The sequence below is a fragment of the Chiloscyllium punctatum genome, chromosome 51 (genome assembly GCF_047496795.1).
Source record: "Chiloscyllium punctatum isolate Juve2018m chromosome 51, sChiPun1.3, whole genome shotgun sequence".
NCBI lineage: Eukaryota > Metazoa > Chordata > Chondrichthyes > Orectolobiformes > Hemiscylliidae > Chiloscyllium > Chiloscyllium punctatum.
Window position 1 is genome coordinate 28,185,812 of NC_092789.1, and position 72,089 is coordinate 28,257,900.

A 72,089-nucleotide genomic window follows, 5' to 3' on the forward strand; every position below is an offset into this window, starting at 1 on the left:
GTTGACACGTAAGTCCCTTTCAAACAGAACGCAGAAAATAGAACAATACAGCTCAGTACAGGTCTTTCGGACCTCGATGTTGCACCGATCTGTGGAAACAATCCGAAGTCTCTTTGTCACACACTAGTCCATTTTCAAACATATGTTTATCCAATGGCCATTTGAAAGCCATTACATTTGGCGAGGGTTCTACTGTCGTAGGCGGTGCGTTCCACTTCCATAATGCGCTCTAAGTAAATACAATAGCTCTAACATCTCTCCCATATCTACCGACCATCAATTAAAAGCTATGTTCCCTCGTGTTCGCCACCATAATTCGAGGAAAATGGCTCTCATTGTCCTAACTATTTAACCCTCTGATTATCTTTTATGTTTCACGTGTCAAACATCTTATTCTCAATAAAACGCCATCAGGTGCCTCAGCAATTTCCTCGAAAGACCTTTCGACCATACCAGACAACATCCTCGTAAATCTCCTCTGAACCGTTTCCATCGCTTCCACGTCCTTCCTGCGGTGACCAGACATGAACAACATACTCTAAGTGAGGCTGCACCAGTGTTTTATCAGAGTTGCAGCATGACCTCCAGGCTGCGAAACTCAAACCCTCGTTCAAATACGGCTAACACACCATATGACTAATTAACAACCGTCTAAATCTGTGTTGCAACTTTCAGAGATCTATGTACATCGAAACCGAAATCGTTCTACGCATCTGCACTGACAATAATCTTACCATTAGCTCAGTACTCTATCTTCTTGTCACTCCTACTAAAGTGAATCACCTCATACATTTCCGCTTAATATTTCTCCTCTGACACTATTCCTGTGCCCTCACTTTCTGGAGTCTCTCAAAACAGCGAAAGGGCTTTGCCTATTTACACTAACCATACTCCGTTTGATTTTATCAAAGTCTATAAGGAATCCTCTCAGCCCCCAATACTTGGAGAAAAAACAAAAACGGTACCAGCCCTTTTATCCTCTACCTGTAGCTGAAGACCTCCAATCTGGTAACATCCTTGTAAATTGTATCTGATCCCTTTTAGGTTTCACAAAATCTTTCCGGTAGCAGGGAGAATTGGAGGGAGAATGTTGCAAGCAACATTTCAATACTGGCCGATCCAATGTCCTTTACATCCAAAACATGAGCTTCCAATTCCTGTGCACAATGGTGTGAACAACAAATGATAACGTACGAAATGCCTTGTGCAATATCCTATCGACCTGAGACTACACTTGCAAGAAATTTAAAACATGCGCTCCAAGTCCTCTTTGGTCAGCAACGCTCCTCAGGACCTTAATGTTACGTTTATATGTCCTGCCCTGTTTTACCTTTCCAAAATGCAGCACTTCACAACTATATAATTGAAACTGCACCTTTACGAGAAGGACTGATTGAAACTAAACTGGATTGGCACGAAAATCCTGGGAGTGAAGTTTGATAGCTGCACTCGTGAGTGTTTAAGTTCGAGTGCTAGTGAGGGATAGGTCGCAACCAGACCAGCAGGTCAGAAAGTATGAAGACTGCATTAATGTTTCGAGAGCGTATCACAGCTGTTTTGAGGGAGATATCCTTTGAATGAATTTGCTGAGAGTCAATGTCATCAAACTCCCACTATTGTGGGAACAGTGACCATAATTTCCGCAGATTTTAAATTCTTGTGAAGAAGGACAACATTCGATATCGGCTGGAGTTGTTAAATTAGGGGCAAGGTTAACTGTAATCGAATTAGGCAAGAATCAGATATTGTGGGTTGAGAATAGACTGTTTGAGTGTAAATCAACATCTGACTTCCTGGACTCCTTTACACATCAACGGCTTCGAGTGCTGGACTGACATGTTCCTGTGGAAACGATGGACAAGAATGGCATGACTCTGGAACCTTTGATGACAGGTTTTCAAACTCATCAGATAAGGGAGCACTTACCCAATGTGTGGGCAATCAAGAACAACAGACCAGGTTTTGAAGAATATATTGAACCTAGGAAGGAAGAAAAACCGGGAGGTTCGTGGGCAAAATGAGTCCATGAAATATCCTTGGCCAACAAAGATAAAGGGATTCCTAAGGCAATTCACCAGTGTGCAATGTGCATAGCATCTACTGTAATGCAATATCTACTCATTAATAGAATAGATATTTGGACAGTCAAAAGTGAGTACGCTGTGTGGTGTGTGCAGTAATACAAAGTTAAAAAGCACACAACATCAGGTGATAATCCAACATATTCATTTGGGTGCACTCGTTTTCGGAGCGCTGCTCCTTCATCAAGTCTCTGTGGAGTATAAGATTATAAGGCACAGTATTTACAACAAACATTTACAGTGTGATTAAGCTGAAATTATATATTGAAAAATTACCAGAATTATTTTTGAGTTTCTCAGTTTTTAGAAAGAACAGGTTGGTTTCATTTCTTTCATATATAAATCGCAGAACCTCTTTATAATGTACTCCACTACACTTCACTGCACCCTACTGCACTGCACACACACTGACACAAACAGATATACGCACACAGATACACACACAGAGACGCACACAATGACAGACGCACACTCATACAGACGCACACACAGACAGACACACACTCAGACAGGCGCTCAAATGAAAACACACACGGGCAGACCGACATCCCTTCATACAGACACCCCTACAAACAAATCTGCAGACATACTCTCACACAGATCCTGTCTGATATGCATGGTCTCTCTCATACACTCACATTTACACTCTTCTGTAACATGCACACATGCACTTCATCACAGTCTTATACCCCTTCGCACTCACAGCCGCACAAGTAGACACACGCTCTTTCACAGACACTCATCAACTCCCCACCCAACAGACACACCCACATCCACACATGCACACACATAATTATGTGGCATAAATTTGTATTTGCAAAATTACATTTGTTTTGCTCAAAAACTGCATGAACCCATTTGAGATTCTGTAAATTTGTTTTGAGATTAGAATCAGTCTGAACATTCTGGAAGAGACAGTCTCACAAAGGGCACCTCACAGCTTAAATGTCCAGCTGGTCCGAGATGGTTCCAACTGTTAAAGTTCAGTTGCGAATGTAACTTTAAAACAGTTCTGCAATTTACATATGAAAGAACTAAAACCAACACGTTCACTCCAAAAGATGAGAATCGTAAGAAATAATCTTAAGACCTTATGTTCCACAACCACCTGATGAAGGAGCAGCGCTCTGAAATCTATTTCTTCGAAATAAACCTGTTGGACTATTAATTGGTGTTGCATGATTTTTAACTTTGCACACCCCAGTCCAATGCCGGCATCTCCAAAATATGGCAGTAATGCAATGTCCACTGTTTGGCATGGCTTCTTACCATTATACAGACTGCAATAAAACAATGCTAATAGTAACACAAAGTTAAAAATCACGCAATACCAGGTTAAAGTCCAACAGGTTTAATTTGAATCGCACGAGCTTTCGGAGCGCCGCTCCTTCACCAGATGGTCCTAGAGGACACATTTGTAAGGCACACAATGTATCACAAAAGTTCACAGTGTGATGTAAATGAAATTATACATTGAAAAATACATTGATTGTCTATGGAGTCTTTCATCTGTTCTAATACCATGATAGTCTCAATTCTTTCATGTGTAAATCACAACTTTTTTTAAAAAGTTGCATTCTCAGGTGAACTGTAAGAATTGGTGTCTGCTAGACAATACATTGAAGGTGTTATCCACCTGTGTTTTCTGTCTGCCAAGACGTTTAAATTGAGTCTAATAAGAAAAGTGAGATAACAGAGTTTTACATGAAGCCATGCAGTTTTTGAACAAAGTACAATGTAACTCTGCAAGTACAAATTCACCTCACAAACTTGTGTGTGTATGTGTGCATATGTGTTTTGTGTGTGTCTGCCTCTCTGGGTTGGTGTGTTGTGAATATGAGAGAGAGTGCATATGTGTGTGTATGTAAGTGTTGCGTGTCTGCAGTCTGAGTGAATGCATATGAGTGTGGGAGTTTGGGACTGAGCTATCAGCTAATCAGTGGAACTTAGCTATCAGTGGCCGATTAGAGGCTGAGAGCTAGGTTCCATACCGATAAAGAGGGCCTCAACCGCGGGTCCTTGGGTTCATGTCACACAACAGGTGACCACCAGTGCACTATACACACACACAGGCACTCCAACACACACACGCACATATACACACAACACACACACAAATAACAGGCACTCTTACATACACACATACACACGGGCACACATATACACAGACACGCACAGACACACACAATTACATATCCACTCCCACACTCACACATGCATCCTTTCAGTGGCTTAGACCACCCTACACTCATGCACAACATGTACACTCTCTCTTACAAACACTCAGAACCCCCACCCCAGACACATACGTCCACACTCATACATGTATCCCCTCACAGACTTACGACACTCCACACTCACATACACACATATACAATCTCTCTCACATTCACAAACCCCAACCCAGACTGACAGACACACATAGACAGACACACACCCACATGCATACATATACATACACGTTTGTGGAGTGTTGTCCCGTGATATTTGAACACTCAGCATTGTGTAACCTGTATGGTCTACAGTAAAGCAATGCTAACAGCTTGGGATGACTGTAATTTCATCACGCTGCACTTGCAGAGTCTGTATTGTGTGCGGTAATACAATTTCTCCAATGTGGGAATCCAGATATTTGGATAATCATCATTTAGCAATATTCACATTGCCTACAGAGTCATAATGTCTGCAGTGTGTGGATTTAATATTTGGGCATTCAACTGCGTGCAGCCTGTGTATTTAACACATAATAAGAATGTGGAACGTTTCCAGTCTTTTCAGTGGAACATTGCAGTCTTTGTGGAGCCCTCAGGTTCTGAATAGAGCACTGTGGCCGTTCGGATCCGGTCTATGAGGCAAATATTTAACAACTGGCCCGACTGCTAAAAGAATCAGAGATTGTTCCACTTGCATCCCTGACAAAGAAGTGGTCCCGTCAATTATGTTGGCCTCCTGGTGTTTAACCTCGTTTTGTAACCATGGGAAGAAATTACTTGACCACTGATTCTCAAACAAAGGTTTCGTCATAAAGAGTCAACAATAACAGGAAAAGTACTGAGAGCTCTTGCGGTTTGAAGGAAGAATGAGTTCTGATCTTCTGACCTTTGACCAAGAGGTGTGAGTTCATATACCATACCTCCACATGGAACCTAGGACACATAAAGCCAAATTTGAAATCATGCCAATGTTTGTTTTAATTTTCAGATGAGAAAACAGTTGCTGTTTGTTGATGCCATGAATGGCATGCGTGAAAGCAGCAACAGACTGAGTCTGGACTTAAACCCAAGAAATGATGCAATTAGGATTTTCAATGTGGCAGGGAGATTATGCATACAACACCACTTCTCTTTTTCTGAAGGTTCGGCTAAAACTTTCCATGCTGAATGCATATATGCTTCCAACGCTGCATGGCATGACTGCTTCTAAGCCCTTCGCATTGCAGGTTGCAGTCAATCAAGCTTGGAATCAAGTGACTTTTTTTTCCAACTCGGTCTTCACACAGTTCCAATTGGAATATTTCTACAGGGGCCTGAAGCTTCCCAACTTCAAATATCACACGGAATCGAACTTGAAGTTTCCCCCACCAGCATTCCACTGCACCCTCCCACACTGTGAACTGACAACAAAACATAACCCTTCACTAGACCAGCCGTTACGCTGTTGGTAACATTGGAACTGCCTGTGTGCAAAATGGTTGACTTCTACCCCCACCGCCCCGACCAACAAAACACTGACAGCAGACAATAGGAAATGCATGTGAGTCCACCACTCTGAGACGTCATGGGATTCTGGATGGTACAGCCAGATATTCATTACAATTCAGCACCTTTCCCAATATATAAATTTCCCAGCAGCTTACTCTACTTCCCAACTCCCACCCCACCCTCACTCTCCTTTTATGTTTACTTTTGGTTTTACTATTTCATAGCCTCTACTTGATTATTCTGTCAGAGTCTCCCTTTGTTTTCTCTCTCTATCTCATTTTCCTCTTCCTCAATATTTCTCACTCTCTCCCTTTCCGCTTGCCAATTATTTTCCCTGTTAACCTATGTTTCTGTCTCACTATCTGCAAAAATTATTTCAGCTTTTCACATTTCTACTATTGCTCTGCATCGATTTTTAAGTTAATGGTGCAGAGCGATGCCAGAAATTACTTTGATTTATTTTGATTTTATTTGTCACATGCCCCAAAGGACACCGAAACGTTTTGTGTTGCCTGCAGTATGTCAGATCCTAACACAAAAAGACACAAGGGTGATTAAACAGATTGAGAAATATGACGTTTCAGCTGTAATAGTGTCCAGAAAGCAACGTCAACTGAAGATTTCAAGTTTGTAATTTCCATTCAGAACTCTGACAACAGCGGGAATAAGATGCTCTTGAACCTTTCAGTATGTGTCTTTAAGCATTTGTACCTTCAGTTATTCTTTTCGCCAATTGAGGGAATCGAGAATGACAGGGCATCAATTTAAGCTTTGAGGGGACAGGATAACTAGGAACCTGAGGCACCTCTTTTACAAAGCGTGTGCTGCGCATATGGAATAAGTTGACAGTGGAAGTACACATTTGTACAAATGCAGGATAGGAACGATCTTGAAGGATATGCAACAAGTTCAAGGAAATGCGGCGTGTGTGGATGAACATTTTGGTCGGCATGGACCAGATTGGGCCAAAGGGCCTGTCTTTGTGCGGTGGGAATCCCTGACTTTATATGACTGTGAAAGGTTGGAAGAAATTATAACTGGAGGTTGTGGGGGGTGCTTTAAAGATATTGGCTGCTTTTCCGCGGCAAGAAAATTAAGTGTAGGTGGAGTCAATGGATTGAAAGTTGGCTTGAGTGTTGATCTAGACAGTGATCACAGCTTTCAGTAATTTCGTCCAGTCTTCGGGTGAGCAGTTGCCGTGTCAAGGTCCGATGCAAACAGGCAAAATAATTTGTCATGTGCATCTATGAAAGGTGGTCGCAGTTCAATGAAAGTTAGAATTTCTTGCCAAATGAATAGCTTCACCACGTCCCAAATCGTACACGAGTTTTCCTTTTCTTTTCGAATACCTTTATCTGGCATTGTCTCTCTTTTCATACCATTGCAGGTCCCACCTTCTCGAGCCTTCCCATTGCCTGAGATATGCTGAGTTTCAGGTCAAACCACTATCATTCTCTTCCAGTAGTTACAGGATTCTTGTGAGTTGCTGTTGCTTTTTTCAGTGTTTACTTCAGAAGAGGAGCTAGTCGCCATCCGACGTGACTCACTTTAGCAAGCTGCTGGGATTCGATGCAATTATTGTTTCGGCAAACTCAGATAATTGCGCAAAGAAACAGCAGAGAAATAATAGCCAAACCGTCGTTCTAGAATGCCTTGGTTTTGTGTTTGGAAGGTGTTGTCTAAGGAGTTTTCTTGAATATCTGAAGTAAACAAAAATTACTTCTGCTGAACGTCTGTTAGGGTGGAGTGAATACTTGTTGATGTGATGGCGATCAGTTGGCCTGTTTATCTTGGATGGCCTTGACCTTATTGAGTGTTATTGTAAATGTACTTTTCCAGGGACTTGCAAATCATTCCATCAGACTCCTGAAATTGACTTGTTGATGGTGGACAGGATACAGGGCGTCAGGAGGTGGGCGACTCACTGTAGGATTCCTCGGCTCTGACCTGCCATAACATTCAATGTTGTGATTTTCTGGTCAACGTTACCACCCTGCACTCCCTACCCCGCAACTTATATTGGCAGTATGGGACTCAGTGATTGTGGTGCCATTGAATATGATGGCACAATCATTTGTTTCTTTCTTGTTGCATAGTCAGCGTTTGATAGTTGGTTGGCTTAAAAATGATTTTGCAATGCCCAGCTAAGTCTGGATATTTTCAAGAAATTTTAGAGATTTGGACACATCAGTTCTCTAGTTCTTCTGATGCTGCCAGACCTGTTGTGCTTTTCCACCACAACACTGACTGTCAGCAACTGGTTGTGGGGTTTGATTATAAAACTCTTCAGAGGATTACATTTACCCAAACCCTGACCATCCGATGTCTGGAGGAAGAAATCCTCACCTTTCAACCTGAGACCCTGGAACCGCACTGGTTGAATGCGGATTTCACACGTTTCCTCATTTCCCTTTCCCCCACCCACTTTATGCAAGTCCCACGCCTTCAACGCAGCACCCGCTTCTCGATCTGACCACATTCTTTCCGAGTTATCCACTCCACCCTCCTATGCTACGGGTCACCTTTTCCCCACCTTCATCTGCCTGTTGCATTCTCAGCTACCTTTCCCCCAGCCACACTCCCGTCCTATTTGTCTCTCAGCCACCTTGGCCAACAAGCCTCATTAGGCATGAAGGTCTTACTCCCAAAACGTCGGTCTCCCTGCTCCTCGGATGCAGTTTGCCATTCCACCACCACACTCTCGACGCTGATCTCCAGCACCTGCATTCTGACCTTTCTCCCATAACTAGTTAGGATTGGAGAACTGCAGCATGAAAGGCCATTGAAGCAGAGGGAGTATGGAAAATGCCTAATAGTTGGCAGAAGGATTGCAGGGTGACAAGGACTAATAAAGGCAGAAATTCTCGCGAGGATCCTCCTTCAACCCAAGTAATCAATGGTGTGAATGCTGACTTGGTTTTAAGCAGATGTAATGGGTGGCATAGTTGTTCGCACTGTTGCATCACAGTACTAGGGACCCGGGTTCATTTCCTGCCTCGGACAACTGTCTGTGTGGAGTTTGCACGTTCTCCCCGTGTCTGCGTGGGTTTCCTCCGGGTCCTCCAGTTTCCTCCCACAGTCCAAAGATGTGCAGGTCAGGTGAATTGGCTATGCTAAATTGCGTGTAGTGTTAGGTAAGGTTAAATGTAGGGGTATGGGTGGTTTGCGCTTCGGCGGGTCGGTGTGGACTTGTTGTTCCGAAGGGTCTGTTTCCACACTGTAAGTAATCTAAATCTAAGTAGTCTGATCCGTTGGGTGTGGGATGACGGGTAGCAGCTTCTACCGTGCATTGTTTCACGCGCCTGTGTGGCTCCCACAATTTATCTTACATGTATTTATTCCATCTTCAGCAAAATGGTCCCTCATCTGTGAGAAGGTAAAAAGATAAAAACTGCTCCTCGGATGCTGCCTGAACTGCTGTGCTTTTCAAGCACCATTCTAATCTCATCCCTGATATGTGCTTGGTGCTTAATATCGTCTTCAATTAAACAATGTCGATGGGAAACAGAGGTTGAAGTAAATATACAGGCCGTGAGGTTATCAATAACGTTTAAGTTCACTTTTGCTTTTCATTCATTGGTGCGACCTGTGTCCCTGTTAGAGGGTGTGCATTCTCTGCCCAGCCCTATCTGTCTTTGACAAGGTGGTGGTGAGCTAAATTCCTGTACCACTGCAATCTCATCTTCAGTATTTATTTGTCCACAGCGTTCCATAGACGCCCAGGTTTGAAGCTGTTCACTTCGTTTGAAAAAACTTTTAGCGACGTCGAGAGCACCACCGAATTGCCTCTTTGGGCTGCACAGCAACTGCTAAAATGAACGTGCACCAATTCTTAGAATGCAGCTTGAGATCATAAATTTCCCTCATCTGTTCGGTTTACAGACCGATCACGAATGGGAAAGATACAGAGAGAGAGAGAGAAATCGAGAGAGCGAGAGAGAGAGAGAGAGAGGGAGAGTGAGATGGACAATGATAGTGCAGGTTTGTAATGTTAATATTACTCCAACAGGAATTCGTTGCCTGCACAAAGACCGATAAATTGTGATGTAAAATCATCTCAGCCTCTGCTCATCCACCAAATTTCCCTGAGCTCTCTCGATGAACCTTTCCAACTGTTGCCATATTTTAGGCAGTGTAGATTTCATTTTCCATACGGCCTCTTCTGTACTGCATGTTTTCTTTCATTCTGCATTTCCATCTCGGTCTCTCATCTTTTCTTAAATTTACTTCTGTCCCGAACTTTCTCGTTATTCTCTTTGTCTTTTTCTGTCTTCACTCCTTTCTGTCTTTCTTCTTCTCCTTCCTATCTGTCTCTATTGTTACCACTCAATCTGTAGCTCTTCCTTACTTGATTTCACCTCCTGTCTCTTGTCTCTCACTCTCTGCTTTCTTCTGTCTCTTTCTCCCACTTTCTCTCCAAGTGTTCCACTGTTCTTTTCTCTTGATATCATTCCAGTTGTTTGCGTTATTCCCACTCTGTTCTCGTTCTTTCCTCACCATCTGTGTCCTGCTTCATCCTATCCCTATGCGTCTCTGTTTCACCCTGCATTATTATTTTTCCACATTCTGAAAAAGTGTTGATTTTTTTTGTTGGTTGGTTGAATAAATTCTTCCAAATGGCTGTCTTCTCGCTGGTCACCACGCAGTTTTTCCATAGGTTGCATGAAATGATCTGTCACTGAATATGATGCAGCAGCGCAGTGTTGATCAGTAGGGAAAATGCAAAGATCTGAATGGTTGAATATCCGATCATCAGATTAAATCCTAAATATTGTAAAATAATGTGTGATGATTTTGTAGATAACACATAAACAGAAGCGTCACACAGTCAGACTTTGTGTCTGTCATCGATGGGAAACTGCAGACTTTGTTTCAAGGGCTGTGATCGATTTTCAGGGAATCTTGTATTTTTAATTCTTCCCAGTTAACCCAGTCTTGTCCATAAAGTTGAAGTATTTCAGCCTCCTTTTCCGTTCCGGCATCCTCTATATATTTGGACTTCAAAGTCTGAGCTGGATGTGAACATAACGAAGAGAGTGATCGTGTAATAGAGGTTTACAAGTATGGGATCCGTGTAATAAACGCACGTCTGAGGATATTGGACGTGGCACATTTCTCCTTGCACAGGACAAGAATGAAAGTCTTCAAACCAATGATGATGTTAATTAGAGGTGATCAAGAGAGACTGTTTCTCGCTAGTAGACAAATAGAGAACCAAGCTGTGTGGAGTCGGGCATAGATTTCAAGTCTCTTGAAAAGCAACATACTCCAGATGAAGAAGTTATTTCTTTCTCAAAACACAGAGATTTATTCTTGAATTGCTGCCTGGATGTTAGTTGGAGACAGATTCCATTGAGGTTCTCAAAAGGGGCATTTAATGGAGACTTGAGCAGAATGGATGTACAAAGTTCGAGCGAAACCAAGGGGATTGCCATTCAGTCATGAGGCACGTTCAAAGAGCAACTTGGAACAGTTTGGCTTGAGCGGCATCCTGCTGCACCCGAGTGTTTTGTGATTTCGTGGGCCATACGCCAAACATACAGCAAGCTGTGGACTAAAAGCAGAATGGAAGAGCAACTGCCCTTCACAGCATGGTCGTCTTTGTCTGGGTGTGGCTTCAAGGATCGGTCGGGACAATGGAGACCACGGGATCCAATGATTACAAATGCATTTGTCACAGAGCAATGCAGTAGTCACTCTGGAGGTCTGATCATTTTACCACAGGATGTCCATAGAATTGTGCCCTCGGCCCAGTTGCATTCATATCCTTCCTCAATGACCTTGAACGCTAGATGTTTGAAATGTCACACATGTTTAAGACAGGTGAAGTCGATCAAACTCAGACGAGTAAGCAATTCTCTTGTTTCACGGATTCTGTCTGAGCTGCTGTGCTATTCCAAAGGAACGCGCTTGACTCTAATCTCCAGCATCATCAGTCTATACTTTCGCCCACTCTCATAAATTGCAGACGTATTCGCTTGACATGAATAATGTGAAGACTGATGGGAGCCAACATGCAGAATAAGTTAAAATAGACACAAGATGAAAATTAAACAACATCTGACAGTCGACATTGCTTTGTCAAGGGCAGGCCATGCCTGACAAAGCTGATTCAGGTATTTGATGATGTTACAAAGTCAGTATATGTGGGAGTACTGTAAGCGATGTTTTTGTTGAAGTTTCAGAATGTTTTTGCGCCGTGCCAGTTGATAAGTTGATTAGCAAATTGTAAATATTTATCATTGATTGGTCATTGGCAGCATGGATTAGAAATTGGGAAAAGATTGGAAACAGAAGGTAAGGAGGTAGTCATGTGTCAGATTGGAGACAAGCGGAAGTGTCGCTGCCAGGGGATGACTTTCTGAATCCTTGGTATTTTGTCTAACTTTGAAGAATCATTCCGAGATAGCTAATGAGGGTAAAATCCCTCAGTTTTGAAATGACATTGATGAGAGTCAATAGTGAATTGTAAGGATACTAAACGCCTTCAGAGTGACATTAAAATAGTAAAATTCATGCAGCGTGTATTAGTTTCTCCAGGTGATTTTTTTTTAAATTTCAGTTCGTAAACTATCACTGCAACATGCCAGAGTGGGTGCAATACTTAATGAAAAAGTGTTCTGCTGGAAATGGACAGCGTGTCAGGCCGTATCCGTGGAACAGTCATGTCGTCGTTTTGGACATTCGCCCTTCAGCAGGAATTCCTAATGAAGGTTTTATGCCCGAACCGTCGAATCCACTGCTCCTCTGATGCTGCTTGACCGGCTGTGCCTTTCGAGAACCACAATCTTCGTCTCTGGTCTCCAGCATCTGAGTGCTCAGTTTCTGCTGGATGCAATAACTGCCAAACGCGTTTATTCATGAACTGAAAATACTGTGTGCTCTTATAAATGAAAGCTGGGTTTGGATCATCTCAGTATCGCTCCAAGGAGATCAGCTGAATATGTGGGGAGCACAGCTCTTAGTGTTTGTGCTTCTGGTGCTGGAACAGCCCATCGAGTCTGAATGTGGATTAAGAGGACGTATGACCAATGGGGGTAAGTAAGCCTTTCGGTTTTCAATTTGACGAGCCACTCCGAGAGATGGGAGGCATTGACGGAACTGAAAAGGCATTCAGGTGAACCAGGGATCTCCCTCAATTTAATTCTTCTTGCAATTCGCAGTTCTCAAAAAGGTCTGAGCCTGAATGAAGCACTCTCAGTTTGTGGTTGCTGCGAAATGTCACAAAAATAATCTCATTTGTGCGCATTACTTCAGCTACCAAGGAATGCTCTCCTTTTATCTTTAACCTTCTATGTACATCTAAGTTTTTGTTACTAAGGATGGTTCTGGTCTGAGAGTTCATTCTTTATGCTAAACCGAGAGCACAGAGCTCAGTATCTGGCTCCACCTCCCATGGCCAAATCTCAGAGGAATGACAGTGTGCATTCCCTGTCTGCATTCTCGACAGCAGACCACAGTAGACTACGGTCCACTGACCATGTCGCTACCTCTCCTCATAGAACATGCTGGGAGTGCATCGTTCAGACCCGATGTCTATCGTCCCTGCCCAGTCCACACTAGGAGCACAGTGCACTTTTCCTGTCAAATCTTGCTTTTCCCAAACACACTTGGAGCACCTTGCATAAAGCCTGAAAACTTATACTCTGGAATTGTTTTCCTTTCAGGGGAGACCTTTAGGTGCGAGAGATTGACTGGGACCTGTAGAAAAACGTTTTGTCAGAGAAATGAGTCCATCGTCCCTAACAGATGTTTCTGGGGTTATAACTGCTGCGTGGTCAAATGATGAAAACAACTGGGGAGTTGTTACTTTCGACTGTGACGTCAACAACTTGTCCAACTACGGACAGATAGTCTGAGTCTTCATAACATTACATTTTCTTCGATCTGTATTAAATAAAATCACTTAATTTATCACTAACTCGTCTCAACGTTGTATTTTGATATTTCAGTGGTGGGGAGCTGTCTCAGTGCTCGCAATTGGGCAGACGCTGCTCCTTCAGGAATGATACTTCCAATTGTACCATGTCTTCAGCACAAACATTCCAATATTGCAGGAACCCCACAGCGCGAACCCTCTAATAGTGTGTAGATCCCTCAGCAGTAACGCTCTAACAGGCCGGCACTCCCTCAGAACTGACCCTCTTTCAGAACAGCGCTCTTCCAGCACTGGCAATTAGTTGAGATGAATATTCTGGAGACAATTGAGCTTTGATTGCATAGTTTCTGGTTGATAATCTTCAACTGCGGAGGTTGGAGCACTTTGGAATTTTCTGCGTAGATATGCAAAGGATTGAGAGTGGTTAAGGTGTGGAGGGATTTGCTCGTGATTGAAGTGGTGCAATTCGTTAGGACAGCTGAGAAGAGCGGGTAAACTATTTCCTACTGTGACCAAAGAACCAGAGCATGTTGGGACAGGCTGCATTAATTGAATAGAAAATATAATGAATAAGAGCACAGTCGTTTGTGGCAGCAAGGTGGTTCATTCTTTCGCTGTGCTGCATCACAGTACAAGGCATACGGGTTCGATAGCAGACTTAGGCGACTGTCTGTGTGGATTTTGCATATTCTTACCATATCTCTGTGGGTTTCCTCTGGGTGCTCCTGTTATCTCCCACAATGCAAAGATGTGCATGTAAGGTGATTTGGTCGTCTAAGTTGCCCATAGTCTACAGCGATGTATAGATTAGTCAGGGCTAAATACAGAAAAACAGGGCAGTTGATTGGGTTGGGTGAATAACTCTTCAGAGGGCCGGGTGGACTTAATGGGCGGAAGGCTTGTTTCCAAACTGCAGGGAATCTGTACAATAAAAGTCAGAAAATAATCAGTTTTTCAAAGAATTGAGTTTTCTTCTGGATTGGAGTCTCGTTGACTCTCATTTGCCTTAATATCCTGAATTCCAAACACTCAATCAAATTAATGCCTTACTTTGAAGGGTAATCACTTTCAACTCACGACTTGTACTTCTTATTTGTCGAAGTTTGGATCAAAGCTGTCATGATTTTAAGGCTAATAATCAAGGCGAGTACTTCTGGATTGACAAAAACTCTTGCTTTCTACATTGTACTCCTTCAGAAAGCAAGAATTACTTCTAGTTTGGATCTGAGGCAAAATCCCATGACAAGATTTCACATCTTAGATATTTTATGGAGAAGATTCACAGTTGAATCAGCAACATTTGTATTTTGCAGCAACCACCAAAACTGGGTGGGGATTGGAAGGGCTCAGAGACATAAATAAAAGTGGGCGGTTAGAGTGGGGTAAGTTAATTTGAAAGATGATAGGTGAATGTAGGTGTGGGTTTATCGTGACAGGTCGTTGGAAAGGATGCAATGGATAGGAGGGAAGGAAGATGAACAGGTACATCATGTCAATATGGCAGCGCCAAGTTGTCGCATTCGGTTCGGGTTCAGGTGGAGGAACGGCAGCTTTGCAAACTATTGAAGTTGATGTTTACCTTGTGTGGCGGAAAGGTCCCAATGTGGAGGACAAGACGTTCTTCTTTCAGTTGTCTGGTGGTTTGTATTTCGTGGTGGGGGAGGCCCTGAATTTGATTGTCTTTGGAGTAGTGTGAGGGTCAGATGACAGGGTTGGCCACTGTGCAGTGGGTTTCGTTGGTATATGTGCTCCTGAGATGTTTCCAGAAAATCTCCAGGGTTTGCAGTCCTGTACCCAATGTAAAGAAGACCACATCGAGAGCAACGGACACAGTAGATGCAGTGGGTAAACGTTCGGAAAATGCTCCGATGAATTTGACAATTTATTTGGGGCCTTGAACAGTGCTAAAGGGTAAAGGCTAACAACTTTTTAGGCGGTAAGTGAAGGTTCCAAGTGTGAAGGGTGGGTAGATGTGGTGCGTGGACCCAACATGTGAGTTGCAGAGAAAATGGTATATGTGGAACACAGGCAGTGGTCGGTAGGGAAGTATACTTCTGCTGGTGAGTGATAATTTTAGTTGGCAGAGATTCTAAACGGACCTTACAGACTACATTTTCACACAGATGGTGGTGCGTGTCGGAAATGAGGAGCTACAGGAAGTGATGGGGGCTGTTAAAATTATAATATTCAAAAGGTATCTTGATAGGTACCAGAATCGGAGGGATTTAGAGGGAGGTGGACCCATTGATGGCAAATAGTATTAGATTAACTTAAGTTATCTGGTTGTCACGGACGAGTTGGAACGAAGGGACTTTTGCTTTGTTACGCATCTCTATGATTTTCTGACTCTGTGTCAAGTCATTGATTTTGGCAGGTCGATGCAATAGGAATTAATGCAGTAACTGGCAGGACCCTGAGGAGCATTGATATGCAGACAAATAGAGGGATGCAAATCTATTGCTGCCTGAAAGTAGAAAAAAACGATTACGTCGTAAAAAAGATGTGTGGAGTGGTCGTCTTCATTAGTCAGGACATTGACTGTAAAAGTTAGCAAATCTTTCGGCAGCTTGTGAAACATTTTGTTCCTTGACACTTGTAGCATTGTGTACACTTTCCGTTTTCCGCAGCACAGGACGCCTTTGGACATGTCGCACAAAAGATTTATTAGGATGTTGCCTGGGTTAGAGTGGATTTGCAATGAGTAGAATTTCAATAAATTTTTCACGGTCGATTTAGAGGTTAAGTCGTGCATTCACAGAGGTCGATAAAATTATGAGTGGCATGACCAGAGTGAATTGCACGACCATCTTCACGGGTTGAAATATCAGAACCCAGGTCGAAGATGAGAAGGATAACTTTAACGTAGATATGAGAGGCAAAATTATTTTTCATGCAAATGGTGGCAAGTGTCTGTAACACGCTGCCAGCTTGGGAGGAAGCGTTAAAACAGATACGACAGCAACGTTTCAATGCAATGTGGGGAGAAACATGAGTACACAGAAAATAAAAGCTTTCTGACCATGTTCAGACGAATTAGATCAGTTTAGAAACATATTGTATGTCTGCACAGACAGGATGAGCCAAAGGGTCTGTTCTTTTGCGGTATTGCTCTATATTTGAAATCATAATGGAGGAACATGTCGATGAGACTGGGATAGCGAGAAGATCAGCGGTCGATTAGAGTGTGAGAAAGAGAGGGAGAGGGTGAGGAAGGAGAGCGTAGCGGAACTATGAATAATGAATGAGTGAGAGTGAAGGAGAGCTAATGGACGTTTCAGATGAAGTGATGAACGGAGCAAGCCTTCACCAGCACGTATTAGAGCACTGGCATCTTTCAGAGAATTGGTGACATGTTGGTGACTTGCATTTAAAGCTATAAAAGAGGCATTATGACCAGATATTTGTACATCTCAAGGATTGACCAGTCTTTATTTAAATATGATAAAATAATCACCCTCTCCACATGTCTATATGAGTGGAACATGCAAGGTGGATTCAATGTTGTTACTCGAAATGACAGATTAGGCTGCCACAATGCTCAGGGTAGAATACTGTTGGAACCCTAATCCGATCAGTTCTATATCTGATCCCCACTGTTCGATGTGGTCATGTCGTCAGCCGTTTATGTTGACCAAAGCAAATTCCGATCTGTGCCGTTCACTCGCTCAAAACATTCTATCTATGGAATTCTATTAACAGGCAGTCGGATTGACTGGCTGAGGGAGGGTACTTGTTGGAAACTCAGCAAGAGGACTCCATTCCCAGGTCGGGATGTACTTAGTGAGATCACGCAGGGTTAGACGCCAAATTTGAGGACGTCCAGGGCCAGTCACTTTTGACCGTGGTCACCACTGCGACATCATCTCTTGCGTTTTTGTTCTTCCAGTGGGGCAAGGATATACAGGGAATGCTCCTGATCGAACATGTGATTTGGCGGGAAGCAATGATTCTGTAATCCTGTCTGCGTTTGATGTATAAGATGTCATGATGCTTTTGCCTTTTCCGAACTCCCCCTCTCCTTCAGTCGGTATGAACAGACAAAACAGTCACAATGAAAAATGAGAAACGGACAATGTGCTGCAAGCAATGCTCGAAGTTTTAATGCCACAAGTCAGAAGGTAATGCTTCAGCGATGACTAAATTGATCCACTGTAGCTGAACCTGAACAACAAGGAATACAGTTAGTGTCAGTCCCAGCTTCAGAGGGAGTATATGTGGGACAATTCCCAGTCACTAAATCATTACTTTTTAGAGCAGCATAACACTTCGGGGCAATACACAACGATGTAAACGTCTCCTGCATCATAGCGATTTGCACTGCACACTCCTCTGATATATTCAAAAGAGGAGAATCCTTCTATGGAATAGAAAGGGAGAGATTATTGACGCAACAGTCGAGACAGACCAACCCTGACGTCTGCTATCACTGACACACACACAAACCAGAATGCTGTGTCATATTCCAATATTCCCGTTGTCATGCAACTCAAGGATAAGCAGAAGGGAATCATTGCACCACAGTAAAGTAACGGCACAAGCAGACAGAACGTTCATCCCCACATCTTTGTAGTGGTCGAAAGATAAAGTTACCCATTCTAGTTCAACGTTCCAGGACCTGGTGTATATTGTTGGAGTTTCCAGAGTTACCCGTTCAGATTCAAGTTCCAATCGTGTACTCTCTCTCGACCAATGATTCGCTCCCTGTAATTTGCTATCAAATTTCCACAACAAACCTCCGGCTGTGTTCAAACCAGTGAGTAATAGAACTTAGTGTTCAATCCTTATTTTCTCGACTACATGCTCATCCAGGGAACAATACAAAACGAAAAATCCAGCATGTCAACTTTTCAAAGTTGATCTAACCGACCTGGCATAGTCGGTTTCGGGAGTGAAGCATCGTCTTCTCTCAGAAAGGCAATGCTGGTTTGAGACCCAACCACCCACCCCGTCGCCCACAACCACCAACCCCCCCCCCGCCATCACTACCACATCATCGCCACCTCCCAGCACATTATTCCGCGTTATTCCATGCGACAGATTGTGATCATTCTGCTAATTCGCTCAAGTACATTCCCCTCGACAGTGTCAGCAAGGTCCATAATCGACAGCAAAAGAAAAGGCCTTTTGGCTCAACGCATCCTCCCAACTGCCTCACTATTCAAATCGTATTTTCCAGCGTTTGTCACACTTTATTGCATGCATATTTGAATATTTCTTTATGGCTTGAGGGATTTGCTCTCCCTAACGTAGACGACCTGATTTTCTCATCCCCACCATTCTCTGAACAAAAACGTTTTTCCTCACATCTAACATAAACTTTCTGCTGCTTACGTGAATATTATGCTTCCTATTCATTGTACCGCCAATGATGGGGCAATGCGTCCTTCCTGCCACTCATAAATTTGTCCACCTCAATCACTTCCACTCTCAATCTCCTTCACTGAAAAGGAAACAAGCCGAATCTGTTGAAACGCTCTTCAACACTCGAGCCCAAAGCAATATCCTGGCCAATCGCCAGAACCACTGCATCTTCTCCAATAAAATTTCATATCTCATACGATGAGAATGTCAGAACTGCACACAATATAATCATTTGAGAATATCGTACAGGAAAACTTCACCATTCAGCATCCGAGGGGCAAACATGATGCTTGGGCACAAGCCCTCCATCAGGCACATGCTCACTATGGACTGAGGATTATTTGATGCTGTTCAAACATCACTTTTGTTTAACTTTGCACCTCAGCTAATAATGCCAAGTAAAATATGTAACTTCTTAAACATTTGATCTGCCTGTCCGTATATCTTATGAAGTCAGTTACTGTGTCCTCCCATTTCCTTGTGATCGTTGATGCTTCTGCAGGGACACCCCAATCTTTTACTATGACCTTGTCTTGTTGGGCCTACCCAAGTGCATGCACTCGCACGTATTTGGCAGAAACCCGTTTGTCACTAATCAGCCCACTAAATCCATATTAGAGTCATTGAAATGAGAGAGAGTAGTATCTTGAATTACGAATGGCCTTCATCTGCTCTTCCATGATCCGATTCAGATAAGCATCCACCCTTAAAAAAAGCCTAGCAATATTCATTCTAAAACAGGCATCAGCTAGGCCAGAACCAGAAACCCCAGGAGAATATACATTGCTCTTCGCATTTTCTCTTCCAACTCCTCAAAGTCGCCATGAGCAGACACGATGCTCTTTTTAAGGAGTCAGTGCCAATCCGCACATATTATTCATTCTCAGAGAAAATGGATTGATTCCATCTCCTAAATCTAAAAGTTAACGCGTGTTAAGCATTTTCTTCACCAACTCGTATACCTGCAAAACCACTTTCAAGTAACCATGTCACTGAACTCCTGGGTCTCTCTGTTCGGCAACATTCCCCAGACTTCCCATCAACAGTGTAAGTTCTATCCTTGTTTGGCTTACCAAAATTCAATGTATTGAATCTATCTACATTGACCTCCATTGGCCACAACGAAAACTGTGTTGTGAAGCTGGTGGACACATGGTACTCTAATGATGGCAGTAAAAAGACCTGAAGCAGCTTTCGAACGAGTCGTTGTGTTTTTTTTTTAATCTTTTTATGGGTGTGTTTTGCTCTGTTCAATGTACACCTGCTGCACAATACACACGACAAAGATTGAATAAGTAATCTGAGGAGATTTTGAAGTTGAATATAAAGCTGTTGGTCAATGTCCAAGGACACCTCAGTCCCTGCAGCTCACTGAAGAGTGGCAGACAGGACGGAGACTTTCAGCAATTCTGTTCCTCTTCAGAGGTGAATGTTTAGCGAAAGTGCCCGTCGACTCGGTTTTGCTGTCAAATTGACACGACCAAGGCGGAGCGAGCCCCGACCTTGCATGGAAATGTATTGATGACAGAAGTCTCTTGCTGTTCATATGCGGACAGTTTGTATCGCAATTGCAGTCACGAAAACGCTGAGAAGTTCAAAGCTGAGATTTAGGAACACACGAGCTCCCTCATTGGTTTTCAGGTGCTGTTACAGTTCATTAGTGATGACAATGGAGTAGCGATTGAATCTCTCTGCTTTGAAGATCATGCCATATCCAATTAACAATGTACACAATCGTTCATTGAATATGTGTTGTGCCATTCTGCATCTAAGTCGGTAAAATGTGGGGCTGGAATAAAGCACAGCAGGTCTGGCAGATCTGAGGAGCAAAGGAGTCCCCGTTATCAGGAGGACCTGATGCAGGACCCTTCATTCTGTCACCAAGGTCTATCCTGACTCTTTATCAGATACAGGTTGCTTTGTGTCTTACCACCATGCTTGTGTGATTGTGCAAATCCCTTCCAAACCAAAGGTGTCACTCTCATGTTTGAAACTTTTCTGAAATTGTGATTATGCAGTTTAACATCTTCTTTAATGATTCACTCAAAGAAAAAAAAACTGCACACCGCGCCCGCAAATGATCTCTCCATAGGCACTTCTTATTTCACACCTACCTCATGCCACCGGGTGACATTTAAAAGTACATGATTTCCAATTCATCCATGGACTCATCCCACTTTAATCTCGTTCAGTTGGAAATTCCTATGAGATACCTGAGGTCCTTTAATTGCCATCCTACTGAACCATTGTGACATAATGCAGGATATAATAAGAAAGGAAAATTGAATCCTGAATTTACTGCAAATGGACTGAAATATATTAAGGCACATTGTTATTACAATTAAACAGACGTCATGAGACCACAATCTTGTCCAGTTTGGTTACTTTTCTTGAGGAAAGATTTGGTGGCACTGGAGGCAGTTCAGAGGACGTTCATCAAGTTGCTTCAACACATGATAAAGATGTAATGAAAGGAGTGCAAGCAACTTTGACTTGAAATAGAACCTCATGATGGAGTACAGAAGGGTGAGTGTTTATCTGATTGAGGCACTTTTAGGAGAAAGGCAATTGATAAGGTGGACATTGAGCAAATTATTCTTTTTTGTGGGATAGTTTCGACCAAGAGAACTGGGTTACAGAGTCAAAAGAGATAGTTTGAAAGCTGAGATGAGAAATAACTGCTTCTTTCAGCGCATTGTGAGTGGTATGAGCTCACTTCCGCAGAATGCAGTTGGGGGAATCTAGAATTAGAAGGTGTACTCGATTTAGAATTAGAATTAGAATTGGAATTTTTGTAAAGTGTGCTCAAACACAGAGAGAGAAAGAAGCAAAGTGAGAAGTGTGTATTGTCCACATTCCCGGCGCCCATCTTAGATACAGAGGTGTCTCATGACAAATCCTAAAAATTATGCAGGAAGGGAAGGAAATGTAATTAGAAGTCAACATGAAAGCCTTAAAAAAGCACAATTAAGAAATACTGTCGAAAGGTCAACATTGAATATCAAGGAGCAGTGATACTACTATCTCTGATTCAAGGTCAGAAGTGTGGCACTAGAAAATCACAGCAGGTCAGGCAGAATCAGATGAGGAGGAGAGTCGATGTTCAAATAAACCCTTAATCAGAAATGTGATATTCCTGATGAAGGGACTTTACCTGAAACGTCAACATTTTTGTTCTTCTTTTGGTGCCTGACATGCGAAGATTTTGAGCTGCACACTACTTGACACTGATCTCCAGCATCTGCAGTCCTCACTTTCTCTCTTATTGCAGGAGCTTACTTCCTGGCACTAGTGCAGGGCAAAAGTCACTTGCCACCTGTCAGCTCAAGCTTGTGTACTCTCTAAATATTCTTATGGTGAATATGGACTCCTCAGTAACTGAGGAGTCATGGATGGGTGCTTAATATCGTACAATCATTGGCGAACGCCAGCATTTCCTTTGAGGTGACAAATTGTTGGAGGGTGTCCTTTTTGGGTAAGGAAGTCAACCCTGCAAGAGAGATTTTAAGGAACATCCTCTGCTAGAGGTTAGTATGGTGTTTATTACCACAGACGACTATGCGGTTCATTCATGAATATGGGTGTTCAATTAATAAGGGGAGGAAGTGTCTTGGGAAAAGAAAAGGAAGTGGAGTGAAGGATGATCAGATCGGTCATGATCTGTTTCAATGTCGGGAAAGGCTCAATCAACTCTATGGTCTAATTCCCCCTCTGCCTCTTCCGGTCATATGGGAAGAAATTGAAAACTAAAACGTTCTGCTATTGTTCACATATAAAATATACTAAAAATATTGACTTGTCAATGATAAATCTTAAAATACTGGAGACAAGTGCACAGAGACTTGACAAAACACTACCTTCAAAGTACAGCAGGAATGAGGATGGGAAGAATTCAGCAATTAATTTGGCTGCTGAAAGCACAGTGGCTCAGGGTAGTTCTCATCATGTTCAGGGAATACCGATGCTGAGGAGCATACAATTCAAAAAATGTTTTTCAGGCAGCGAGCGATTGCAGAGATACAGAGGGTGTGATGGACTGAAGGGATATCGCACCGTGATGTAATAAAACCAGCTATCACAGGCAAGCACTTATGGAATAGCAGGAGCATTTGAGGACTCAGAATGGCCTCATTCGTTCTCCCACCTCATTTTCGACCTTTTTTTTGCATATCGCAAGAGACAAAATTCTGAATTTTTTTGTGCATATTTTGGAAATCGAAGCAAATGCCAAAGGAGAAACTGAGCAGATGTGGCATAATCTATGGAGAGACAGAGAGAGAGATCAAAACAGCGTCCATGTTCAGGCCAATCTGACTTACATCAGAGTTTCTTCAGAATTTGAACTCGAAACGCGAACAAGTTTGTCTTGCACTTGGGAAGCTGCCAGACCAGCTTGGGATTTTCCAGCATTCTGAGTGCTCTCCTTTCACTTTTAACTGTGTCCACACCTCCTATCGTAACCCACAGTTACTCGAGTCTATGAGCAGTGAAGCGCTCTGTCACCATCAGTGACTTATTTCAGCATATACAGAATTTTCCTGCCTTATTTTCTCACCTCAATCCTTGGGCATCCAGGGAACTTTGGATAGCTTTAGATAGCCCATATTTATTTCTCTTTAGTCGGTACACAGGCACCACCCTACTCGTCTCTTTTTTGAAATGTGTTCAATTTCATCCATAGTTTTACCATTACAATGCATTTCCAATCGATGTAATCCTGTTCAACTTAAAGATCTCTATATATCTCCACATTTCCAATCAAAGGTCGTAATTATTGACAGACGATTATCGTTTTCCAGCTTCAGATTGAACCTTAGCATGTTATGCTCGCTGTTTCCAAAATGTTCCCGGCCTGTGACTTTTCCATGTTGATCTGCTTAAATTCCAAAGCCCCGATCCAGTATGTCTCCCTTGCTCGTTGTATTCGAAATCTGCTGCTTTAGAAGGTTCTGCTGCACATCTTGCAGAAATTACTCCCCTTCTCACACCACGCGTTGTTTTCTCCGGGTGTTCCCTCGGATAATTAAAATTACCAACAAGCTCAACTCAACCAATCTTGCAGGTTTCCAAATTCTTCCTCCAAATGTGATGTTCCACGTCCCACCCATTGTTTGGAGGACTGTAATAAATACACAAAATAAACCACCGTCCCCTTTTTGGTGATCACCTCAGGTCCATTAAAACATCATAAGCCTTGTTTTGGGCAGGCATGGTGGCTCAGTAATTAGCACTGCTGCCTCACAGCACTGGAATCTCAAGTTCGATTGCCGCCTCAGGCGAATCTCTGTGTGGAGTCTGCACATTATCACCATGTCTGCATGGGGTTCCTCCGGGTGCTTGGGTTTCCTCCCACAGTCTGAAGGTATGCTGGTCTCATGAATTGGCAATGCTAAATTGCCCATCGTCCGAGGAGCATTAGTCAGGGGTAAATGTAGGATAGGCGAATGGCTCTGGGTAGGTTACTCTTCGGATGCTGGTTGTTGTTTCATTGGGTGAAATTGCTTGTTTTGTGTACTGTAGGTGATCTCAGCTAATCTGTTGAAAACTCCACTCCCCATTCCCACTGCACGAAAAATAGTCCTAACCTGTATAGTCTCTTACCATGCGTCAGTCCTGCCAACCTGCCAATCGGTCTGCCAAATCTTCATTACTCTCCATGTATAAGCAGAACATCCTCCTCACTTTAAATGCTCAAAATTAATTGCCAAACTGCAGGTGTCATGTAATCGTGGTCAGTACAGAGGGATCACTACATCCTAAGTGGGCCAATCTGAATAAATGTTATGCTGCCAGATGGTCTGTCCAAAAACAGAGTAAGTGGCGGATATTCCATGCGAAAGACGGCACTTATGGTGATTGAGTCACGGCTGAGGGAGCATCACACTACAATCTGCAAGCACGGGAAAGGTATATACTATTGCGGAAAGGGCTGTAGATGTCATAACATGGACATTAGTCAGGCGTCTGATAAAGTTACCCATGATACACTGATGGAGAAGATGAAGGCGCATGGATTCCAAGGTGTTCTAGCGGGATGGAGAGTGAACTGGCTGGACAACAGGAAACAGAGAGTAGCAGTGGCAGCGAGTTTCTCAAAATAAGACCATAAGACCATAATACATAGGAGTGGAAGTAAGGCCTTTCGGCCCATCGAGTCCTCTCCGCCATTTAATCATGGCTGATGGGCCTTTCAACTCCGCTTCCCCGCATTCTCCCCGTAGCCCTTAATTTCTTGTGACATCAAGAATTTATCAATCTCTGCCTTGAAGACATTTAGCGTCACAGCCTCCTCTGCACTCCGTGGCAATGAATTCCACAGGCCCACCACTCTCTGGCTGAAGAAATATCCCCGTATTTCTGTTCTGAATTGACCCCCTCTAATTCTAAGGCTCTGTTCACGGGTCCTAATCTCCTCGCCTGACGGAAACAATTTCCTAGCGTCCACCCTTTCCAAGACAGATATTATCTTGTGAGTTTCTATTAGATCTCGCCCTAACCTTACAAACTCGAATGAATACAATCCCAGGATCCTCAGCCGTTCCTCGTATGTTAGACCTACCATTCCAGGGATCATCTGTGTGAAACTCCGCTGGACACGCTCCAGTGCCAGTATGTCGTTCCTGAGGTGTGGGGACCAAAACTGGACACAGCACTTCAAATGGGGCCTAACCAGAGTTTTATAAAGTCTCAGTAGCACATCGCTGCTTTTGTATTCCAACTCTCTTGAGATAAATGACAACATTGCATTCGCTTTTTTATCACGGATTCAACCTGCATGTTTACCTTTAGCGATTCCTTGACGAGCACTCCCAGATCCCTTTGTACATTGGCTTTATGAATTTACTCACCGTTGATAAAGTAGTCCATGCTGGTATTCTTTTTTTCCAAAGTGCAAGACCTCGCATTTGCTCACATTGAATTTCAACAGCCATTTCCCAGAACACTCTCCCAAACTGTCTAGATCCTTCTGCAGCCTCCCCACTTCCTCAGTACTACCTGCCTGTCCACCTAACTTCGAATAATCGGCAGACTTCGCTAGAATGCCCCCAGTCCCTTCATCCAGATCATTAATTATATAAAGTGAATAGCTGCATCCCAAACACTGAACCCTGCGGGACACCATTTGTCACGAGCTGCCATTCCGAAAAAGAACCTTTTATCCCAACTCTCTGCCTTCTGTCAGACAGCCAATCCTCAATCCATGCCAGTAGCTCACCTCGACTTACTCAGCAGCCTCCCGTGTGGCACCTTATCTAAGGCCTTTTGGAAGTCTTGATAGACCACATCCACTGGGTCACCCTGTTCTAACCGACTTGTCACCTCCTCAAAGAATTCTAACAGGTTTGTCAGTTACGACCTCCCCTTACTAAATCCATGTCGACCTCTTCTAATCAGACCCTGCTCTTCCAAGAATTTTGAAACCTCATCCTTAACGATGGATTCTAGAATTTTACCAACAACCGAGGTTAGGCTAATTGGCCTATAATTTTCCATCTTTTGTCTTGATCCTTTCTTGAACAAGGGAATTACAACAGCGATCTTCCAATCATCCTGGACTTTCCCTGACTCCGGTGACTTTTGAAAGATCTCAACCAACGCTTCCGCTATTTCTTCAGCCACCTCCCTCAGAACACTAGGATTTAGCCCATCGGGCCCAGGAGATTTATCAATTTTCAGACCTTTTAGCTTTTCTAGCACTTTCTCTTTTGTAATGGCAACCATACTCAACTCAGCCGCCGACTCCCTTTAATTGTTGGGACATTACTCATGTCTTCCACTGTGAAGACTGACGCAAAGTACTTATTAAGTTCTCCAGCTATTTCCTTATCTCCCATCACTAGCCTTCCAGCATCACTTTGAAGTGGCCCAATGTCAACTTTTGCCTGTAGTTTGTTTCTTATGTATTGAAAGAAACTTTTGCTATCATTTCTAATATTACTCGCTAGCCTACCTTCATATTTGATGCTGTCCTTTCTTGTTTCGCTCTTTGTTATCCTCTGTTTTTGTAACCTTCCCAATCTTATGATTTCCTAGTGCTCTTGGCCACTGTATAGGATCCCTCTTTTTCTTTGACACATTTCTTGACTTCCTTTGTCAGCCATGGCTGTCTAAAAACTCCCCGGATAATCTTCCTTTTCATAGGGCTGAACCTCTGTACTGTGTCTTCAATTATATCCACAAACTCCTGCCAGTTTGTCTTCTACTGTCTTCCCCGCTAGGCTCTGCTTCCAGTCGATTTTCGACAGTTCCTCTCTCATGCCCTCATAATTGCCTTTATTTAACTGTAACACCATAACATCCGATTTTGCTTTCTCTCTTTCAAACTGCAGACTGAACTCTACCATATTATGATCGCTGCTTCCTAAGTGTTCTCTTACTTTAAGATCATTTATAGTGTCTGGTTCATTACATAGCACGAGGTCCAGAGTATCCTGCTCCCTTGTGGGCTCCATGACAAGCTGTTCCAAAAAACCATCCGGTAAGCATTCCATGAATTCCCTTTCTTTGGATCCACTGGCAACATTATTTACCCAGTCCAACTACACATTGAAGTCCCCCATGATCACCATGATCTTGCCTTTCTGACATGCCTTCTCTATTTCCCAGTACATGTTGCGCCCCTGGTCCTGACCACTGTTAGGAGATCTGTACATAACTCCTACTATGGTTTTTTGCCTTTGTAGTTCCTCAATTCCACCCACACAGTCTCCACATCAGCCGACCCCATGTCCTTTCGTGCTATAGATTTAATTTTATTCTTAACTAACAAGGCCACCCCGCCCCCTATGCCCACCTCCCTGTTTTTTCGATAAGTTGTAAATATTTGGATGATTAACTGCCAGTCCTGAACCCCATGCAACCACGTTTCTGTGATGCCTATCACATCATAATCATTCACGATGATCTGTGTCGTTAGTTCATCTACTTTTTTACGAATGCTATGAGCATTCAGGTAAAGGGCCTTAATGCTAACTTTCTTCTCATTAGAGATATTGGAAGTCATAAGATATCCTAAGTTATCCTTCCTTTTTGCTGCATTCCTAGTCTGCCTCAAGCTTAAATCCACCTGCACACATGCTATCCTGCTGCTTATCTTTCCATTTAACTCCATACTCCCTGTCGCTTTCACTTTTCGCTCCCCGCAACTGAGAAGTTTAAAGTCCTACTGACCACCCTATTTATCCTCTTCGCTAGAACATTGGTACCAGAACGGTTCAGGTGGAGACCTGTGACCTTCGGTATTCGATAACCATCCATGCTGGGACATCTATTGTTTGTGATATATATAAATAATTTGGAGAAATGTATTTGTTGCCAAATTAGCAAGTTGCAGATGACACTAAGTTTGGTGGAGTAGCAGTTTGTGAAGTGGACTATCGAAAATACAGCTGAATATAGATAGATTGGACAGATGGCGAAAAGAAAATGTCAGGTATAGTTGAATGCAAGTAAATGCGACGTGATGCATTCTGAAAGATCCAATCCAAGAGCAAACTATGCTGTAAACCGAAACGTCCTGGGGAAAAGTTATGTACAGAGAGACTTGAGTGTTCAGGTCCATTATTCCCAGAAGGTGTCAACGCGGGTCAGCAAAGTGGTCAAGAAAGCATACGGCATCCTTTCGTGCATTGGATAAGGGACTGAGTACAAAGGTTGGCAGGTCATGTTATGGTTGCATGGGACCTGTGTTCGACCACATTTGAAATCATGCATACATTTCTGGTCGCCATCTTACTAAAAGAATATATGGATGTTTTGGAGAGTGTGCAGTGAAGATTCACCAGAATGTTACCGGGCGTAGAGGAAACTTGGTAAAAAGAGAGATGGTTTAGAATTATTTTCATTGCAAAGAAGAAGGTTGGGAGGAGACACTATGCGGTCTAAAAAATCATGAGATTTAGAAAAGGTGGACAGCAAGAAGCATTTTCTCAGAATGCAGATCTCAATTATTCGGTGTCACGAGTTCAAAGTAAGGAGGGGAAAGGTTTAGGCCAGCTATGCAAGGAAAGTTCTCTATGCAGAGAGTGGTGGGTGCATGGAACGCTTTGCCAATGGAGGTGGGAGAGGCGGGATCGATAGCGCAATTTACGATGCATGAAGGGACACGGAGCAAAGAAATGCAGATCTTTAGAAGATAGGCATCACAATTAGATATCGAAATTCGATCAGTGCACGTTGAGCAAGGTCAAAGGGCCTTTTCCTTTGCTGTAAATTTCTTTACTCGTTGTTCTTGGCGCCTTGCGATTGAGGGCTCTCTGCATTGTCGGCTGGTCAGTCCTTCAGGATTGGACATTGTTCCTAGTATGTTAGACCTAGTATTCCGGGGATCATCCGTGTGAATCTCCGCTGGACACGCTCCAGTGCCAGTATGCCTTTCCTGATGTGTGGTGACCAAAACTGGATACAGTACTCCAATCGGGGCCGAACCAGAGCTTTAGAAAGTCTCAGTAGCACAACGGTGCCTTTATGATCCAACCCTCTTGAGATAAATGACAACATTGCATTCGCTTTCTTAATCACGGACTCAACCTGCATGTTTACCTTTAGAGAATCCTCGACTAGCACTCCCAGATCCCTTTGTACTTTGGTTTTATGAATTTTCTCACCGTTTAGAAAGTAGTCCATGCTTGTATTCTTTTTTCCAAAGTGCAAGACCTCGAATTTGCTCACAATAAACTATTTGAACATCTGAATGAGACAGAGCGATCACACAATAAAAACAAGAAGAATCATAGTTATACTGAATGCGAGAGCAAGTATTCCCGCCTTGGCATTTATTGCGAAATGCTGGACTCAGCGTCATTCCAGAAGGGGATACTTACAGCATCCTTGCATTATCTGTTTCATTTCCAAGTTTAGTCTCAATTGGATGTGAATCACAGGGGTTTGAAGGCGTACATTGATACCGAACGTCTCAATGTCCAAATGCAGGAAAACCCACACAACGTTGACGTTTGGTCTGACGAATTGCAAAGGGACTTTTGTGCCGTGCGATCTTCAGAGAAAACAGAATCTCCAACAGAATTAAATCAAATCATGACACCTAAGTAATTGATGATGTTTCCAGCGGTCAGTGGCACATGATCAATATCCTGGAGGTGACAATTCATTGCTCGCTCTCAAAAAGTCACAGCATAAATCTGAGGGCGCCATTAGCTTTGGCATCAATATTCAAAGTGCATTGCTCAGTCCAGAATTGAAAATCCATGAAACATTGACTCTCATCAACATCTCCAAACAGGGACAGCAACGAGGGTTCACCAATTTCTGTGGCAGTTCATTCCATATGGACAACACCGTCTGCGTGAAAAAGTTGTCCCTTCGGTTACATTTATATTTTTCCCCTCTCAGCCTTAAGCTGTGCCCTCTATTTCTGGACTCCCTCTCCCCACCCCTTGTCTATCCTCTCCATGCCACTTGTGATTTTATAAACCATGACAAGTTCACCACTCAGCCTCCGAATTTCCAGGAAAACAAACGCCGCAACCTGTTCATCCTCTCCCTATTGCTCAAACCCTCCGACCTTGGCACATCCTTGCTAATCTTTTCTGAAACCTTTAAATTTTCACAACATCTTTCCGTTTGGAAGATGACAAAAATTACTTGCAATATTCCGAACCTTGCCTAACCAATATCCTGTACAGCCACAACATGACCTCTCAACTCCAATACTCAATGCTTTGACCAATAAAGGAAAGCCCTTTTCACTATCCTGTCTACTTGGGGCTCGACTTATTCGGAGCTATGAACCTGCACTCCAAGGTCTCTTTGTTCAGCAACACTCCCTCGGACCTTACCATTAAGTGTACTACTCTTGCTCTGATATGTTTTCCCAAAATGCAGCCCCTCGCATTTTCTGAATTAATCTCAATTTGTCACTCCTCAACTCATTGGCCCGGCTCAACAAGATCCTGTTGTACTCTCAGGTAATCTTCTTCGCTGTCCACTACACCTCCAATTTTGATGTTAGCTACAAAATTACTAATTAGAACTCCCATATTCATATCCAAATAATTTATACAATAATGAAAAGGAGTTGTGCCTGCACGGATCCTTTTTTCACTCCTCTGGTCACGAGACCTCCAGTCTGAAAAGCAACCCTCCACCACCACCGTCTTCGAACCAGTTCTGTATCCAAATGACTAGTTTTCCATATATGCCATGAGGTCTAACCTTGCTAACCAATCTCCCATGGGGAAACCTGTCGAACGCCTTACTGAAGTCCATACAGATCACGTCCAATGCACTGGGATATCAATCCTCTTTGTTACTTCTTCAAAAACCTCAATTATGTTTGTGAGACATGATTTCCCACGCACAAACCCAAGCTGACTATCCATAACCAGTCCTTGCTTTTAAAATGCATGTAAATATTGTGTCAACCACTAATGCCAAACTCACTGGAATAAGGTTCTCTGGCTTCTTTCCACCACCTTGCTTAAACAGTGGCACCACGTTAGCCAAGCTCTGGTCTTCCAGCACCTCACCTGTGACTATCGACGATACAAATATCTCAGCAAGGGGCTCAGCAATCACTTCCCTGGCTTCTCAGATTTCTCTGGTGACCTATCCACCATTATGCATTTCAAGACATCCAGCACCTCCTCCTCTGCAATATGGACATTTTTCAAGATTGTACCATCTATTTCCCCACATTCCATGTCTTTCTCCACAGTGAAAGCTGATTCAAAACATGTTTTTCATGTCTCCCCATCTCCTGCGGCTCCAAACGAAGACTGCCTTGCTGATCTTTGAAGGGCCATCTTCTCTCCACAGTCACCCTTTTGTCTTTAATGTGTTTATTGAAACCTTCTGGAATATCCTTAATCCTATTTTCCAAAGCCATTTCTCTCATCATTGACCATTCCCTGTACCTACCTCCTTTTCCTTTCACCCTAATAGGAATATACTGCCACTGGACTCTCGATATCTCATTTCTGAAGGCTTCCCATTTTCCAGCTTTCCCCTTTACCTGTGAACATCTACGATCCCCCACCCCACCTCCCAAACGACTTTTGAAAGTTCTTGCCTAACACCGTCAAAATTGCCCTTCCCCCAATTTAGGCCTTCAGCTTTCAGATCCTGTCCAACCTTATAATTAACTACTTTAAAACTAATTGGAATTATGGTCACTGGCCTCAAAGTGCTAATCCAATGACACCTCAGTCATGTTCTGCCTAATTTCTCATGTACAGGTCAGGTTTTGCTCCTTGTATCTTACGAACAGCCACATACTGAATCAGAAGGATTTCATGTACACACGTAACAAATTCCTCTCCATCAGAACCCTTAACACTATGGCAGTGCCAGTCTATGTTTGTAAAGTTAAAATCCCTAACATAACTATCCTGCATTTCTCACAGAAAAGTGAATTTTCCTTCCAAATTTGTTTCTGAATTTCCCACTGACTATTAGTGGGTCTATATTGAATCCCAATAAGGTGATCACCTCTTTCTTAGTTCTCAGTTCCAGCTAAATAATGGCCCTGGATGTATTCCCATGAGTATCCTAAGTACAGCAAGTAATACTATCCTTTATAAACATTGCTACGTTTCCCACACCCCCGCCATCCCGCACCTGCCTTGACACCCTTCCCATTCTTCCGACAGTATTTGTATTCTGGAACATCGAGCTGCCAGTCTTATACACCCCCGGGTCACATTTATGAGATGGATATGCTATCCCAGTGCTATATTCCTCATCATGTGCTGATTTCATCTGCCTTCTCTTCTCGGCCTCTTGCATTGAAGTAAGTCAGTTTAATTTATCAGTCCTAAATTGTTCTTTTTTTGATTTCTTCCTGCTCTGACTGGTTGACTTGCTTCCTTTCTCAACTACACCAGTCTTAGATTAATCTCTTTCCTCACTATCTCCCTAGGTCCCCCCAAGCCGCCCCCATGCAAGTCCTTAAAGGAGTGGGAGGGGGAGTTGAAGTCTTCAGCCACAAATCTTTCAGCCACGTCCTGAAGCAGACTCGCTACCACAGCCACATCATCTTCCTCAGTGCCTGCCTACTGATACCGCATGGACTCCTGAAACCACACAGTGGCTGGACATTTCAACTCCCCCTCCCACTCCGCCAAGGACCTGCAGATCTTGGCCCTCCTCCACTTCCAAACCCGAAACACCCGGCGCCTAGAGCAATAATGCCTCATCTTCCGCCTTGGGACTTAATGCGGATTTCACTAGTTTCTCCCGCCACCATGTTACCTTTTCCCCAAGCTTCCAACTTGGCACTGCCCTCTTGTCCTGTCCATCGTCTTTCCCATCTATCCACTCCACCCTCCTCTCCAACCTATCACCTTCTCCCCCACCTTCATCTACCTTTCACATTCTCACCCACCTTCCTCCAGCCTCAACATCCTCCCATTTATCTCTCAGCCCCCAGCCCACAAACCTCGCTCTTGAGAAAGGGCTTATGTCTGACACGTCGCTTCTCCCGCTCCTCGGATGCTGCCTGACCAGCTGTACTTTTCCAGCTCCACACTCTTGACCCTGAACTCCACCATTTGCTATCCTCACTTTTTCCTGGTGGATGTTATATTCGCATGGTATTTCCAAATATGTACAGTATGACAAAAAATGGCATAGTTCAACCTGATATTAATCTAATGCCTCATCACATTGCCAGCTCTTGCCTGGAAATCACCCTTTTTTATTTGCAAACATTATGAAATGACGTAATTGTGTTAGCCAAGCAAACGAGTGCGCCAAACTGACCGAGTAAAGGATGACACAAACACACGCAGGCATTGCTCGAAAAGCTCGGCCGGTCTGGTAATATGAGTGTAGAGAAATCAAAGTTCAAAATTTCGGGTCGAGTGACCCTCCCTCAGAACAGTAACCGATGTCAATGTCTTTTACAGAGTGGGAGACATGGATCTCATTTTCTAGATAATGTTCCCTTCCCTGGATTCACTTTCTGAACGTGCAATTCTTGCAAGTCAGCAGTTTAACCCCAAATCAGAAAAGAACAGAAAAACAATAAAATGCTCCCAGATGATTTCCCACAGGAGGATGGTTCAGTCTTGTTGAAGCTCCATTTTCATTCAGTGAGAGATGAGGAGGAGCAGCACCTTCTCTGGGCACCAATCAGCAAATTCATTGTCCAACTTCCGCATTCAGATAACAGCGGAGCGTTGATTGCCTGGCAGCCCAGCTTACTTCTGTCCTCCATGGATTCCCATTGGCCAACGGTGATGCTCGTCAATGGAGGGAGCAAACTAGCTCCTGCGTGAGCGCGATTCTGATGTTTAGCTAAATCAATCTATTTCTTTGTTTGTAACTAAATCAATTTATTGAGGTTGTCCACCCCAGCATTTCCACATTATTCCTTTGTACAACCTGTTAAACCTCTGTGTACAATCATCCAGATCAATGAATCGAGGAGCAGTCTCGTTTGAAGGTAATGGATGCTCAGGTTTTTTCCAGAGTGGATTCACTACAGTGTGGAAACTGGCACTTCAGCCTAACAAGTCCACACTGTCCCTCCGAAGATTAACCCACCCAGATTCAATTCACTCTGACTAAAGGACTGAACACTACGGACAACATATCATGGCCAATTCACCTGAGCTGCACATTTTTGAACTGTGGGAGGAAACCCACGCAGACACAGGGAGAACGTGCAAGCTCCACACAGACAGTCGCCTGAGGCTGGATTTGAACCAAGGTCCCTGGTGCTGTGAGACAGCAGTGCTAACTAGTGAGCCAAGACAGATGTGGAAACAAATGTTTATTTTTGATCAGACATTAATCTCAGTTTAATCCTGGGGTTAGTATTGGGGAGCATATTTTAATTAAGTGGAGAGGAGCGTTTTTGTACTTTATGTCTGTTAGACTGGTTCCTGGATACATACAAGATAATTCATGGTGCCTTTTTTAATGTCTTTCTGTCTCTAGCACTGTCGCTCAAGCAGATTTCTGCTTCACAACTCAGAGCTCATCCAAGCACTTTTGAACTGCTGGATCTCAGCTTCCTCGTGTACGGGGCAAACCAGGATTAATCTTTGTGCAATTACTTAGCTTACTTACAGTTTTTGAAACAGGTCCTTCCACCCAACAAGTCCACACTGACCCGCCTAAGCGCAATCCACCCAGATCCATTCCCCTACATTTACCTCTTCAACGAACACTACGGGCAATTTAGCATGGCCAATTCACCAAGCCTGCACATTTTTGAATTGTGGGAGGAAACCGGAGCTCCCTGAGGAAACCCACGCAGACACGGGGAGAATGTGCAAACTCCACACAGAGTCGCCTTATTAGTGTTCTCCATCTCTCTATCTCTCTCCATTGCGGTCTCTGATGCTAATGCTGAAGGAATCTCACTGACACACTACGGAAGGAACTTGAGATTGAGTAGCAGGCGTCTGCAATGTAAGCCTGACCCACCCTTTAATACGACTGTGACTGATCACACCTCAGCCTTAACTCCACTTGTCAATCAGTTAGTAATGAACACTCTGTCTGTGTCCTCTTTTCAATTTAATCAATGAACTGACATCTAACACACTGTGAGAAATGAATTCCATTGTTTCAAAACCAGTTGAGGGAATAATTCCTCCTCATCATGCTTTTAAATCTAATGCCTCTTAGCCTTTTTTTCTTATATCCTCTCACGGTACATGGACGTGGCAGACTCAGCGGGAATAAATTCCCAGTTCCTTGTTGCTCCTGAGAATGTGGGTGAGCTGCCTACTTGAACTGCTGCAGTCCATGTGCTGTGGCTTAACCCAAAATGCCCTTGGGGTGGGAATTCCAGGAGTTTAACCCAGTGACGCTGAAGGAATGGCTGACATATTTCCAGGGTGGTACCTCGCTTGGAGGGGAACTTGCAGGGGGTGGGGCTCCCATGCATCTGCTGCTCTAATCCTTCCAGATGGAAGGGGTCATGAATTTGGAAGGTACTGTCTGAGGATCGTTGGTGACTTTCTGCAGTACGTTTGTAGATTGTTCCCACTGCTGTTTCTGAATGTCCGTGGTGGCGGGTGTGGATGTGGTACCAATTAAGCAGGCCTAGTCATTGTCAAGATTAAGTGATGTTGGAGCTGCAGCCATCCAGGCAAGTGGGGCATCACACTCCCTGACAGGCAACAGCAAAACACAACTGATGTGATCTGTGTTTGTCTCTCACTCCCTCAGAGTCTTTCAATTTCCCTTTATGTCTATCAGTTGACAAATCTCTTGACTCTCTCTTTCACTTGTTCAATTTCTATCCCTCGCTCTCTGCTGTCTTGATCTCTCTCACAGATTCTCTCTCTGGATAAATGCGAGCTATTGTATTTTGGTACAACAAGCAAGGGTAGGTCTTGTAAAATTAATAGTGGGACCGAAGGCAGTGTTGCAGAACAGAGAGATCGATAAGTTCACGTTCATTGTTCATTAAAGTCTGTGTCACAGATGGACAGGATGGTTAGAAAAGGTGTTTGGCACGCTTGTTTTCATTGGTTAGTCCTTTCTGTTTAAGGGTTAGGATATTATATTGAGATTGTACAGAATATTGGTGAGGCCTCTTTTGGAATACCGTTTCCTGTTCTGGTCGCCCAGTTACAGGAAGGATGTTAGCAAGGTGATGGGGGATCAGAACTGATTTACCAGGATTGTGCTCGGTATGGAACATTTGAGTCATCAGGATAAGCTGGGACATTTGTCACGGGAGCATAGGAGGTTGAGAGGGGTGACCTGACTTAAGTTTGTAAAATAACGAGAGGCCTAGATCGTGTTAATGGTTCGTTAAGGTGTGGAATTTCAAGACTAGTGGGCACATTTTTAAGGAGCGAAATATAAAGCAGACATCAGAAACATTTTTCGTAGTCAGAGGGTGGTTCACATGTGGATTGAACTTCCCATTGAAGTGGTGGATGTGGGTGCAATTACAACATTTAGAAGACATTTGAATGGACATACGAAAAGAAAGGATTGGAGGTATAAGGGACTGCAGCAGGCAGGTGGGACTAGTTTAGTTTGGGATTATGTTTTGTATAGACTGGATGGACTGATCGATCTGTTTCAGTCCTCTCTGTCTATCTGTCCATCTCTCTCTCTCTCTCTTTCCATAGCTGTCTTTCTGTCTCATGTCTCTCTCTGTCTTCCTATAGGAACAACAGTGTTGATCTGAACTGTGATTTCAAGCTGCCATTTCCTGGCCCGAGGTGACTTGGGCTGGAGTCCAGGTGCCCAGGCTGTGTCTGTCCATACCCATTCCTCTTTGGCGAAGATGTGCCAGACTAGCGTACAGGGTGCAATGAGGTGTAAACTTCAGCTAATCCCTGACTGTCACATCACACAGCTAATCACACATGGTGCACCAGGAGCTGTGAACACGCAGCTTTATGATCTCTCTCGCTCTATCCCTGCTCCGTTTCAATCACTCAGTGTCTCTCTTTCTTGTGGTCCCTGTTTGTATCCCTCCATCTCGCTCTGTCTGTCTTGATCTCTGTCACAGTCCCGCTTCATTTTTCTCACTGACCTTCTCTCTTTCTCTCCCACTGGCTGATTTTCTCTATCTCCCCCCTCTCCCCTTCAGTCTTATGGTTTGTCACTGCCATCGAACTGCCCTCTTACTCAGTGGCTCTCAATCCTTTCTGTCTCTCGAATGTTCTGTCCATCCTTCGCTCTATCTCTGTTTCACAGTCTTTATCCCTTGAGCAACAACAACGTCATACTTTGCATACCATTAGCTCTCCTGAAAAAAACTTTTTCATTCTTCATTTCCCACCTTCTCTCCATGAAAGGTCATTCATGACGAAATCATTCAGTGACATTTCAACAGACCCTCAGTGAGTAAAGTGATCTGTCTACTGCAATACCACCTTCGCCATCTGTCTCTCTTTCGACTTCACCATTCATCCCTGCACTCTACTCCCGTTCACAGAAGGAGGAAAGGACAATGTAAATAACTCACCGTGACACTCGTCCCTGAGATCATCCTCCACCAATTTATTCTCTTTGCTGAATCTTGAGAAAAAGTATTCGTTTCGGATCTCACCAACCTCTTCTGATTCCAACCATGTATTCCACCCATGATCCTTGAGTTGCCCAACCTTTTCCCTGGCTACATTCTTGCTTTTTGCACTATCTTAAAAAACCCTCAATTCTCCTTCATCCTGTTCGATAATGACCTTTCATGACCCCTTTTAGTCCTTCTAATTCCATGTTTATGTTATTTCCCAGTTTCCTTACACACTTCATTGGCTTCATCAGTTTCCATCATCGTCGACCTTACAAATGCTTCCTTCTCTTACTGTCTAAGGTCTTAATATCCCTGGTCATTGGAGGTTCATGTAACTTGCCATTCATATCCCTCATTCTCCCAGGAATGTGCCACTCGTGAAATCTTGTCAACTGCTGTTTGAAATAATCCAACATGTCCGATGTAGTTTTACCCTCAAATACCTGCCTCCAATCAAAATTTTCCAGTTCCTGCCTAATATTTCTATAGTTTGCCTTCCTTCAATTTAAGAGTACTGCTGTTATCGCTATCCGTTAACATCTGAGAGTCGTAGAGATGAACAGCATGGAAACAGAACCTTCGGTCCAAAACGTCTATGCCGACCAGATATTCCAACCTAATCTAGTACCACCTGCCAGAACTCGGACAATGTTTCTCCAAACCCTTCCCATTCTTATACCAGTCTAAATGTCTCTTAAATATCACAATTGTACCAGCCTCCATCACTTCCTCTGGCACCTCATTCCATACAAGTACCACATACTGCGTAAAAAAGTTGCCCATCAGGTCTCTTCCATATCTTTCCCCTCTCACCTTAAACCTATGCCCTCTAATTCTGGATTCCCCGACCCCAGGGAAAAGACTTTGCCTATTTTTCCTATCCATGACCCTCATAATTTTGTAATCGTCTAAAGGCTCCGACACTTCAGGGAAAACAGCCGCAGCCTGTCCAGCCTCTCTACGTCGCTCAAATCCTCCAACTCTGGCAACATACTTGTAAATCTTTCCTGAACCCTTTCACGTTTCACAACATCTTTCCGATAGGAAGGAGACCAGGAAGGAGACCAGATTTGCACGCAATATTCCAAGAGTGACCTAACCACTGTCCTGGAGAGACACAACATGATCTCCCAACACCTGTACTCGGTACTCTGACCAATAAAGGAAAGCATACCAAATGCCTTCTTCACTCTCTCATCTACCTGCGACTCCGCTTTCAAGGAGCTGTGAACCTGCACTCCAAGGCCTCTTTGTTCAGCAACACTCCCAGGACCATACCATGAAGTGTGTAAGTCTGCTAAGATTTACTTTTCTAAAATGCTGAACCTTGCATTCACCTGAATTAAACTCCATCTGCCATTTCTCTGCCGATTGGCCCCTTTAGAACATAGAACTATGAACAATACATCACAGAACAGGCACTGCTCCACGTATGTACCTCAATTTTCTGTGACCATATGCATGTGTAATAGTCTCTGAAATGTCCCCAATGACCCTGATTCCACAACTGCTGCTGGCAACGCATTCCATACTCTCACAACTCTCTGGGTAAGGAACCCGCCCCTGACATCCCTTCTGTACCTTCCTCCAACCAGCTTAAAACTGTGTCCCCTCGTATTAGTCATTTCTGCCCTGGGAAATAGTCACTGGCTATCGACTGTATCTGTGCCTCTCATTATCTTGTATACGTCAATTAGGTCCCCTCTCCTCCTCCTTTTCTCCAATGAAAAAAGTCCGAGCTCAGTTAACCTATCTTCATAAGATTAGCCCTCCAGTCCAGGCACCATCCTAGTAAACCTCGTCTGAACCCTCTCCAAAGCATCCAAATCTTTCCAAAATAGGGCGACCACAACTGGATGCATTATTGCAAGTGCAGTCTCACGAATGTTTTATAGAGCTGCAACAAAATCTCACGACTCTTAAACTCAATCCCCTGTTAATGAAAGTCAAAACACCGTATGCTTTCTTAACAACCCTATCCACTTGGGTGGCCATTTTAAGGGAAATATGTACCTGCACACCACGATCCCTCTGTTCCAACACACCACCAAGAACCCTATCCTTAATCCTGTACTCAGCTTTCAAGTTCGATCTTCCAAAATGCATCACTTCGCATTTATCCAGGTTGACCTCCATCTGCCACATCTCAGCCAATCTCTGCATCCTGTCAATGTCCCGCTGAAGCCTACGACAGCTCTCTGTATTGTCAACGACACCTCCAACCTTTGTGTCGTCTGCAAAGTTGTTGACCCATCCTTCAATCCCCTCATCCAAGTCATTAATAAAAATTACAAACAGTAGAGGTCCAAGGACAGAGCCCTGTGGAACACCACTCACCACAGCCTTCCAGGCAGCATATTTTCCTTCTATTACCACTCGCTGTCTTTTGTTGACCAGCCAATTCTGTATCCAAACAGCTAAATTCCACTTTATCCCATTCCTCCTAACATTCTGAATGAGCCTACCATGGGGATCCTTATCAAACGCCTTGCTGAAGTCCATATACACCACATCCGCAGCTCGACCCTCATCAACGTTTCTAGTCACATCCTGAAAGAACTCGATCAGCTTTGTGAGGCATGAACTGCCCCTCACAAAGCCGTGTAAACTGCATTTAATCAAGCCATGCTCGTCCAGATGGTCATAAATCCTATCCCTCAGAGTCATTTCTAACACCTTGAAGAAGACAGACGTGAGACTTACTGGTCTGTCGTTGCCGGGGATTTCCCTGTTTCCTTTCCTGAAGAGAGGAATTACAATTTCCTCTCTCCAGTCCTCAGGTACGAATCCAGTGGAGAGCGAGGATGCAAAGATCTTCGCAAGTGGCGAATCAATTGCATTTCTCGTTTCCCAAAGCAGCCGAGGACAAATCTGGTCCGGGCCTGGCGACTTGTTAATCTTAATGTTTGACAAAATGTTCAGTACGTCAGCTTACTCTATCTCTATCCATTGCAGCATGCAGGCTTGCTCTTCAAAGGTTTCATTCGTACAAAGTTCCTTTCTTTCATAAAGACAGAAGCAAAACACTCATTTACTGCTTCCCCTACCTCCTCAGACTCCACACACAAATTCCCTATGCTGTACCTGAATGGCCCGAAACTTTCTTTGACCATTCTCTTATTCCTCACGTCAGTGTAAAATGCCTTTGTGTTCTCCGAATCCGTTCTGCCAAGTCTTTCTCGTGCCCCCTGCTGGCTCTCCTCAGACCACTTTTGAGCTCCTTCTTCGCCTCTCTGTAATCCTGCAGAGCTGCGCTTGACCCTAGCTTCCTCCACCTTATGTAAGCTACCTTCTTCCTTTTGAGGAGAAGCTCCACTGCTCTCTTCATCCAAGGTTCCTTTATCTTACCACTTCTTGCCTGTCTTAGAGGGACATATTTATTCATCACTTGCAACAACTGTTTCTTAAACAGTCACCACATGTCCATTGTGCCGTTACCATGGAACAATTGCTCCCAATCCATGTTTCCTATCTCATATATCATTGCCTCATAGTTTCCTCTTCCCAAATTAAATATCCTCCCATTTTGCCTCATCCTCGCCTTCTCCATAGCTATGTAAAATGTGAGGCAGTTGTGGTCATTATCACCAAAATGCTCTCCCACCACAAGATCTGATATCTGCCCCGACTCATTTCCGAGCACCAAGTCTGGAATGGCCTCTCCCCTCGTCGGCCTGTCAACGTACTGAGTTAGGAAACTCTCCTGAACACACCTTACATAAACAGCTCCTTCCAAACCATCTGCACGTAGGAAGTTCCGATCAATATTGGGAAAGTTAGAATCACCCATTACAACAACCCTACTACGTCCACACTTTACCACAATCTGCCGACCTATGCTTTCTGCCATCTCCCTGCTGCTATTGTGGGCCTGTAGTAAACCCCTAACGAGGTGACCGCTCCCTTTCTGTTCCTAATTTCCACCCATACTGACTCGGTAGGCAGATCTTCCTCGACAATGGAAGCTTTTGTTGCTGTGATAAACTCTCTGATCAGTCGTGCTACACCCCCTCCTCTTACACCACCACCCCCATCATTTTTAAATGTTCTAAACCCTGGAACATCCAGCAAACTTTCCTGCCCCTGAGAAACCCATGTCTCTGTTATGGCCACAACATCACCCCTCCAGGTACTGGTCCGTGCTCTAAGTTCATCACTTTTATTCCTGATTCTCCTTGCGTTAAAGCAAACACACTTTGACTGATCCCTTGGTTCAATCCCAGGAAAATCCTTCCCAGTCGCTGGTCTTGCTCTTGCTGTTGCCTTGTCTGGATCAACTCTCACCTCCGGTATACAGCTCAGGTTCCCACCCCACTGCCATACTAGTTTAAACCCTCTCGAACTGCTCGAGCGAACCTTCCACCCAGGACATTGGTGCCCTTCCAGTTCAAATGCAACCCGTCCTTCTTGTACAGGTCCCAACTTTCCCCATTAGGCATCCCAATTATCTACATACCTGAAGCCCTCCCTCCTACACCAGCTGCGCAGCCACGTGTTAAGCTGTGTCCGCTCTCTATTCCTCGCCTCGATATCTCGTGGCACTGGTAGTAAACTAGAGAACACTAATCTGTTCGTCCTGCTTTGCAGTTTCCATCCTAACTTCTTGAAATCACTTTTTATATCCTCGATCCTTTTCCTGGCTATATCATTAGTGCCAATATGTAACACGATTTCTGGCTGTTCGCCCTTCCCATTTAGAAGCTTATACACCCGATCGGAAACGTCCTTAACCCTGGTACCAGGGAGGCCACATACCTTCCGGGAATCCCGATCCTGACCACAAAATCTCCTGTCGATTCCCCTAACTATCGAGTCCCCTACCACAAGTAGTTATCTATTCTGCTCCCTTTCCTTCTTTGCCACAATATCAGGCTCAGTGCCAGAGAACTGACTGGTATGGCTTTCCTCTGGTAGGTCATCCCCCCAGCAGTGTCCAAAACGGTATACTTATTGCTGAGGGGATTTTCCACAGGGTATCTCTGCACTGTCTGTCTGTCCCCTTTTCTCCCATTAACTGTAACCCATCTATCCTTGTCCTGAGCCTTAGGAGTGACCAACTCCCGGTAACTCCTCTCAGTTACCCCTTCAGCCTCCCGAATAATCCGTAGTTCCATGCTTTGTGATTTCACGTTTCATATTCCTGAGTTTTAAGCAATTGATCTTGCACTGCTCTTGCTTCTTTCAATCTGCACTTCAGTATTTATATTACACCGGGAATTGTATCTTCACCAGGAACTATATGTTTCTCCTCCACACACCTTGCAAAGCATTGCAGAGACATGCCATTACTCGATCTAAGGCCGAGCACTCATTTTACCAATTTCACCCGGTGTATGGCGGTTCGAGCACCAGGCAGGGAAGTGAAGGCCTCAGGCTCCATTTCCAGCCAAGCATCAAAATGAACAATTTCATCCAGTGTGGGACTTTTGGAGACCCAGACAGGGAGGTTTAGACGTAGGTCCCATCTCAGGCTCATTTTTGTTGATCCTTCATGGACTCTGGGACTGAGACCCCCCACATGTATGGACGTCCACAGCAGGAACCTTCCAGGTTCCACCTTGGCTTTGTACTGCCGAGAATACCAATCTCATTCCGAACCAGAGAGAGTAAAAAGACGATTCTGTTTTGAAGTAAGCCAAGTGACTCATTCCAGTATGCATTATCTGCCAGTTTTCTTGACTTTTCCTTCCGGGACTGACCAAGACCCACAATTTAGTGAAACGAACATCTAGGTATCATCTTGGGGATTTGACCTTACAGAATGCTGTGAAACTAAGGGCCTTCACACTCACAGCTAAAAGCAAGTGCACACAGAGCAGGAGAGTCCCAGGCTCCATTCTTGGGCCCTTTACTAAATCGATCTCTCATTCGATGATGTGGGATGAATTGGGACCCGCAGTGCTAAGAAGTTTAGGCCTAAGATCCAGTTCCTTTGCCTAGAACTTCCAGTTGTTCTAGAGTTAGCTGAACTCCATAAATCAGGGATAGACAGCGCAGGTTGAAACTTGGGCCTAAATGAGCCACATCCCATTCGCACCCTGACCGTGGTGCAGGTCTCGGATGCATCTCAGACCATGTGCTGTGTTTGTCAATTAACCAATATCTTCACAATTCAGTGAAATATCGGTTCAGAGTGCATCGTCGACCTAGAGCTGGGATAGCCAAATATCCATTTTCACTCCCAGTAGTGGATTTAATGCAGGAGCATATCGGACTGGGATGCATAATGGTCCTGGTACGAGTGAGCCAATAAGAGTGAACGACCATTCTTGCTGCTTAGTGCAAGGAAATCTAGGATCTGCCTCTGTTTTAGTTTTGCCTTACCAATTGGCCGTGCATTTGACTCAGGCCTCAATCTGACCCAATTGATATGGTGTGCCATTACTGTTCCACGCCTGAGTGCAGCCTCGCCTGCCCCCGACTCGCAGTTTCCATGGTTACCATCAGAGTGTCCTGAACGCCCGGCTCCAGGTACTTGCCCACTGCTAGCTAAAACATGGAGGATTGAGAGCCCGCTAGCCATCTGTGTCAGCACGGTCCCTCCTGCACCATGTCTTCGGTGAGCAGCAGTAGCTGAATAACACCCAGCACTACCTCCACCAGCAGCTGCAGCTCACCAATCACCGTCCTCCAGGGCTTGGATGGCACCGAGGCTGCGTCTTGGCGTCAGTGGGCTCCAGCAAGGAGGGGTCAATGTGCGCCCCCAAGGGGTACTCTGGCCCATCATCGGCATGATGCAACAGGAGGCCACGCCAGGGCCGAAATCACCACCAGTGTGTTGGGCTGACGTGTTGAAATTTTGATGTCAAACATGGTCCAAAAGCTTCAGGCCTAGTTTTAATAAGAGCAAAATTTCTGAATTTCATCGAGGCTCTCTGACAAACCTTCCCTTCCCACCCCAGCACTGCAAAGGAGAGAGAATCACATCTGTTCCCGACCTGCAAACTTCCAACAAAACCCCCACCATCAAACTCAAAAAAACAGGGAGAAAGCGAAAGACCTGGTCCTTGGGAGGGAAGGAGGAGAAATGGGATAATGGAGGGTGTGCTGGGCTGAGAATTGTGTTTGGGAGCGGAGATTGGGGTGTGCTGGGCGGGGAACAGTGTTTGGGTCGGGAATCTGGGATTGCTGGGCATGGCACAACGTTTGAGAGTGAAGGTTAAGGTGTGCTGGGCGGGTCATATTGATTGGGGTGGAGTTTGGGGTATGCTGCGTGGGTCACAGCGTTTATGGGCGGGTTTTGTGGTGTGCTGGGCGCGACAAAGAAGTCAGGGCGTTGATTGGGGAATTGGTTCTGTCGAATGGGAAACTGAAAACAACAAAATATTAGAGACCAGAGTGGGTCCAGGACTGTCTCCCTGGAGAGGGAGTAAACTCAAGTTTGGAGTTTAGATGTTGCTGTGTGGAGAGAGCAGCATTTATGCAACATTGCTTGGGGGATGGTTGGACTGCTGAGGTTTAGAAAGAATGTTGATAATTCAGATTATGTGATCACACTGTGTGAATGATAAAACAACTCTGTTTCCATGTGCCAAACTGGCAAGATTAGACCGTCCCATTGCTGTGGGAGTGATGGGAAAGACGGCGGGAGAGAAAGTAAAAAAAAAAGCGAAATGGAAATGAAGGCATGAACTCACAATTTAAAGGTGTTGAACTAAACATTAGTCCAGAAGTTTATGAATATACCTCGTTTGAAGATGAGATGTTGCTTCCCCAGCTTGTGCTGTGATTCACTGGACTATGTTAGTGTACTGAAGACACATGGGCTTGCAAGCAGTGTGCTGTGTTAAAATGACTGGGCTACGGGAAGGTTGGGTTCATGCTTGTACATGGACGAGAGGTGTTCTTCAAATGGGGATTACACTAAATGTTGAGCAGGGCCTCAGTGCAGAGTAGATGTCACTTTCATGCACGAAACTAGAGAGTCTGAAAAAAAAGCTGCAATTCACAATGACAGGCAGCAAGATTCAGAGATAGAATGAATCCCACTTTCAATGTATGACTCAAAACACAGTTCCACCGAGAGATTCGTAAATCTGACAGTGTGAAGTGGGGAGAAAATGAAAGGCTCTTGGTCATATACAGTACCAGGCACTGGTTAATGCAGAAGGTATTCAATATTCTCTAGCATCGTCGGAGATTGACACAATGTATCAAACACAAGATGCTTTGCACAAACATCAATCAACAATCCTTGAAGTACTGCCTGAATTAATGTTTTCTTGTATAAAACCGTTCATCAAGAAGGAAACCACCACCAAACGATATTCAAACAGGTATTTCATTGAACGACATGAACCTACAACTCGCCTTCAACTTTATCATTCCCTCAAGGACCTGTCCAAGATCATCGCAATTCATTTATCTGCATCGTTCTCTAATCTGTAACTGTCAATATTCATGAGTGTGAGGGCAATCATTGGCCAGAGTTAAGGACTATAACACAGTTGGTCCAATTTACATTACTCTCAGTATGATAGAAACAGGACAATGTGTCATTTGAGCATAGCTCCTGTCTTATGTTGAACAATTATTGATGAAAATTGCTTTGAGAAACAGCAGAAGATTCGAAAAATTATGCAAGATTTTCGTCACTCATTCAATAACTGGAAATTTCATACGTAGCTTTTAATAGCGATGAAGTAAGATTTCTGTCAGATTTGTCAGAACAGTTTTCTGAAATAACCCAATGACAAATAGCAATGAAAGCTGATGGCGAGTCCGCAGGTTTCACAGATTATGAAACTTGTACATGGCTGTGGAGTGCAGTAAAAGAAAAATGCAGTAGAATGAGAAAATGTCGAAATGATGAAGTGTCTAAGCAGAGTCTGTGTTATGTACGTGGAAAAGGGATCCTCACGGAAACAGCTGCATCTGACAATGGTGTTGTTTGAAGATACATCTTCAGAGCATCAGCATAGGATCTCTGAGTTCAAGGACGATTCGACAAGGACACGTGTTGTGACTTTCATTCAGAGACAAATACATTCGTATTATCTTTACTGTCTTTGTAGATTCCAAGTCGGTATGCATATCTCTCCCAGTCCAGTTGGTGCTTGAACACTGCCGAAACTCCGCACGCCCGAGTACAAGACCCAAAGCACAAAAATCGAAAGCACCCCTGGTACGTTTTCGCATTTTGACAATTTCTCGAAATGCTTGTGTTATTTCTGAAACTTCCTCTGTCTGGTACTTCGGGGTGGGTTCGCGTGGTGCAGTTGGAATCCTGCACCGAACTCTCCGCTCAGCACGCTTTACCGTTTTGAAGAAATGTTAAGTGAATCATTTCCTCCCCCATTGTGCAGAATTCTCACGATCAAACAATTCCAAGATATCATTATTCAACCCAATGTAAGCAAGATTGCAATAAATCACTCTATGGATTAGTTTCCCTCAAACCACAACCTCCTCAGCAATCAAAAGACTGAAGACCATACTGAGGGCGGTATTCAGGTGAAGGATTTCCAGTCATATCTGGATAACTGCTTTATCAGGACCTGTATATTGAACTGCATTACTTATGTTTAGGTATCTCTGGGCAGAATCCTGCTCTGACGTGAAATTTAACTTGATTTTAAAAAAAAGGTTTACCAGTTGAATTCCTGCTGCATCAGTTGCGAATATCATGTATTGTTCGAGCTGCATAAATCCAGCAAAAAATGCGAATATCTCATTATATTTCAGACGTCTGCCTTCAAGATGGTGGATGCGCATTGAGGGTGGCGAGGAGTTCCTCACCAAATAAATCATTGCATCTAATCTGTTCCTGTATCAATGGCGATAATATGATGAATAAAGTTCAATGCCTGGTCGATCCTATCTTTCTTGAATTATTTTGCCCTGTCTGACAGAAAATATTTTTGCTGATTGCCATGTAAGGAATAGTATCCTGCAGCACACAAGCTTAACCCATCATTTTGTTTCCTCGTATACACATTACAACCGAGTTTGCAGGACTGGTGTTATCTATAGGCCTTATCTTCTTGTCACTGGGATGTGAGAATGTTACTGCTCTTTGCCATAAGCCATACAAGTTCATATAGGATTAGCCTTGCTGCTGTTGGGGATTTGGGTAATACCTGCTCATTTATTTCAGGCCTTCTGAAGGTTTCTGTTTGACCTGCTACTGCCGTTCTTTATTAGTTCCTCTGTTCCTCCATGAGGTTTGTTTACGACACCTTAATACATCTTGCTTCTCGATTTTCTTTCCCAACGATGTTCTGCTAAGACACTCTTTCCATTCGCATATCATCATTTCAGTAGCTCTCAGTTGGTTCCTTTTGGAGTTAGTTTCATAATTAATGTAACCGGATATTTCACCATGTTCTTCAACTGTTCTCTGAACTTGGACTTTGCTGCAACATAAATTAATGTGTTTGTGCTGCAAGTTAAATTTCACAACATATACGCGACTTTCTCAAATATATATTCAGAATTATCATCGAGGAGTTCAGGAACGTTAAAAATGAACAAAATATACGGAAACCACCGCAGTATGAAGCTGCACGATATGGTGAGGAGAAAAATCACAGAATTCAGCCTGCTCTCCATCTCTGGATCATTCTGTCCCATGCTATGACCCTTCAGTCCCTTACGGACTCGACTACCAACTGATATATGCCTGGCTATTAGAGTATTGAGGAACAGAATTAAATCAACTGTTAACATTGGCATTAAAACCTTATCAACCATTCTAAATCCAATCCATTTTGGGTCAGTAAAATAGCTTCGTTTGTTAGAACAATACAGTGGAACTTTATTAATTATTCACTTGGGCTGAAATCGAAAGTAAATGGGAATGTTTTTTAAACGAAAAAATATACCGACTTTTGCAAGAACTACTGCTGCAGTTTTAATGGTGCAATATTTAAATTTAAACCTCTCGCAATAAATTGCAATAAATCAATCAAACGTAAAGGCGACAGTGAACCAGACTGAACGAGCTAATCGAGCTAGGAGGTAGTTAACTTTGCACACAGTAGTGAATTCCAGGAGAGGCAACGGGCAATAATAACTATTGATTCGGATTAGCGTGAGCTCAGTGATAATCGTCATTCGATCCGTCAATGCTATGGCCACCATGTAACGAGTCGTGCAGCTGGAGATTCCACACTTTCCTTGGGGTTGGATGACAATTGCCACGAGATTTGCTGGAAGAAAAAGTAGGCAGAAGGATCTCAATTTTGTTTATATTCGTGAGGATATAGTAAGCACTGAGATTTGGTTGGCGACATGGCCACCAGGTGTTTTCACTGTTTAAGCCATAACTAAGCAAAGTCACGTAATTGCTGCTGCATTAATTTTCTTTCTAAACATGGAAATTGTGATTTCAACGAACATACTGATAGGAAGGACTGAATATTTTTATGTCCAAATAATCATTGATTAACTACGGAAGCTGCTCGGCTCCTCAAGACTGAACTAAACCTCGGAAGAACATGCCAGGGCCCCCATCCCTGGAAACCCACAAGAGGTTTCCACCTCTATCCGGTAATCTCGCATTTCCCATGGAAAATTCACCGAGTGGGCACATCCCTGAACCCGAAGGCTCAGTGGTTAGCACTGCTGCCTCACAGCGCCAGGTCAGTTCACACCAGGAAATCTTGAGCGCAGCAAATGATCCAATCATCTGAGCAGTTCCTACATTGCAGACCTTTTTTCTTTTCCAACTTCCTCATTCAAGTCTGTTCTCTGTGTTTAGCACTGCACCAGGGACCCGGGTTTGATTCCAACTTCGGGCGATTGTCTGTGTGGAGTTTGCACATTCTCCCTGTGTCTGTGTGGGGTTCCTCCAGGTCCTCCAGTGTCCTCCTATAGTCCAAAGATGCGCAGGTTAAGGTGAATTGGCCATGGTCAATTTCCTATAGTGGTCACGTATGTGTGCCTTAGGTACATTAGTCAGGTGCATTAACAAATGCTTCAGGGAAAGACAACGGAATGAGGACATGCCACAACGCAAAGGACTAGCCACACTGCCATACATCAAACACATTTCTGAACTGACAACCAGACTACTGCGACCGCTCGGACACATAACAGCACACAAACCAACAGCCACTCTCAGACAACAATACACCAGGGCGATGGACCCGATACCCAGCATGATCAAAACCAAGGTAGTCAACAAAACCCCATGCAAGGACTGCACAAAACACTACATAGGACAAACAGGAAGACAGCTAACGATCCGCATCCATGAACACCAACTAGCCACGAAACGACATGACCAGCTATCCGCAGTAGCAACATACTCAGATGACAAGCAACGTGAATTCGACTGGGACAACACTCCTATTATAGGACAAGCCAAACAGAGAATAGCAAGGGAATTCCCAGAGGCATGGCACTCATCCACAAATTCAATCAATAAGCACATCGATCTGGACCCAATATACCGTTCACTGCAGTGGACAGCTGGATCTGACATCGGAAGCAGCAGATAGAAATCATTATAAATGCCGGCGGAGCGCTTCACAGGAGGCTCCCAAGCACTGAGGATGTCACCTAGACAGTGGACGAAACGTCTGCAACACAAATTCCCAGCTCAGTGAACAGAACCACAGCAACGAGCACCCGAGCTACAAATCTTCTCCCAAACTTTGTTCCTCCAATTTTGGTGAAATCTACAAAATTACCAACACACCTCCTATGTACATATCCAAATAATTTACATAAATGACTAAAAGTAGTGAACCCAGCACCGATCCTTGTGGCACTCCACTGATCACAGTCCTCTAGTCTGAAAAACAACCCTCCACCACCACTCTCTGTCTTCTACCTTTGAGCCAGCTCTGTATCCAAATGGCTAGTTCTCCCTGTATTACATGAGATGTAACGTTGCTAACCAGTCTCCCATGGGAACCTTGTCGAACGCCTTATTTAAGATATTGATCGCATTCACCGCTCTGCCGTTATCAATCTCCTTTGTTACTTTTTCAAAGAAACTCACTCAAGTTCGTGAGACACGATTTCCCTCGCACAAAACCATGTTGACTATCCTTAATAATTCCTTGTTTATTCAGATATGTGTAAATCCTGTCCGTCAGGATTTGCTCCAACAACTTGCTCCCCACCAATGTCAGGCTATAATTCCCTGGCTTGTTCTTACCATCTTTTTTTAATAATCGTACCATGTTATCCATCCTCCAGTCTTATGGCACCACACTTGTGCCTATCGATGACACAAGTATCTCAGTAAGTGGACCAGCAATCACTGCCCCTTCTTGTAACAGAGTTCTAGGGACCTGACCAAGTCGTGGGGATTTATACACTTTTATGCGTTTTAAGACATGCAATAATTCCTCCTCTGTAATATGAACATTTTTCGAGATGCTGCCATCTTTTTCCCCACATTTTATATCTTCTATGTTCTTCTCTACAGTAAACCCTGATTCCAAATACTCGTTTAGTATATCTCTATCGTCTATAGCTCCACACGAAGACCACCTTACCGATCATTGAGGGGCCCGAGTCTGTCCCGAGTTATCATTTGTCGTTAATGTATTTGTGAAAACACTTTGGATTCTCTATAACATTATTTCCCAAAGCTATCTCATGTCCTAATTTTGCCTTCCTGATTTCCCTCTTAGGTATACTCCTACAGCCTTTATACTCTTCTAATGATTCAGTCAATATCTCCTGTCTGTAAATGATATATACTTCCTCCTTGTTCTTAACCAAACCCTCAAAATCTTCCGTCATTCAGCCTACCAGCCTTTTAGTTCACGCTGGACTCTCGTTACCTCATTTCTGAAGTCGTCCCATTTTTCAGCCGTTCCTTTACATGCAAACATCTGCTCCAATCAGCTTTTGTAAGTTCTTGCCTAATCCCGTGAAAATGAACCTTCCTGAAATTGAGAGCTTCAACTGTTAGATCTGGTTTATTCTTTTCCATCAATATTTTAAAACTCATAGGATATCGGTCGCTGGTCCCAAATTACTTCCCCACTGACTCCTTAGTCACCTGCCCTGCTTCATTACCCAAGAACAGGTCAATCTTTGAACTTCTCTACAAGGTCCATTCACATACTGAATCAGTAAATTTTCTTGTACACTTATAACAACTCTTGTCCATCTAAACACTTCACGCTATCACAGTCCCAGTCTATGTTTGGAAATTAAAAGTCCCTTATCATAACCCCCATATTATTGTTATGCATAACTGAAATATTTTTACAAAAGTGTTTCTCAATTTCCCATTGACTACTAAGGGTTCTATAAAACAATCGAAACAAGGTGATCATCCCTTTCGTATTTCCCCGCTCCACGCATATAATTCCCTGGATGTATTTCCGGGAATACCATCCCTTAGCACAGCAGAAATGCTATCCCTTATCAAAATCGCTACTCCACTGAACTGAGAGACTATTTAAAGCGAATTCAGAGAGTATTAACAATCAATCAAATTGTTGTGGGTCTGTGGGCCAGAACAGGAAAGGATGACCTGAAGGCCATTAGCAAACCAGAGGCGTTATCAGGACAATCCAAGAGAGCTCCGGGGTCACGATCATGATTTGCTTTCAGTTCCAGATATATTAACTGAATTTAAATTCCGTCAGCTTCCGAGTTCCACCATGCACTACTGGACAGAAGAAAGATCATTGGGACAAAACGAAAATTACATGTGTAAAACACTGCAGTGAAATTTTCAATTAAGAAAGGACTGCCATTAGCGGAAATCCACACGTTCTTTGGGAATGCGCCATTGTATCACTAACGGAGTACCCTTGCACATGCCCCATGTCAAGGTACTCAGGTGGTTGGGAAGATGGAAAGGAAGTAACATGGGAATACATGAGATATAGTTAGTAAGATCGCAGATGACACCAAATTTAGAGTTGTAGTGGATAGCCAAGAAGGTAACTTGAGAATAAAATATGATGTTAATCAAATGGGCCAATGGGCTTAGGTGTGGCAGATGTTTAAGTTAGTTAATGTGCATTTTGCGAAAGCATATCAGATAGGTTGTATTAGGTCCTTGGGGGGGGGGGAGGAGGAGGAGAGGTGCTGTGCAAAGAAACCAAGGAGTGCGGGTTCATAGTTTCTTGAAAGTAGAGTCCCAGGTAGATAGGATGAAGGCGTTTGGTATGCTTTCCTTTATTGGTAAGAGTATTGTGTACAGGAGTTTGTAGGTCGTTTTGCGGCTGCACAGGACACTGTCCAGGCCTTTTGCAGAATATTGGAAGGATGTCGTGAAACTTGAAAGAATTCAGAAAAACATACAAGGATGTTGCCGCCGCTGGAGGATTTGAAGTGTAGGAAGACGCTGAATCGGCTGGGGCTGCTTTTTTCCCTGGAGCGTCGGAGGCTGAGGAGTGACCTTGTAGAAGTGTGTGACATCATGAGGGATGTATCCATGGCGAGGGAGGAAACTCTCGTTCTGAGTATAGATGTTGTCATGTGAAGGGATCTGCATTTATGCAACATTGTTGGGGGGATGGTTGATTACTGGGGCTTAGAAACGATATTGAGAATTCAGATGAAGTGATCAGACTGTGCAAAAGGTAGAATAACTGTGTTTCGATCTGTCAAACCGGCAAGCGTAGATCGCCCACTGGTGTTGGCGTGAGGGGAGAGAGGGTGATAGAGAAAGTTAAAAAGCAAAGCTGAAATAAAATGAAGGAATGAGTTCGCAATTTGAAGGTGTTGAACTCAATACAAGTGCAGAAGTTTGGGAACATACCTGGTTTGAACATGAGATGCTGCTAAACCAGCTTGCGCTGTGATTCACTGGGGTATGGTAGCTTATCGAACACTGACACATGGGCTTGCGAGCAGGATGCTGTGTTAAAATAACTAGGCTAAGGGAAGGTCAGGGTCATGCTTGTGCACGGACGGGAGGTATTCTGCAAATGGGGTGGAAAGTCAACGTTGAGCAGGGATTGAGGGAGGGAGTGAGGTTTGAGAAAGAGTTTGGTTTATGAGATGGCAGGCTGCAGGAGCCCTGAGCATCGCCCCTCAGCCTCAGCAAGCTGGGCCATCCACAGAGGACAATTCCGCCCCCTGGAGAAGCCAGAGCCAGGCAACAGGAACAGAACGTCAAGTTGTAAAAGAGGCAAGAGATGGAGAGCAAGTCCCAGAGTCAGAATATTCTCCAGCTCCACTCACCCATCCTTTCACACTATCTCCACCACACACACACATACACACCCACCACTCTCCAACTCAAACTTAATGCCCAAACAACCCTACACCTTCACATTTGTGTGTGTGTGTGTGTGTGTGTGTGTGTGTGTGTGTGTGTGTCTATGACAGTCTGTCTCTTTGTGTACAATTGGTTTCAGTGAGTGTTATTTTGCGTTTGTTTTCAATATGTGTGAATGTGCCTGTGTCTGTGTCTGTGTGGAGTTTGTATCCTCATATGTGAGTGTATGCATCTGTGGCCAAAAAGATGAAGAAAGAAGCATGTGCTGTCGCACTGAGGGACTGACTCACAACCCTCCTGGAATAATCCTAACGGCAGTCCGGAGTGATTCAGTCCAAATGCAGACTCAGCCATCATTTGCTATGTCTGAATCCCTTCCTCCCTCAGACTCCTCTGATCTAAGAAAAATAACCTCAGGTTTTTTAAATCTCTCCACATAACTGAAACTCTCTAGGTCAGGCAACATCCTGTCCAGTGTTATTACATCCCTTCCTGAATGTGGATTCCAGAAGTGCACACAATATTCCAGCTGTGACCTGAACTGCTTTTTCCCTGTTCCATCATCACCTCCCTACTCTTAAACACTCAGTCATGTATATTCCTGCATTGTTTGCCTTGCCCAAAACCATCAGCTCACAATTGCCTGGATTGAATTCAATTTGCCACTGAGAGTCCATCTGACCTGCTAGTCTCTAACATCCAGTAATCTAAGGTGACCTATCACAATATTTCCCTCTACGTCATAGATTTACTGACTATCTCTCCTCCATTCAAGTCCAAATCATTGGTGTCACCCACAAACAGCAGAGATCCTGAGATCCCACTGGACGTAGACTTCCAGTCACAAAGACACCTCTTAACTTCCTATCCAACTGTGAATTGAATTCTCCAAATTTCTTTGGATATTTGGTCTCTTACCTTTCCTATCAGTCTCCAATGTGGGACCTTATCGAGAGCCAGGCTGACGCCCTGTAGATAACATCAAAAAAAAATTACCGTTGTTTACTCATCTGGTCACCTGTAAAAAAAAACAATGGTGTTGATTTGACGTGTCGTCCTTTTAATAAAACCATACTTACTGTTCTAGGTTCATTCCTGTATCTCCGAATGAAAATTAATTGTGTTCCTCAGAATTGTTTCCAATACTTTCTCCAACGCCAAGGTTAGATTTTCATTTTCTGCAGCTCTCGCTCTCTCTGTGTGCATCTCTCTCGCACACTCCCTACTTTATTCTCTGTTTCTGTCTTCATCTGTCTATTAACACTTCACTATCTACTCCTCCTTCTGTCATTCTTTCTCTCCCTTTCAAACTGTACCTTACTCTCTCTCTTTTTCTCTTTCTATGTCTCTCTCTCTTGCTCGCTCTGTCTTTATGGTAGTCCCTCTGACTGCCGTCAGTATTTCTTTCTCTCTCTTTCCAGCTATATCTCTGTTTTTCTGTGTACACCACTCTGTCTCTCCTGTAAACAACAAATGCCGGAGATCACAGTGGGTCAGACAGCATTCACGTAAAGAGAGGCAGCTCATGCTTTGAGTCAAGAAATGCTTGAAACGGGAGCTGGCTCTCTCTTTATGGATGCTGTCTGACTTGCTGTGAACTCCAGCACCTCTTATTTCCAGTATAACTTCTATCGTCTGCAGTAATTTGTTCAACCCTCTCTATCTGGCTCTTTCTCTCTGTCTTCTTGGTCACTTCTCTATCTCTGTCTCTGTGATTTTGATCGTTAACCTGACCTTTCCGTCGCAGTGTCTGTTTGTCTGGCTGTCTGTCTCTCTCCCTCTCTCTCTACATCTCTCTATCTATTTAAACCTCTCTCTTTCCATTTCACACACTGTCTGTCTTTGTGTCTTTCTATTTCTCTGTCACCCTCTCAAAATCTGTCATTCTCACTCACACTCTCCCTGTATGTCTGCCTCTGTCTCTGTGACTCAAAGTCTTTCTCTCTCTCCATGCCTTTCTCGCTCTTTTACTCTATCCACAGTTCTGTTTCTCTCTGTCTGTCTGTCTCACTTTTTCTCTATATTCACCTCTCTCCACCCAACTCTTTCTCTTTCTCCTTCTCCCTATCTACCTGCACCTTCTCTCTTTTCTTTCTCTCTCTCTGTGTCTGTCTGTCTCGCTCTCGTTCTCGGTGTCTCTTTATTTATCTACCCCTTCTCTCTGTCTCTGTTTCAGACTACCCTTACCTCAGCAGTCTTCACTTCCCACACCCCGTTTTCCTCCTTTCAATAGCACTCCACGCCAGGCAGGAACCATAGTTTTGATCCCCCAAAACCCCTGTATCCGGCCTCTCTCGGCCTGAGGCATGGCCAACACATCAAACCGTTCCTCAAATCCATCATCCACTAGGCCAAGAGCTGGGATGGGGGAGATCCAGCAACACTGGAGAAGTTCCAGGGCAAAGCAGCCTACCCCAGGATCTGTGACCACGGTGTGTTAGATACACGATCCTTCCCTACATCCCCCGCCCTCAGGACTAGATATCTCGATGCAGTCCTGCTTCACATTTGGGAATGCCTGCCTGGGGAAATGGGCCATTTTTCTGGATCGTGTGGAACTGGACGTGGATATATCTCATGTGACTCAGTGACCGACGGAGAGAGAGTCCAAGTCAGTCACTTGCCACACATCAGCTCCCTCCCCAGCAACTCCTGCCATTGCAGCTGGTTTCCATTAGCTAGTTACAGATTGTCCATTGCCCTGGAGCTGAGGGTTGGCATTTTGATGGTTTTGTCGTGTGTCCAATGCTCAGGTTAACTCAATCATTGCTTCGTCCCTGGTCTGAGATTATTCATGAGTCAGAAAGCAACTCCCAGCAGAATTGGAGCTGTATAGAGACCGCATCAGTTTCCATTTCTGACGACCATTCCCACAATCCCTGACAACAATGCAGCACTCCCACAGCATTGACCCTCTGACAGTGCAGCACGCCCACAGAACTGACCCTCTAACAGTGCGGGACTCCCACAGTATTGACCCTGAAACAGTGTGGCACTTCCACAACATTGATCCTGCATCAGTGCGCCACACCCTCAGCTCTAACTCTCCAACCGTGCGACATTCCCAGAGCAATGCCCCTTTCAACAGTGACCCATTCAACAGGACATTTCCCTCGGACAGCGCCCCTCCAACAGGACTAACTCTCAGACAGTGCCCCTTCCAACAGCACTGAACACCAGCAGGTGCGGTGCTCCTTCAGCACTGAACCTACATGAGTGCCAACTATCTCAGCACTTATCCTCTAATATTGCCCATTCCCTAAGCACTGACCGTCCGACAGTGGCTTCTCCCTCAGTACTGATCCTTCAACAGTGCTGCACTCCCTCAGCACTGACCCGCTGACAGTGACCACTCCCTCAGTACTGAGCCTCCGACAGTTCAATGCTCCCTCAGCACTGACCGTCCAACGGTGAGGAACTCCCTGAGCACTGACCCTCCGACAGTGCAGAGCCCTGTCTGCTCTGACCATTTGATAATGTCCACTCATGCACTGAACTTTCAACAGTGCAGCACTCCCTCAGCTCTCATCCTCCAACAGTGCGGCACGTCCCTCAGCACTGACCCTCCGACAGTACGGAGGTCTGTCAGCACTGACCGTCTGATAATATCGATTCCCTCAGCACTGACCATCTGTAGTGCTCTCTGACAGAGTGGCACTCCCTCAATTTCTGTTTCACAACCGTGTAAGTATTCGAGAAAATTTGGAGCAGGAGGTGCTGGTTCAGTTGAGAATCGTATGTTTGTAGGGGACACGGCTCATATACTGTCCAGGGATATGCAGAAAATCTACCTCCCGCACTCACTCTCGGATCTGAATAGAAAGACTCTTTGCTCCCTGTTCCTGAATATACGGGAATGCTCGAGCTGCTGGGGAAGACCATTTCATAATTGCTCTCTGCATGTCGAAGTGGTGCCACTCACAGTGTGTTGATCCGAGTCGTCATGATGGAGTCTTAAGTAACTGGGACAGACGAAGCTCCATCACTGACACTGTCATCTCAGAGAGACCAGAGTGCAGAGTGAATCACACTTTCATGCAGACAACTAGAGATTCTGAAATTAATGCTGCAAATCATACAGACAGTCAGCAAGATTAAGAGACAGAATGAATCCCACTTACAATGTATGATTTGAAACAAAGTTACACAGTCCCAGAGATTCGTGGATCTGACAGTGAGAGGTGGGGACAAAATGAAAGTTTCTTGGTCACATACAGTACCAGGCAGTGGAAAATGCAGAAGGAATTCAGTATTCTCTTGCAATGTCGGCAATTGACAAAATGCGCTATGCACAAAAATCAACCAACAATCGTTGAAGTACTGTCTGAATTATCTTTTTTTGTAGAAAACCATTTAATCAAGTAGGAAACCGCCATTAAATGATTTTAAATCCGGCACTTTATTGAACAAAATGTACCTAGAACTCGTCTTCATCCTTATCATTCCATGAAAGACCTATCCAAGGTCATCACAATTCATGTGCAGGTGTTGTTTTCTCATGTGTTAAATGTCATCATTCAAGAGTGTGAGGGCAATCATTAGTCAGAGATAAGGACTGTAACACAGTTTTTTCAAATTTACATTTACTTTCAGTATTATAGAAACGGGAAAATGTGTCATTTGAGCACAATTTATTTCTTATCATTTTTTGAAATTAATTGATGATAATTGCTCAGAGAAAGAGCAGAAGATTCGAAAAACAATACGAGGTTTTATCGTTCGTTCCATGATTGGAAATTTCATGCATAGTTTTTTAATGACGATGAGGCAAGATTTCTGTCAGATTTCTCTGAACAGGATAAACGTTTTCAGAAATAACCCATTAACAAATAGCAATGAAAGCTGATGGGGAGTCCGCAGGTTACACAGATACTAAAACTTGTACACGGCTCTGGAGTGCAATAAAAATAAACAACAGAATGAGAAAATGTCGAAATGACGGAGTGTCTAAGCAGACTCTGTGTTATATTCGTGGAAAAGCGATCCTCAGGGAAACAGCTGCATCAGATAATAGTGTTGTTTGAAAATACATCTCCAGAGCATCAGCATGGGATCTCTGAGTTCACTGACGTTTCCACAAGGACACCTGTCGCTACTTTCATTCAGAAACAAATACATTCGTATTATCTTTACTCTCTTTGCAGATTCCAATTCGGTATGCCTATCTCTCCCAGTCTGTTTGGTGCTTGCGCACTGCAGAGAACATGTATGCCCTAGGTGAAGACTCAATGCATAAAAATCGAAAAATACTCCGGGAACGTTTTCGCGTTTTGACCATTTCTGTAGCAAATTGTGCAATTGCTGAAACTTCCTCTGTCTGCAACTCACCAGAAAGGGGTGCTTCGATGTGGATTCGGGTTGGGGAGTTGGAATCCTGCAACGAACTCTCCACTCACGCTTTACAGTTTTGAAGAAATGCTAAGTGAATCACTTCCTCATCCATTGTGAATACTTCTCACGATCAAACAATTCCCAGATATCATTATTCAACCTTATTTAAATTAGATTGCAGTGAATCACTCTTTGAATTTGCTTTCCCCAAACACCACCCCCCCCCCCCCCCCACAATTAATCAAAAGACGTGAAGACAATACTGAGGACCGTATTCAGGTGAAGGGTTTCCAGTGATAGATGGATAACTGCTTTATCAGGAGCTGAATGTTTAACTAGACTACGTCAATCTACTTATCTCTGGGCAGAATCCGGCTCTGATGCGAAAATTTAACTTGGGAGCAAAAAGGTTTAACAGTTAATTTCCGGCCGCATCATTTGAGAAACTCACATACAGTTTGAGCTGCACCAATCCGAGCACATCTGCCAGTATTTTATTATATTTCAGAAGTCCGCATTCAAGATGGTGGATGCGCATTTTCAAGAGTGGGGATGAGTTCCTCACCACGGAAACCATTGCGTCTAATCTGTACCAGTATCAATGGCAATAATATGATGAATAAAATACAACGGCAAATTGATCCTTTGTTTGTTGAATCATTGAGCCCTGTCTGATAGATAATGATTTTGTTGATGCCATCTAAGGAAAAGAATCCTGCAGCATACAAGGTTAACCATGCATTTTGTTTCCTCCTACACACATTACAACCAAGCTTGCAGGACGGTTGTTTTCTTTCAGCCTTGTCCTCTCCTCACTGGGATGTGAAAATTTTCCTGCTCTTTTGGCATTAGTCATACAAGTTCATATAGGACGTGCTTTGCTGCTTTTGCAGATTTGTGTTCTGCCTGTTCATTTCTTTCTGTCTGAACTGGTGCCACTGCTCTTTATTAGTTCTTCTGTTCTTCCACGTGGATTGGTAACGACACTTCAATACATCTTGCTTCTCTAATTTATTTCCCAGCGATGCTCTGCCAGTCCACTCTTTTCATTCGCGTATCATCTTTTGAACAGCTCTGAGTTGTTTCCTTTTAAAGTTAGCTTCTTAATTATTATAAATGGATATTTCACCTTGCTCTTCAACTCTTCTCTGAACTTGGACTGTGTCGCAATGTAAATTAATGTGCTTGTGCTTCAATTTAAATTCCGCAACATATGTGCAACTTCCTCAAATATATATTCACAGTTGTCATCGAGGAGTTCCTTAACATTAAAAATGAACAAAATATACAGTAACCACAACAGTACAACACTGCACGAAATGTTGAGGATTAGAATAACAGAATTCCGTCAGTTCTCCATCTCTGGATCATTCTGTCCCTTGCTATGAACCTTCCGTCCTTTACGGACTCGACTAGCCACTAATATATGCCTGACTATCAGAGCATTGAGCAACAGAATTAAACCAAATCGTAACAATGGCGTTAAAACCTTATCAAACATTCTAAATCCAATCCATCTCGGGTCAGTAAAATAGCTTCGTCTGTTCGAACAATACAGAAGAACATTGGTAATAATTTGCTTCGGCTACAATCGGAAGTAAATGGGTGTTTCTTAAACTAAAAAGTATATTGATTGTTGCAAGAACTCGTGTTGCAGTTTTCCTGGTGCAATGTTTAATTTTAAGTCTCTCATAGCAAATTGCCATATATCGATCAAACGTGAAAGTGACAGTGAAGCAGATTGAACAGCCAATTGCTAATCAAGCCAGGAGGTAGTTAACTTTACACACAGCATTGAGTTTCAGGAGAGGCATCGGGAAATAATACCAATTGATTCGGAGAAGCATGACCTCAGTGATAGTCGTCAGTAGATCCGCCATTGCCATGGCCACCATGTAATGAGTGGTGCAGTTGGAGATTCCACACTTTCCCTGGGATAAGATGACAATTGCAACGAGATTTGTTGCAAGAGGAAATAGGCAGAAGGTTCTCAATTTCGTTTATATTCGTGTGGAGATAGGAAGCACTGAGATTTGGTTAAAAACATGGAAATCGACCCTTTTCACAATTTAAACCATCACTAACCTAAGGCAGGTGATTGTAGATACATTAATTTTCTTTCATGCGTGGAACTCGGGATTTCGACAAATCTACTGATATGAAGGTCTGAATATTTTTCTGTCCAAATAATCATTGAATAACTACGGAAGCTGGTTTGATCATGAGGACTGAACTGACCCTCAGATATACATGCCATCCAGAGACCCCATCCCTGTAAACTCACGAGAATTTTCCATGCCTATCCGGTAATATCACATTTCATATGGCAAATTCACTGACCGTGCTCATCTCTGGACATTAAGCGTCAGTGGTTAGCACTGCTGCCTGACAGTGCAAGGTCAGATCACACCAGAACATATTGAGCACAGACAATGAACCAATTATCTGAGCAGTTCCTACCTTGCAGAACGTTTTTCTTTTCCAACTTCCTCAATCAAGTCTGTTCTCTGGGGTTAGCACATCACCAGAGACCTGGGTTTCATTCCAACCTCAGGCAACTCTTTGTGTGGAGTTTGCACATTCTCCCCATACTTGTATGGGTTTTCTCCGGGTGCTTCGGTTTCGTCCTTCAGTCCAAGGATGTGCTTAAATGTACCCAATAACTCTGCGTCCACCACCACAACTCTCAACGCCTTCCATTCATTCACAACTCTCTGTGTAAAGAACCCACCTCTGATATCTCCTTTATACTTTCCTGCTAATATCTTCAAACTATGACTCCTCGTACCAGTCAATCCTGCCCTAGGGAAACGTTTCTGGCGACTGACTCTATCTGTTACTGTCATTATTTTGTACACCTCTCTCTGGTCTCCTCTCTTCCTTCTTCTCTCCAGAGATAAAGGTCCGAGCCGATTCAAATTTTCTTCATAAGGCAAGCCCTCCAGTCCAGGCCACATACTAGTAAACACCCTTTGCACCCTCTCCAAAGCCTCTGTGTCTTTCCTACATTAGGCCGACCAAAGGTGGACAGAAAGTTTCAAGTGTGGACTCATCAGGGACGTGCAGAGTTGAAGCAAACCAACGCAGCTCTTAAACTCGATCCCCCGTTAATGAAAGCCAAAACATCATATGCTTTATTATCAACACTATCCACTTGGGTAGAAACTTTGAGGAGTCTTTGTCCGTGCACACCCAAATCCATCTGTTCTTCCACATGGCCAAGAATTCTATCGTTAATCATCTGTGTTAATTTCTATTTATTGATAGAGAGAGAATGAGATATTGTGTGTGAGAGAAAGAGAATGTCAGTGTGTGTGTGCGTGACAAAAAAGAGAGAGAATGTGAGATTGTGAATGAGAGAGAGAGAATGCGAGATCGTGTGAGAGAGGGGTGTGAAAGTGTGTGTGAGAGAAAGAATGTGTGTGTGCATGTGAGACAGAGAGAGAATGGGAGAGTGTGTGTCTGAGGGAGAGCGCGAGAGAGAGACTGTTTGTGAGAGAGAGTGAGAATGAGTGTGTCTGTGGGAGCGTGAGAGAGAGAGTGAATGTGTTTGTGTTTGAGATAGAGAGTGTGTGTGTGAGTGACAGAGTGTGTGAGAGGCAGAGAGTGCGTGTGTGGGAGGGAGAGTATGTGTGTGATAGAGAGAGTGCAATTGTGTGTCTGTGTGAGACGGAAAGAGAGAGTGCGAAATACAGAGACAATTAGATAGTGTGTCCGAGAGAGAGACTGAGAGTGTGTGTGAGAGAATGTGCGACAGAGTGTGTGTGTTTATGTGTGTGAGAGAGGGAGTGTGTGTGTGAGTTAGAGGCAAAAAATGTGTGTGAGGCAGAGAGAGAGTGTGTGTGTATGATAGAGAGATTGAGATTGTATGTCCGTGTCAGACAGAGTGTGAGATAGATAATGACATAGTGTGTGTGTGTGTGTGTGTGTGTGTGTGTGACAGAGAGAGAGTGAGAGTGTGTAAGAGAGAATGTGAGACAGAGAGATTGTGTATGTGTGTGCGTGAGAGAGAATGCGTGAGTGTGTGCGTGAGAGAGAGAGACTGAGTGTGTGAGTGAGAGAGTGTCCATGAGAGGCAGAAAGTGTGTATGTGAAGAAGAGAGAGAGTGTGTGATCGAGAGAGAGTGAGAGTGTGTGTCCGTTTCAGACAGAGAGTGCGAAATAGAGAGAGAATAAGATTGTGTGTGAGAGAGAGAGACAGAGTGAGTGTGTGTGCGTGAGAATGTGAGACAGTGCATGTGTGTTTGTGTGTGTGTGTGAGATAGATAGAGTGTGCGTGTGAGTGAGAGTGTGTGGGAGAGGCAGAGAATGTGTGTGTGTGGGAGAGAGAGATTTGTGTGTTTAATAGAGATAGTGAAAGTGTGTATCCGTGTCAGAGAGATAGTGTGAGATAGATAGATAATGAGATAGTGTGTGAGAGAGAGAGAGTGTGAGAGTGTGTAAGAGAGAATGTGAGACGGAGAGATTGTGTCTGTGACAGAGAGAGAGAATGAGAGTGTGCGTGTTTGAGAGAGAGAGAATGTCAGAGAGGATGTGTGAGAGAGAGAGAATGTGAGTGCGCGAGAAAGAGAGAACCAGAGAGAATGAGCGAGTGTGTGTGTGTAAGAGAGAGAATGTGAGCGTGTGTATGAGTGTGTGTGTGAGAGAGAGTGATAGAGAGAGGGTGGGAGAGAGTGTGAGTGAGTGAGTGATGAGATGAGAATGAGAAAGAGTGAGAGAGAAAGAGTGAATGTGTGTGAGAGAAAAACATGTGTATGTGTGATCGAGAGTGTGAGAGTGCGTGTCTGTGTAAGACAGCGATAGAGTGAGATATTGTGCATGTGAGAGGGAAAGAAAATGTGAGAATGTGAGAGAGAGAGAAAGTGAGATTGTGAGAGAGAGAATGGGAGATTGCGTGTGAGAGAGAGAATGTGAGAGTGTGTGTGTCAGAACGAACGTATGTATGTGAGAGAGAGCGAGAATGTTAGAGCGTGTGTGTGAGAGAGAGTGAGAGGGAGAGAGAGTGCACGTGTGTGAAAGAGTGAGAATAAGTGTGTCTGTGTGTGCGTGTGAGAGAGAGAGAGAATTGTGTGGGTCTGTATGATTGCAAGTGAGTGTGTGTGAGAGAGAGCATGTGTGTGAGAGACAGAGTATGTGTAAGGGAGAGAGTGTGTGTGACAGTGAGGGTGTATCTGTGTGAGACAGAAAGAGAGATTGTGAAATAGAGAGAGAATAAGATAGTGGATGTGAGAGAGAGAGAGTTTTTGAGAGAGAATGTGAGGCAGATTATGTGTGTGCGTTTGAGAGAGAGTGTATGTGAATCACAGAGAATTCGTGTGTGTGAGAGGGAGAGTGTGTTTAATAGAGAGAGTGAGAGTGTGTCCGTGTCAGATGGAGAAAGAGAGTGTGAGATAGATAGAGAATGAGATAGTGTGTGAGTGAGAGACAGAGAGAGTGTGAGAGTGCATGAGAGAGAATGTGAGACAGAGACTGTGTATGTGACCGAGAGAGAGAATGTCAGTGTGTGTGTGAGAGAGAAAGAGAATGGCAGAGAGAATGTGTGAGGGAGAGAGAGAATGTGAGTATGCGAGAAAGAAAGAGCCAGACAGAATAAGTGAGTGTGTGTGTGAGAGAGAGAAAGAGTGAGAGACGGAATGTGAGCGTGTGTGTGAGTGTGTGTGAGAGAGAGTGATAGAGAGAGGGAGAGAGATAGTGTGAGTCAGTGAGTGATTAGTGCGAGTGAGAGTGAGAGAGATTGAGAGAGAGAGAGTGTCTGTGTGAGAGAGAGTAAATGTGTGCATTTGCGATAGAGTGAGAGTGTGCGTCTATGTGAGACAGAGAGAGGGAGAGCGTATGTGAATGCGATAGAGAGAAAATGAGATATTGTGTGTGAGAGAGAGAAAGATAACGTGAGAGTGTGTGCGTGAGAAAGAGAGAGAGAATGTTAGATTGTATGTATGAGAGAGAATGTGTATGTGTCTGTGTGTGAGAGAGAGAATGGGAGAGTGTGTATGAGAGAGAGGGAGAGATAAAGTGTGTGTGATAGAGTTTGAGAATGAGTGTACGTGCGAGAGAGAAAGTGAGAGTGTGTCAGAGGGGGAGAGTGTGCGTGAGAGGCAGACAGTGTGTGTAAGGGTGAGAGAGTGTGTATGTGTGACAAAGAGAGTGAGAGTGTGTGTCTGTGTGAGACAGAAAAAGAGAGAGTGAAATAGAGAGAGAATGAGATAGTGTGTGTGTGTGAGAGAGTGAGGGTGTGTGAGAGAGAGCGTGAGACAGAGTGTGTGTGTTTGTGTGAGAAAGAGTGTGTGAGTGAGAGTGTGTGTGAGAGACAGAGAGTGCGTGTGTGTGTGAGGGATACTGTGTGTGATAGAGAGAGTGAGAGTGTGTGCCCGTGTCAGACAGAGATTCTGTGTAAGATAGAGAGAGAATGAGATAGTGTGTGTGAGAGGAAGAGAGTGTTAGAGTGTGTGTGAGAGAATGTGAGACAGAGAGATTGTGTATGTGTGTGAGAGAGAGAATGTCAGTGTGCGTGAGAGAAAGAGAGAGCAAGAGAATGAGTGAGTGTGTGTGTGAGAGAGAGTGTATGTGTGAGGGAGAGAATGCGACAGTGTGTGCGTGAAAGAGAGAAAATGAGAAAGTATGTGTGAGAAAGAGATGGCGAGAGAGAATGAGTGTGTGAAAGAGGGAAAGAGAGGGCGAAAATGTAATAGTGTGTGTGTTTGAGAGAGAGAACATGAGCGTGTGTTTGTGTGAGAGAGACAGAGACAGAGTGCGTGAGAGGAAGAGGGAGTGAGAGTGTGTGTGTGTGTTTGAGAGAGACAGTATGAGAGTGTGTGCATGAGAGAGAGAATGTGAGTGCGTGAGAGGGTGGGAGAGAGAATGTGATAATGTGTGTGTGAGAGAATGTGAGTGTGTGTGCGAGAGAGAGGGAGTGAGTGAGAGAGAGTGTATATATGTGTATGAGAGAGAGAGAATGAGAGTGAGTGGCTGTGTGGGACAGAGAGAGATAGAGTATGAGTAAGTGAGTGTGTGTGTGTGAGGGAGAGGGAGAGAGAACGTGTGTGTGTCAGAGAGAGAGGGAAAGTGAAAGAGTGAGAATGTGAGTGTGTGTGAGGGAGGGAGAGAGTGAGTGTGTGTGTGAGAGAGAATGTGTTTGTGTGTGTGCATGTGTGTGATAGAGAATGTGTGTCAGAGATCGACAGAGAGAATGTGGGTGAATATGCGTGTGTATGTCAGAGATCGAGATAGAGATAGAGAATGTGCGAGTGTGTGTGAGTGAGAGGGTGAGATAATGTGAGTGTGTGTGAGAGAGAGAGATGGAGAGAGAATGTGAGCGTGTGTGAGAGATAGTGTGCGTGTCAGAGATCGAGAGACGAAAGGCTAATGAATGTATGCATGCATGTCAGAGATCGAGAGAGAAAATGTGCGAGTGTGTGTGAGAGAGGGAGCGAGAATGTGAGAGTGTGCGTGAGAGATAGAGAGAGAATATGAGAGTTTGTGTGTGTGAGAGAGAGAGAGAATGTGAGAGAGGGAGTGTGTGTGTACGTGTGCGTGTGAGAGTGTGTGTTTGAGAGAGAAAGAGAGAATGTGAGTGTGTGGGTACTTTTGCGTGAGAGAGGGAGAGGGAAACTGTGAGAGAGTGGGTGAGTGTGTGGGAGAGAGAGAATGTGACAGTGGGTGTGTATGCGTGTGAGAGGGGAGGGAGAGTCAGAGTGTGTGTGAGAGTGAGTGTGTGTGTGTGCGCGTAGGAGAGAGAGAATGTATGTGTGTGTGAGACATAGAGAGTGAGACAGTGTTTGTGTAAGTGTGTGTGTGAGAGTGTGTATGAGTGACAGCGTGTATGAGAGACTGAAAGTGTGTGCGTGAGAGAGAGAGTATGTGTCTGATAGAGAGAGTGAGCGTGTGTATCTGTGTAAGAGAGAGAATCTATGCTTGTGAGAAAGATCAAGAGTGAGAGAACAGATGTGTGGGTGAGAGAGAAAGAGTGTGGTGTATGTCAGAGATCGACAAAGAGATTGTGAGTGAATGAGCAAGTGTGAGTCAGAGTTCGAGAGACAGAAAATGCGAGTGTGTGTGACAGAGAGGGAGAGAGAGTGTGAGTCTGTCTGTGTGTGAGAGAGAGGGAGACAGGATGTGAGCGTGTGTGTGATTGAGAGTGTGCGTGTGTCAGAGATCGCGAGAGAGAATGTGAGAGAATGTGCGGGAGTGTGTCAGAGATCGAGAGAGAATGTGAGTGTGTGCGAGAGGGAGAGAGAATATGAGAGTTTGCGTGTGTGTGTGTGAGAGAGAGAATGTAAGAGTGTTTGTGTTTGAGAGAGAGAATGTGAGAGAGAGATTGTGAACGTGTATGTGTGCTTCAGAGAAAGTGTGTGCGTGTACATGTGCGTGACAGAGGGGGAGAGAGAGTGTGTGAGTGAGTGTGTGAGGGAGAGACTGTGAGAGTGGGTATCTACGTGTGTGAAATAGAGGTGGGGAGAGTGTGTGCGAGTGAGAGTGAGCGTGTCTATATGCAAGAGAGAAAGAGAATGTATGCATGTGTCTGATGAGAGTGGGAGAGAGTTTGTATAAGTGTGTGCATGAGAGAGAGAGTGTGCATAAATGAGGGTGTGTGAGAGAGACAGTGTGTGTGTGAGAGAGTGTGTGTGTGCCTGATAGAGAGAGTGAGATTGTGTGTCTGTGTGAGATGGAGAGAGAGATAATGTGAGCGAGTTAAAATGTGAGAGAGAGTGAGTGATTGAGTGAGAGAGGGAATGTGAGAGTGTGAGAGAGAGAGTGTGTGAGTGTGAGAGAGTGAGAGTGAGTGTTTCTGTCTGGGACAGAGAAAATGTATGTGTGTGATAGAGATAGACAGACAGTGTGTGTGTGAGAGAGAATGTGAAAGTGTGTGTGTATTTGTGTGAGAGAGTCATAGAGTCAAAGAGATGTGCAGCATGGAAACAGACTCTTCAGTCCAACCTGTCTATGTCAACGAAATATCCCAACCCAATCTAGTCCCACCTGCCAGCACGCGGCCCATATCACTACAAACTCTTCCTATTTTTATAACCATCCAAATGCCTCTTAAATGTGACAATTGTATCAGCCTCCACCACTTCTTCTGGCAGCTCATTCCATACACGTAACACCCTGTACGTGAAGAATGCCCCTTAGGTCTGTGTTATATCTTTCACCTCTCACTCTAAAATTATGCCCTCGAGGTCTGGACTCCCCGACCCCAGGGAAGAGACTTTGTTCATTTATCCTATCCATGCCCCTTATAATTTTGTATACTTGAAAAAGGTCACCACTCAGCCTCCGACGCTCCAGGGAAAACAGTCCCAGCCCGTTCAGCCTCTCCCTATACCTCAAATCCTCCAACCCTGGCAACATCCCTGTAAATCCTTTCTGAACCCTTTCAAGTTTTGCAACATCTTTCCAATAGGAAGAAGGGTAGAATTGCACGCAACATTCCAATAGTGGCCAAATCAAGGTCCTGTACAGCCGCAAAATGAACTACCATCTCCTGTACTCAATACTCTGACCAATAATGGAAAGCATACCAAACGTCTTCTCCACTATCCTTTCGACCTGCGACTTCACTTTCAAGGAGCTATGAACCTGCACTCCAAGGTATCTTTGTTAGATAGAAGATAGAAAAATACAGCGCAGTACAGGCCCTTTGGGCCTCGATGTTGCACCGATCCAAGCCCACCTAACCTACAGTAGCCTACTATCCTCCATATGCCAATCCAATGCCTGTTTAAATGCCCGTAAAGAGGGAGAGTCCACCACTGCTACTTGCAGGGGATTCCATGAACTCACGAATCGCTGAGGAAAGAATCTACCCCTAACATCTGTCCTATACCTACCACTCCTTTATTTCAAGCTATGCCCCCTCGTAATAGCTGACTCCATACATGGAAAAAGGTTCTCATGGTCAACCCTATCAAACCCCCTAATCATCTTGTACACCTCTATCAAGTCACCCCTAAATCTTCTTTTCTCCAAGGAAAACAGCCCCAAGTGCCTCAGCCTTTCCTCATAGGATCTTCCTAATATACCAGCATCGTTCTGGTAAACCTCCTCTGCACCCGTTCCAGTGCCTCCACATTCTTCCTAAAGTACGGCGACCAAAACTGCAGACAATACTCAAGATGCGGCCGCACCAGAGTCTTAGACAACTGCAACATGACGTCAGGACTCCGGAACTCAATTCCTCTTCCAATAAAAGCCATGAGACCATATGCCTTCTTCACAGCACTATTTATCTGGGTGGTAACTTTCAGAGATCTGTGCACATGGACACCAAGATCCCTCTGCTAATCCACACTACCAAGTATCCGACCATTAGCCCAGGACCCCATCTTCTTGTTAATCTTACCAAAGTGAATCACTTCACACTTACCCACATTGAACTCCATTTGCCACCTTTCTGCCCAGCTCTGCAGCTCATCTATATCCCGCTGTCACCTGACACATCCTTCCTCACTGTCAACAACTCCAAAGACTTTCTTATCATCCGCTAACTTGCTCATCCAACCTTCTAGCTGCTCCTCCGGGTCATTTATAAAAATGACAAACAATAATGGTCCCAAAAGAGCTCCTTGCGGACCATCGCTAGGAACTGCACTCCAAGATGAACCTTTACCATCAACTACTACCCTCTATCTTTTTCCAGCCAACCAATTCCTAATCCAAACCTCCAACTCATCATCAATGCCAGACCTCCGTATTTCTTTGCAGTAGCCTACCATGGGGAACCTTATCAAACGCCTTTCTAAAATCCATATACACCACATCTACCGCTTTACCCTCGTCCACCTCCTTAGTCACCTTCTCAACGAATTCAATAAGGTTTGTGAGGCACGACCTGCCCTTCACAAAGCCATGCTGACTATACTTGATCACATTATTCCTGTCCAGATATTCATAAATCCCATCCCTTACAATTCTCTCTAAGATTTTGCCCACAACAGAAGTGAGACTCACGGGCCTATAGTTACTATGGTTATCCCCTACTCACCTTCTTGAACAAGGGAACCACATTTGCTATCCTCCAGTCTTCTGGCACTGTTCCTGTAGACAACGAGGACATAAAAAAATCAAGGCCAATGGCTCTGCAATCTCCTCCCTTGCTTCCCAGAGAATCCTAGGATAAACGCCATCAGGCCCAGGGGACTTATGCATTTTCACCCTTTCCAGAATTTCCATTACCTCTTCCCTACATACCTCAAAGCCATCCATTCTCATTAATTGTGACTCAATATTCACATCAGCAACAATGTCATGTTCCTGAGTGAAAACTGCCGAAAAATATTCATTCAGTGTCTCCCAAACCTCTTCAGCCTCCACACGCAACTTCCCACTATTATCCTTGACTGGACCTCTTCCTACCCTTATCATTCTTTTATTCCTGGCATACCTATAGAAAGCCTTTGGATTTCCCCTAATCCTACCAGCCAAGGACTTTTCACGTCCCCTCCTTGCTGCTCTTAGCTCCCTCTTCAGATCCTTATAACTCTCAATCGCCCCAATTGAACCTTCACGCCTCAACTTTACATAGGCCGCCCTCCTCCCTTTAACAAGGGGTTCTAATTCCTTATTAAACAACGGCTCCCTCACACGACCCTTTCCTCCCTGCCTGACAGATACATATTTATCAAGGACACTCAATTGTTGCTCCTTGAACAAGCTGCACATATCGATTGCACCCTTCCCTTGAAGCCTACTTTTACAACCACGCATCCTAAGTCGTGCCTCACCGCATCATAATTTCCCTGCCCCCAGCTATAACTCTTACTCTGCAGTGCACACTAATCCCTCTCCATCGCTAGAGTAAAAGTCACCGAAGTGTGGTCACTGTCCCCAAAGTGCTCACCTACCTCCAATTCTAACACCTGGCCTGGTTCATTACCTAGAACCAAAGCCAGTTTGGCCTCACCTCTTGTTGGCCTGTCTACATATTGTGTGAGGAAATCCTCCTGCACACATTGGACAAACATCGACCCATCTAACGTTCTCCAGCTATATCTTTCCCAGTCAACATCTGGAAAGTGAAAGTTCCCCATATCAACCACCCTATTACTTTCACATTTCTCCTGAATCATCCTCGCAAGCCTTTCTTCGACGTCTCTAGTACTACTGGAGGCCTGTAGAAAACTGCTAACAGGGTGACCTCACCTTTCCTATTTGTAATCTCAGCCTGAACTACCTCAGATGGCGAGTCTTCTTCCATCGTCCTTTCCACTGCTGCAATACTATCTTTGACAAGCAATGCATACCTCCCCGTCTTTTACCCGCGCCTCTGACACTACTAAAACGTGTAAACCCTGGAACCTGCAACAACCAATCCTGTCCCTGTTCTACGCATGTCTCCAAAATAACCACAACATCGAAATCCCAGCTATTAACCCACGCCGCAAGTTCACCTAAGTTATTTCATATACTTCTCGCATTGAAGTATACACACTTCAAGCCACCTTCCTGTTTACCGGCACCCTCTTTCGAGATTGATGCCATGTTCCTAACCTCCCTACAATCAAGGTCCTGTACCCTAAAGCTACAGTCCAGGTTCCCATGCCACTGTAGAGTTAGCTTCAATCCCCCCCTCCCAACGAGCACTTGCAAACCTCCCGCCCCCAAGGATACTGGTGCCCCTCAGGTTCATTTGTAAGCAAAT